General features: G+C 41.0%; 1 protein-coding gene across 1 annotated transcript; it reads right to left on the reverse strand.

Annotated features, from left to right (window-relative positions):
* Positions 1 to 3,916: 3,916 nt before the first annotated feature.
* Positions 3,917 to 35,777, reverse strand: BPGM (bisphosphoglycerate mutase). The gene is made up of 3 exons (XM_030853878.2): positions 35,653 to 35,777; positions 22,782 to 23,443; positions 3,917 to 5,315 (listed from the first exon to the last, which is right to left on the reverse strand). Exons 2-3 carry the CDS (start codon positions 23,380 to 23,382, stop codon positions 5,137 to 5,139), a joined length of 780 nt encoding a protein of 259 aa, XP_030709738.1. The 5' UTR covers positions 23,383 to 23,443; positions 35,653 to 35,777; the 3' UTR covers positions 3,917 to 5,136.
* Between the last annotated feature and the right edge of the window lie 36,312 nt (positions 35,778 to 72,089).

The raw sequence follows: 72,089 nt of genomic DNA on the forward strand, positions 1-72,089 counted from the left end.
TTTATAACTTTTAATTAAAATATCGAATTAAGGTTCAAATGTTAAAACCCTAATCCCCGGTGTGATGGTATTTGGAGGTGGGGCCTTTGGGAGGTAAGCAGATTTAGATGAGGTCGTGAGGGTGGATCCTTCATGATGAGAACAGTGTCCTTCTAAGAGGAAGAGGCCAGAGCCCCCTCCCTCTCTACCATGTGAGGACACAGCTAGAAGGCGTCTTTCTGAGCACCAGAAAGAGGGTTCTTATCAGACATTAAATCTGCCAGTGCCTGGATCTTGGACTTCCCAGCCTCCAGAACTGTGAGAAATGTTTGTTATTTAAGCCACCCAGTCTGTGGTGTTTTGTCACAACAGCCTGAACAGACTGAGACAAATGTTCTATAATCCATTCTTGTTATTCTTTTCTTTCATCTAAAACGGCCCCAGATTTGGCAATTGAAGCCAATTTTTGTGTCCCACCAGTCTTTGGGCATTTTTTTCTTTTCTGACTCAAGATGTTCTAAACTCACCTTGTACTTTATCTGCCTCCAACCTGGACTCAACGATTTTCCCAAACATGCCTGGGTCTGTGGAACAGTATTTAGAAAACAAGATCAAGGGAACTACATGTGCTATTACTAGGTTATGGCTTCTAGGCCCTTTCAGAGCACAGAGCCAGAGCTGGGGTTGGGGGGTGGGGGAAAGGTGGGGTGACGTTGCGAAGAAAGAGAGAGGAAAATGCACACACATTCCTACAGGTATCTCCAGCTCAAAACTAGTAACACGGGGGTCTTCTTTATCTTCCTCCACTTTCTATCTCCCTTCTCCCATTGTGAGTAACCTAATTTACAATGACATCAACAAATTTGCTCAATTTTTTAAATCTATGAGATTCAGAATTACATCCTAAAAACAGTCTCAGGAACATTTTCATCTTTAAACACTTGAATTTAACATCAGCAGTACCATGTCATCCCAAATTATCCCGCAGAAGTCGCACAGAACAGACTAACAGCTCTTTAAATAGCAACAAGAGATAATGCACCTATATATAGGACTCGAATTGGACAACTTAGCAATGGTTGTTTCTTGAGAGGACCAAAGAGGACAAATTTAGAACAGATTACGGTGGCTTCTGCTTTAATTGGTTGAGACTATTTGAGGTTTTCCTTTTCAAAATTTATCCTGTTTGACGTTTGGCATTTGTTTCAAAGCAATCCAGTGGACAGTGTGAGAAGATACACATAATGGTTAATGAGGTGATAGTGGCTGATGGGTGAGTGTTCTTTGTGTTATTTATACTCTCAGCTTTCGGGGATATTTAAATTTTTTTATAATAAAAAGATTTAAAAATATATATTCCTGTCAAATCAGAGTAAGCATAAGCTTAAATGGCTAGCCCCAACTCAAATAAATGGCAAATAAGATGTGGCTCTATTATGTGAAAATAGGAAGTATTGATGACAATCTAGCTTATCTTTAAAAACTTGTCTAAGGAACTTTCATTTTTTTGGACTTAAGTTCCATGTTTTAAAGGTTAGTCTACATAGCTAGATTATCCTCCAATAAATAAAACTTCACCAATTGTGGAAGAAGATTGACTTAAATTCTGCCTATCATTTTGCCAAATAGCTTTGTCACTAGAGGGAGATTGTATGATTAAAATATTCTTATAGAACGGATGCTTCATATTCCCCTTGGGATCAAAGTCCCCTCACAGACCGATGTGGAAACCATCAGGCTACAGCATAACACGGCATCTGTCACAGCCAGATCTTCTGAGAGGCCAGGCATGATTTAATACAACGAACAGTGTTACGTAAGTGAGCCCCAAACTTGCAAAATCCAACCATGCAGAAGACAAAAACAGGAGAAACGATCAGGGCCTGCAATGTTGAGGCAATCTGAACGTATGAAAGACTTTCCAGGTAAGAGGAAAGCTGAACTTTGAAAAGAGGCTTGCCACTTTATGTAAAAGCATAAAAATAAATTAAAAATGACGCTGGGAAGGATGAATCTTCTGTCTAGTAAAGCTGGTTCCCCTACCTCATTCTGTCATAAACACAAAGGAGCTAGAAAAATAAAAAACTATAACTACATAGTAGGAATGGGGGGAAATGTACATGACCTCTGGCTTCTCTTTTCTGAGACTGTCATCATGATCAGGAAGACTTCTGCTTCTGGCCACCAAGTTGCCCAACTGCTGTCCGATGGGGCAGTTGGGTTAACCAGCTCACACACTGACCAAAAAAAAGCATTTTCACAAAAACTATAGAGCCTGGGCAGGCTTCCCAGGCCAGAAGACAAATAACCACTGCCATTAATGTGCACATGGAGGGACTGCATTTTAATAAAAGTGGTCATGACCCAAGATGAGAAATAGTCTGCAAATCTGGAGCAAAAGAATCTGGTTGAGCTTGGAAATAGCCAGATCATGTTAAGAAATTTGCCTCATACATCTTATCAAGGAAACATACACGACATTATGTACTCTAACCGAGGATGCTTTGTTAATTCAGTGCTCAAATTAGTACTGGATGATGCAAGAACTTCCATTTTCTGAGGCAGAATTTCTGTTCTTTCAGAAAAACAAAGTCTGAGTGTACTGGGATGCACTACTCATCTGAGATATTTAAAAATTAAAACTCTAGGAGTAGCATCTTGTTATGGCTCTTATCTTACCACACTGGACCTGCATGAAACAATCATTACAGCCTGGGCAAAAGAGACATGTCTAACTGGCTTCAGGGCAAGCCCAACCTGGCAGCAGGATGGGCTGCCCTCTCCAAGGACCAAATTTCTGGATAAGCTGTCTATCATTTTTTAAATTTAAAAAAATCCCCATTTTTTTGGTCCCAGCTTGACGTGGTACAGAAGGATGCCAAGATGAGGATGCAGGTTAGGCAGATTTCAAGATACCTACATCAAAAATTCTGGATCCGGGCTTCCCTGGTGGCGCAGTGTTTGAGAGTCTGCCTGCCGATGCTGCCGATGCGGGGGACGTGGGTTCGTGCCCCAGTCCGGGAAGATCCCACATGCCGCGGAGCGGCTGGGCCCATGAGCCATGGCCACTGAGCCTGCGCGTCCAGAGCCCATGCTCCGCAACGGGAGAGGCCACAACAGTGAGAGGCCCGCGTACCGCAAAAAAAAAAAAAAAAATTCTGGATCCCTTGTAAGCCATGCAAAGAAAACAGATTCACTAGGTGGTCTCAAGGTTGAAGTGCTGGAGTCGTTAAAAATAATTTTACAGCAATTTTTCATAAATATCTCTTCATTTATTTCAGCCAAGATCTCAAAAACCAAATTGTACCAGAAAGTGTCAGCAAAAATTATCCCTCTCTTAGGAAGTCTGTAAGATTCCAAAGTGACTGGGTGTGAGCACAGCTCTGTGTGCAGGAGCACATCATGCTGCCAGGTGTCCACTGGAGGTGGATATCTAGATGCAGGACAAGGGAAGAATCCAACTCTAGGCTCTTAAGCTGTGTTAAGACATGGTCACTTCTTGGGCTGGAAAATTCAGATGCCAATTCCAGAGATGAAGCTGTTCAAAAATGGTCTGAGTTGAAGCTTAGCCATAGGTTTGGAATTCTAGGAAGATCTGGTAGTTGTATTCTTGGCCCTGATCTCTGAATTATAAACAGTGTTATGTGGTTAGGCAACAGAACTGTGAAAAGAAGGACTACGGCAGAAAAGCCAGTAGTTGGTCAGGAACGTCAAGCATCCACGTTCCATGTCCTTATGCATCACAGATGCAGCCAGCTGTGAGCAAACTAGGTTAATTTCTTCTTTTCAGCTGATGCTCTAAGTCTTGATTTAAGGATCAGTAGAGACCAAGCAAGCAGTAGCAAGGGTTTTAGAATTAGTTTCCTTCTAATGACAGTATTACTATAAAATGGATACAAATAAACCAATCCACCAATGGAAAACCATGAAAAACTGGTGATATCTGTAACAGCTTTTATAGTTGTAAATTGTTTACATGACTTTATCACTGAAATATATGTCACTTGCTCTGAAATAAGGCAGTAGCTTAAAGAAATGATCACTTACCTATCTCCAGCATCTAAAAACATCCTATATCATTAAGATTGATAAGCAGTCAATTCTGTCTGTGGCCTACCCTGAATACTACAGACTACGTACCATAATGTTTTGCCCTCCGCAGATAAAGAACAAATGTACATGACAAGTGCGAATATACCATTTCCCCTGTTCAAGTGAATAAAATTACACCCACTATATTCTACCTTCCCCCGACCTGACCTTCAATTTTTAGAGAATTAGGCATGTCTACGTGTTGAAATAAGTACAACTCTTTGTGTTATAGGAAGATAAGAGCAGAGAATAATTCAGCAGCCTATACTTAATATTTATGAATCACATGGAAATTCTTGGGATGGTACCATTTTCAGTCACAGAACTTATTTTTAAATTAATTTTAAAGACCCCAAAATTAAAGTTTAAAAAACAAAAATAAAACAAAAAGAGAACACGAACAGCTATAGCTGTCTATATGCTGCTAATTCTAGCAGCCAGAGAGGAATTCCACCAAATGTCATGAGGCAAAGGGCCTTGGTGTTTGTTGTTGGCTGTCTTGGAGGAATCCATCCATGACTCTCCCATTTAATGGGCCTCTGGTCTTAACCTATCAAAGCATCCCTCTCCCTAGAGGAAAAGACTAGTAATAAATACTTAAGTATAGTGTGTTATCTAATGCCCTTTATTATCATCCTAGAAAGTCTCAGTAAATATAACTGTGAACTACTTATTGGAGTAAGTAGTGCCTGTCAGTGGTCACTCTATACTGATTTATTGAATGAGGAATACCTTGAACTTGACCTCCACTTGTTGCTCCCCCATCTTGGAAACTTATGACATTGATTAAGCCCCACTGGTGACTAACTTAGTGACTAATTCAAACGGGGCCGGCAGGGGCTAACGCATAAGGCTTATGACATTAGCACTCAGGCATCCTAAAGCCTTTATCTGGGCCAACATAAGTTACCTAGTTACTTATACAAACTCTACCCCACAGCCTAGATCTGGAAAAATCAGGAAAAATCAGCGGGGGAGAAAAAAAAAAAAAGTGAGCTCAGCACCCATAACACACCGCATACCACTCCTTCTACAGCTATCCCTAGCCAGCACGTGGGAAAGATTTTATTTGTCAGCACGTTTCACTTTTCCTTGATCCTCTACTTTCTTAATGGCTGCTTGGATAGCCTCTTGGTTGCCCAGGAACTGGTGAGGTCCAACGGCATGCAGGTTCTCATCCAGTTCCAGGAGAATGGGGACTCCAGTAGGAAGAGTAATGTTGATAATGTCTTCATCTGAGATACCTGGAGATTAAGACAGGGAGGAGCAAGGCGTTAAAGACAACCCAGGAGGAAGCTGTGTTTACTTAATTAACTACACATTCACTTAGTCCCATATTAACTGCATGTTTGGAACCACACCAGGTACTGTGAGGGATTCCAGCTATAGTTGCTGGAAGCCAAGGGCGTCCCAGAAGTTTTATTTATTTACTTACTTATTTATTTGGTTGTGCCAGGTCTTAGTTGCGGCAGGCGGGCTCCTTAGTTGTGGCATGCGAACTCTTAGTTCCAGCATGTGGGATCTAGTCCCCTGAACAGGGATCAAACCCTGGGCCCCCTGCATTGGGAGCGCAGAGTCTTATACACTGCACCACCAAGGAAGTCCCTCAGAAGTTTTTTTTTTTTAAAAAAAAAGCTAAGACAGAAATTCAAATTACATTAAATCTTGGGACAGTAAATACCTTTTGGGGCAAACTGTTCCTGGTTGTTTCCTATCTAAATCTTAAAGAAATGAAAATTATTCTCTCCATGCTCACATGTGTGTTACTGGTTTTCCGCAGAAATCAATCTTGAAAAATCTGAAAGTGAACTAGGGGGTTTTCCGGTTTTTTTCCTTTTATATGTTGTCCCCAGGCTGGCTAAAATTAACCTCAAAATCTAGTTCAATTGATTAGAAAGTGGCTGGTTTTCCAACACTGAGTGAGCATGGGATGCCCTGGGCTAGACCCAGTCAAGGAGGAACTCTCCCCTAGGTGCTCAGGAAATACAATCAAGAGGAATCAAAAGAAGGTTGATCGACATGCCTTGTAAACAGGTCTCGTTCTCCTGCTGTCCCTTAACAGCCCAACTGCTACGAGAGAAAGGTATGTGTAATGGACAAATCACCTTCAATTCTTTTTTTATTTTTTAAAAATTTTACTTATTTATTTATTTACTTACTTACTTACTTATTTTCGGCATACTGCGCGTCCTGCGGGATCTTAGTTCCCTGACCAGGGATTGAACCCACGCCCGAGGCAGTGAAAGCGTGGAGTCCTAACCCCTGGACCACCAGGCAATTCCCTCAGTTCTTTTTTAAATAGCCTGAATCAGGGAATTCCCTGGTGGTCCAGGGGTTAGGACTCCGCGCTCTCACTGCCAAGGGCCCAGGTTCGATCCCTGGTCGGGGAGCTAAGATCCCACATGCCGTACAGTACGCTCCCACAAAATTTTTTTTAATAAATAGATAACCTGAATCATAGGTTGTTCAATTTTGACCAGAAGAGCTGGAGTTGTAGCAAGGATGGTAGCAGCAGTGGTCGTGATAAGGTTTCTATTATTATGAGTGTTTTTAAAAAACAATAAACAGCTAACATGTACTGAGTACATTCCGCATGCCAGGTACTCTTCTAAGCACTTTATGTGTATTAACTTATTTAATCACCGTTGCAATCCTAGGAAGATATGCACCATTATTTTTCCATGTAACAATTTCTGACACACAGAGGTTAAGCAAACAACTCAAGGTCACACAGGCAGTAAATAGCAAAGCCTAGACTGAAACGCAGGTGTATGTAACTAGTGCACAATGTCTTTCAAGTTCCTCTGAGTTCAAAATGGGCAAAGAGAAGAGAGGAGACCTAAAAAGATGGAGTTAAGCCAATTAAAAGGTGACTGAAAGTATTCAAATTATCTACTTTAAAAACACAATTTTATTATATAGACTTCTAAATTCTAACCATATACTTCTGTTCTTTATTAATAGAAAGGACCCAGGGCAGAGCAAGTTCTGAGGGGAGTGCAAGGGTCCATCTTGGAAGGTGAGAATGGCAGAATAAGTTAGTAGCAGTTAGTTATCAATGCACTGTGTCATTTTAACTTTGGTCATAACTATGAGCACCAGTCACAGAATCATAGCGCTGGACCTCAGCCGCTGGGGTGGTTCTTTATTAGAATCTCATTTCTAGGTTCAGAAGAGCTGCCTTATGCACTCTTATGCACAAGCTGTATACTCAAACAGCTATGAAACAATGGAAAGGATCATAACTTGGAAGTCAGGGTCTATTCTAAGTACACATCCCATCTCCTCCTTTGCTAGTCCCCTTCCAAATACTAACAAGTATAATATATAACTTTAGGTAAGTAACCTCTCTGGGCCTCCACTGCCTCTGTCTAATTAAAAAAAGAAACACACACTCTTCTCTACCACTATTACAAACCCTGTGGGGCAGGAGGAATGGACTTACAAGAGAACATACATGAGAAAGTATAGCCCAACAAGTGCTTCTTCTTTCTGTACTACGAATTCTCTTCTAGGTAGAAGATTTAAAGGGTAGGCTACTAAAACACTCCTTTGCCCTGCCAAGCCCCCATCCCCACACTGCAACCCTACACAAGATTACCATCCCAAACTAAAGCTGGCAAGAACAGATAAATTCAGACCAGACAGCCAGCTGTTTAGCTGGGAGATGACTGCCTGGGATTCTAAAAGCCCTCGGACCCTCCCGGGTCAGATCTGTCAGCTGGCTGCATAGTAGCTGCCACCCACATCCCCTGGAGATAGCCAGAGAGGAATGCAACAGCACGTGGTTTAGAGCCAGGTGACCGCTAAGGATATAGAGAAACTGAAATCCTAATACACTGTAAAATTAAGAGTATAAAATCCTGTGGAATCTTTGGATAACAAGTCTGGCAATTCCTCAAACAGGTAAGCACAGAATTACCATGGGACCCTGCAATTTCACTCCTAGGTATATATATATATACCCAAGAGAAATGAAAACACATGTCCACACAAAAACCCATACACGAACCCTCACAGCAGCATTATTCATAATAGAAGATGGAAACAGTCTAAATGTCCATCAACTGATGAGTGGGTAAATTAAATGTGGCAGATCCATGCAATGGAATATTATTTGGCAATAAAAAGGAAAGAAGTGCTGATGCATGCTAAACATTGACAACCCTTGAAAACATTATGCTAAGTGAAAGCAGCCAGTCACAGAGTACATATTGTATGAGTCCATTTCTATGAAATGTCCAGAATAGGCAAATCTATAGTGACATAAATAGATCTGGGGTTGCTTAGGGCCAGAGGGAATGGGAGGACTGGGCAGTAATAGCTAGGTATGGAGTTTCTTTTGAGGGTAATGAAAATGTTCTGAAATTGACTGTGGTGATAGATGGGTAACTCTGTGAATATACAACTCTATGAAAATACAGCTCTGTGAAAAGCCACTGAACTGAACACTTTAAATGGGTGAACTGTATGTCATGTGAATTATACCTCAAGAAAGCTGTTTAAAAAACTACTAAACAGATCCAGAGAAGTTAAATAAAACTCTTCGAGTCACCAGACTGTTAAGGTAGTAAAATTAGACCTTTTTTTTAAATTCCCAAATTCCAGGACTTCAACTCTGGTCGTCTGACTTGTCTATGGCTGTGTCCACCACAGCATAAGGAGAGAGGAGAATGTTTGTGTTCATGCTCTGCACTTGTGAAGGGCTGGGTGCTAACTGGACACCAGCACCAAGTGTTCTCATGTTTTCAAGACTAGTAAAGGGATCAACAGATTTGTCTGATCCCCTTGAAATACCTAACACACTGGGATCATGATGGGCCAGGTTGAGGGTTTGCAGTCTGTGACCTCAGAAAAAAGTTCTGGGTCTTTGGCAGGGGAAGAGGGGCACACATGGAACTCATCTGACCATGGCCTCAGATCCAACCAGATCTAACAAGCCCTTTCTTTAAGAGCACCACTCTCAAGCTCATGCCTAAGGCTTAGATAAAAACCCACTTTTGTGTGGGACCAAATGGAAGAGCCAACTAACAAAGGCCACGAGAACTATAATGTTTCACTTATAAAGAAAGGAGGGCTCAACAAAAATAGAAATGTTTCCAATAAATAAAGTTGACATTCCACTTTAATGACTACTCAAGCCATTCACACAGCAGACTAATTACTTCCAAATATTTAAAATACTTAGACTGGTTAATAATCAGTCAATGAGACTTAAGCGACTGGCTTTTTAAAATAGCAAATGAGGAAAAACCACAATGAAGCCATTACTCATTACTCAGTTTTGGCATAAGCCACATTCTTTGTCCTAAGAGAGTTAAGCAAGCAGAACTCCTAAGGCTAGAAAAATGCATCTGCATTGGATTAAACCAACCTGAATCGATACTATATTATGTAATATCGTATTACAAATTCATTAACTGCAACATCATTTGAAAGTTAAAACGCATGGCCAGATATCACATCCTCTGATAATGGCTTAGATTGTTTGATACAGCATCCAAGAACGTTCTGAAGGGAAACATCTAATCCTGCATCGACCCATCTCTATCACTGCCCCTTCTCCAACCCCCAACCATTGTCTTTAATTCTTGAATCTTCATGTAGGAGCGTCTGGGAGTTAACTGCTATCCATTTAAATGATTGGGATATTTTAAATAAGAAATAATGAAAATTTGGTGGTAAGTCAAAGGAGTAGCTCAAAGCCAAAATAGGAAGAAATTCAAACAACTTCATTTTCTGCATACAGGACTAACTTCAGAAAGTCAAATCTGTACCTTCGACGACTCCCCTGAGTCACTGTAGCAGGAACAGGAACCACAGACAGTAATTAAGATCACTGCACATATATACAGCACTCCCACTCGCCTTCTGTTAGAAGTGGCTGAGCAAATGCTCACTTCTCCCACCGGGATTATAAGGGACCATGTTTTATACATCCTTGTGTCACCCATGCTCTCAAAACAGTGCCTTATATGCTGCAAGACTTTAGTAAATGTTTGTTCTACTGTAAGGAATTCTATCATGTGTTGCTGCTAGGATCCAGAAATGATTTAGCTTTATGATCCAATATCACAACTATATGTATTATATGAATCTACTTCTTACAAATAAAGGCTATTAGGAATAAAATGTTAACTAGAAACGCTAATGCCTAAAGCCTATATGTGAAAGCACTCTGAGGACTTTCTCGGAGGTACAGGACCAGCTAAGTTTCAGAAGGAAATCAAAAGGGAGATGTATGCTCCTCAAAAGTAAGGACTTTGTATGTCCAATTCTAGGTGCTGTATCCCTGTACCAAGAATAGTACAGTACCTGATTTAATGGACCCTTGGCACATAGCTGAAATGAATGAATCTGAACTCTCTGAGCTTTCAAATTAAATCTAGTCCTTTACTGTTGAAGCTTTGGTTAAAGACTGTGTTTCCTTTATTACCTTACTAAGAAAAAAAGTCAAATTAAATTTGTCTTCTATATATTTTCTTTGGTGTTCTCCAAACTGTGTGCTCAAAATCTTTGAATATCAGGAAACAGGAGGAAAGATGTTCAGGGAGACATCTGTTACAGGACAAGAGGAAACTCCAATTCCATAATGCTTATTTTTGAGGATGACAGAGAGAGAGGAAAACAGCTCCGATCAAATCATTCAGCTGTGAGGTTCCACCCATGCCCCGCTTCCCTTTCCCAATTGAGTTAGTCACAATCCAAACCCCACTGATAGGTGATCTGTGATAAGAGTACTGTATTCTTCTATTGCCAAAATAAGAGCTGACAGAAGAGATTCTGAATTTCATATATGGCTTACCTATTTTTAATTATAATTCTTTTAGATTTGAATGGTATCCATGTACAACTTAAAGATTGGCTGGGGAACAACTGGAAATGGGTTATTTGAATCATGTAACATGATGACAGTATAACGGCCTCTAATTTAGAATAAGGTAGAGAGAAGAATCCATTCTACATCTAATTTTATAGTTAAGTGGCCTACAACTTTTAAAAATGAAGGTTTCTATAAATCAATTATACTTATAATAAGAGAAAGCTTAGCCACACCACTAGATAAGCATTTGCTTCACAGAAGACAGGCCTGACTGCTACTTCTGAAAATATCCCACTACAGAATACCAAAGGTGACTGACTGGTCAGTCCCCATCCCCACAGCAAGTCCCAGCTGACCTCTCCTCGAGTCTCTAATTTCACCTTGTCACTTCTTTGCCTTGTTACATGTGCAGCTGCACACAGTTCTTCAGGGGTCAAGTCTGTCTTGCATGCCACTCTTACTCCAAACTTGAAACTGCCTAGTCCTTTCTTTTTTTTTGCAGTATGCGGGCCTCTCACTGTTGTGGCCTCTCCCATTGCGGAGCACAGGCTCCAGACGCGCAGGCTCAGGGGCCATGGCTCACGGGCCCAGCCTCTCCGCGGCATGTGGGATCCTCCTGGACCGGGGCACAAACCCGTGTCCCCTGCATTGGCAGGTGGACTCTCAACCACTGCGCCACCAGGGAAGCCCTGCCTAGTCCTTTCTTGAACCCAGACTAAACAATCCACTTCTGCTGGCAAGATGCAGACTACATCCAGTGCTTCAGTTCAGTACCTGGCTTCTCCTTCAATGTGGGCCAGCAGGAAACAAACACGAAGTGACTACGCCAACCGCAGAGAAAGAAACACACACCTGTCTGGAGTGCTAAGGAACAGGGTGTTGTTAGACACTACGCCTGGGTTAGGAGTGTTCGTGGTGGTGCTTGGCAAGAGGTGGGCCCTGCTGTAATCCGGACTTGTTAGGCAATTGTTTATGCTGCCACAAATCAGTAAAGCAGTCCCTTAAGCAGGAATTTTCTCACTATATAATATTTCTTATGTCTGTTTTAAGTCTTCTTTATTCTGAAGGGATTAAGAACTACTATCAAGTTAAAAGTAAAGCATTCCATGGGACTACACCAAACTAAAAAGCTTTGGCACAGACAAGGAAGCTATCAACAAACCAAAAGGCAGCATTCTGGATAGGAGAACATATTTGCAAATGATATATCCGATAAGGGGTTCATATCCAAAATATACAAGGAACTAATATACCTCAACATCAAAAAACCAAACAACCTGATTAAAAAACGTGCAGAGGACCTGAATAGACATTTTCCAAAGAGGAAATACAGATGGCCAACAGACACATAAAAAAGATGCTCAACAGTACTAATCATCAGGGAAATGCAAATTAAAACCACAGTGATATATCACCCCACACCTGTCAGAATGGCTATCATCAAAAAGACAACAAATAACAACTGTTGGCAAGAATGTGCAGAAAAGGGAACCCTGTGCAATGCTGGTAGGATTGTAAATTGGTGTAGCCATTATAGAAAGCAGTATGGAGGTTCTTCAAAAAATTAAAAATAGAACTACCATATTATCTAGCAATTTCACTTCTGGATATTTATCCAAAGAAAACAAAAACACTAATTCAAAAAGATACATGTAATTCCCTGGTGGTCCACTGGTTAGGACTCTGCACTTTCACTGTCAAGGGCCCGGGTTCGGTCCCTGGTCAGGGAACTAAGGTCCCACAAGCCATATGGTTGCGGCCAAGAAAAGAAAAATTTTTTTCAAAAAGATACACACACACCGATGTTCACTGTAGCATTATTTATAATAGCCAAGATATGGAAGCAACCTAAGTGTTCATTGATGAATGGATAAAGAAGATGTGGTGCATATATACAATATTACTCAGCCATTAAAAAAAAGAAAGCTTGCCATTTGTGACAACATGGATGGATCTAGAGGGCATTATGCTAAGTGAAATCAGAGAAAGGCAAATACCGTACGATCTCACTTATATGTGGAATCTAAAAAACAAAACAAACAAAATAAAATGCAAACAGTCAACAATTGCTCAAATGAAATTTAAAAAGCATGACTTAGCTACATTAAATAGCAGAGTAAAACAAAGTATTGAACAAAGTCAAAATATTGAACCATAGCTTTCCAGTGAGTTCAGAGACTTGTTCTAGTTCCTACAAGAAACAAGATACATATGCAAAATGCCTAGAACTGCATTTAGCACACAGTGTGCACTCAAAAAAGGGCCACCTGGTATAGCTATACTAGGAAGTGTCATTCACAGACCACAATGTTAAGGTAAAAGCAATAATAATGTAAGACTCAATTAGTTGCATGAAACTACCTTTTTATGGTTTACTTGCCAAAGATACTCTTGACTCAGCTTCTCACAACGTACTATTCCGAACAGAATAGATCAACAGAAGGGCTACTTTTTAGAAAAAATTTAAAACAAAACAGCCCAGGCGGTAATTGTGTGTGGAGACTCAGTGAACTGGGTTTAGGCGGAGTTCATGACTCCAAATACTTATCGTGATCATGGCTAAGCCATCTGAGGTCTGTCTGGGTTTCATTTTCCTTCAACAGCATCTGTCTTCTTTCCCACAAATGGAAGAAGTGTCAGGCAGGACTTGACTGACTATAGGGTAAAATCATAGCACCAAATATTTGAGAAACAAAATAACATCTAAGGAACTAACAACACTCTCCACTGCTGAGGTACATACAATCTAGAGTAAATTAGTAACACTAGTATACTCTTAGTCAAAGATCTTAAGGCACTTGGAGACTTCAGGGTAGACCAATTTCTTAATTAGCTATGTGACTGGGTCATCATTCTTCCTTCAAAGTTACAATAAAGTATTTTTATGATAGGACAGTATGCTGTCATTGATTCTATCAGTTACCACACTCCTCCCTAGCAGAAGGTAAGATGCTTGAAGTCTATCAAGCATTTTAAGGACAATATGGGGAAAAATTCCCACTTCCTTGAAAGATCCTGTTTATATGGGAGAATCTTACATAAACATATCTAGAAAACATGACTAGGAATCAGATCAGTCTACAACGACATGCATTTTTACTTTTGTAATCAATGCAAAGAATTTAGCAACTTTCATATTTATAGGGAATATGCAATCTGGTCACACTCATTTCAAAGATTCATTCTTAATACAGATGAAAGCTAACTTTCTTATAACGTGACCATATAATCCTCCAAGCTGGGCACTTTTGAAAGTGAAAGGAGATGCTGTTAATAATTGCAACGGATAACAGGTATTAACCAGAAAATAGGGGGGTGTGTAGTCATATAAATTCACTATAAAAATAAATTGACAATTAAAATGTTACATTTTATGACATTTTTTAACACCATAAACACATACACACAAATAAATTAGCCAGTAATCTTTCCTATAAAACAAAAATCTATATTTTCCCCTTAAAGTAAGGGAGATTCACTTAATATTTGGAGTCTTGGAAAGTCAGTATCCAAATTCAATAGGATGTTTTCTTTTAGGTTAAGAATTTGTCAAGTACCACAGGAAGCCTTCATACATGAACTCTTGAAAGTTAGACATGCGAGCAGAAGCAAGAAGAACTAAAATCCTGCAGCCTGTGGAACAAAAACCACATTCACAGAGAGATAAACAAGATGAAAAGGCAGAGGGCTATATTCCAGATGAAGGAACAATATAAAACCCCAGAGAAACAACTAAATGAAATGGAGATAGGCAATCTTCCAGAAAAAGAATTCAGAATAACGATAGTGAAGATGATCCAGGACCTTGGAAAAAGAATGGAGGCAAAGATCGAGAAGATGCAAGGAATGTTTAACAAAGATCTAGAAGAATTAAAGAACAAACAGAGATGAACAATACAATAACTGAAATGAAAAAACACTAGAAGGAATCAATAGTAGAATAACTGAGGCAGAAGAATGGATAAGTGACCTGGAAGACAGAACAGTGGAATTCACTGCTGCGGAACAGACTAAAGAAAAAAGAATGAAAAGAAATGAAGACAGCCTAAGAGACCTCTGGGACAACATTAAATGCAACAACATTCGCATTATAGGGGTCCCAGAAGGAGAAGAGAGAGAGAAAGGACCCAAGAAAATATTTGAAGAGATTATACTAGAAAAATTCCCTAACATGGGAAAGGAAATAGCAACCTAAGTCGAGGAAGCGCAGCGAGTCCCATACAGGATAAACCCAAGGAGAAACACGCCGAGACACATAGTAATCGAATTGGCAAAAATTAAAGACAAAGAAAAATTACTGAAAGCAGCAAGGGAAAAACAACAAATAACATACAACGGAACTCCCATAAGGTTAACAGCTGATTTCTCAGCAGAAACTCTACAAGCCAGAAGGGAGTGGCATGATACACTTAAAGTGATGAGAGGGAAGAACCTACAACCAAGATTATTCTACCAGCAAGGATCTCATTCAGATTCGATGGAGAAATCAAAAGCTTTACAGACAAGCAAAGCTAAGAGAATTCGGCACCACCAAACCAGCTCTACAACAAATGCTAAAGGAACTTCTCTAAGTGGGAAACACAAGAGAAGAAAAGGACCTACAAAAACAAACCCAAAACAATTAAGAAAATGGTCATAGGAACATACATATCGATGATTACCTTAAATATGAATGGATTAAATCCTCCAACCAAAAGACACAGGCTTGCTGAATGGATACAAAAACAAGACCCATATATATGCTGTCTACAAGAGACCCACTTCAGACCTAGGGACACACACAGACTGAAAGTGAGGGGATGGAAAAAAATATTCCATGCAAAAGGAAATCAAAAGAAAGCTGGAGGGCTTCCCTGGTGGCGTAGTGGTTGAGAGTCTGCCTGCCGATGCAGGGGACACGGCTTCATGCCCCGGTCCGGGAAGATCCCACATGCCGCGGAGCGGCTGGGCCCATGAGCCATGGCCGCTGAGCCTGTGCGTCCGGAGCCTGTGCTCCGCAACGGGAGAAGCCAGAACAGTGAGAGGCCCGCGTACTGCAAAAAAGCAAAACAACAACAACAACAACAACAACAACAAAAAGAAAGCTGGAGTAGCAATACTCATATCAGATAAAATAGATTTTAAAATAAAGAATGTTACAAGAGACAAGGAAGGACACTACATAATGATCAAGGGATCAATCCAAGAAGATATAACAATTATAAATATATATGCACCCAACATAGGTGCACCTCAACACATAAGGCAACTGCTAACAGCTGTAAAAGAGGAAATTGACAGTAACACAATAATAGTGGGGGACTTTAACACCTCACTTACACCAAGGGACAAATCATCCAAAATGAAAATAAATAAGGAAACAGAAGCTTTAAATGACACAATAGACCAGATATATTTAACTGATATTTATAGAACATTCCATCCAAAAACAGCAGATTACACTTTCTTCTCAAGTGTGCACGGAACATTCTCCAGGATAGATCACATCTTGGGTCACAAATCAAGCCTCAGTAAATTTAAGAAAATTGAAATCATATCAAGCATCTTTTCTGACCACAATGCTATGAGATTAGAAATCAATTACAGGGAAAAAAACGTAAAATACACAAACACATGGAGGCTAAACAATACATTACTAAGTAACCAAGAGATCACTGAAATCAAAGAGGAAATCAAAAAATACCTAGAGACAAATGACAATGAAAACACGACGATCCAAAACCTATGGGATGTAGCAAAAGCAGTTCTAAGAAGGAAGTTTACAGCTATACAAGCCTACCTCAAGAAACAAGAAATATCTCAAATAAATGTACGACCGGACACTAGAAAACTCTTAGAGGAAAATATAGGAAGAACACTCTTTGACATAAATCACAGCAAGATCTTTTTTGATCCACCTCCTAGAGTAACGGAAATAAAAACAAAAATAAACAAATGGGACCTAATGAAACTTAAAAGCTTTTGTACAGCAAAGGAAACCATAAACAAGACGAAAAGACAACCCTCAGAATGGGAGAATATATTTGCAAATGAATCATCGGACTAAGGATTAATCTCCAAAATATATAAACAGCTCATGCAGCTCAATATTAAAAAAACAAACAACCCAATCCAAAAATGGGCGGAAGACCTAAATAGACATTTCTCCAAAGAAGACATACAGATGGCCAAGAAACACATGAAAAGCTGCTCAACATCACTAAGTATTAGAGAAATGCAAATCAAAACTACAATGAGGTATCATCTCACACCAGTTAGAATGGGCATCATCAGAAAATCTACAAACAACAAATGCTGGAGAGGGTGTGGAGAAAAGGGAACCCTCTTGCACTGTTGGTGGGAATGTAAATTGATACAGCCACTATGGAGAACAGTATGGCAGTTCCTTAAAGAACTTAAAATAGAATTACCATATGACCCAGCAATCCATCTACTGGGCTTATACCCAGAGAAAACCATAATTCAAAAAGACACATTCACCCCAATGTTCATTGCAGCACTGTTTACAATAGCCAAGTCATGGAAGCAACTTAAATGCCCATCGACAGACAAATGGATAAAGAGGATGTGGTACATATATACAATGGAATATTACTCAGCCATAAAAAGGAACGAAACTGGGTCATTTGTAGAGACGTGGATGGATCTAGAGAGTGTCATACAGAGTGAAGTAAGTCAGAAAGAGAAAAACAAATATCGTATATTAACGCATATAGGTGGAACCCAGAAAAATGGTACAGATGAACCGGTTTGCAGGGCAGAAATAGAGACACAGATGTAGAGAACAAACGTATGGACACCAAGGGGGGAAAGCGGTGGTGGTGGTGGTGGTGGTAGTCAGCTGAATTGGGAGATTGGGATTGACATGTATACACTAATGTGTATACAATTGATGACTAATAAGAAAAATAAATAAGTAAAAAATAAACATTAAAAAAAGTTAGACATGCAAGAAAAGAGGACAGATGCTAGTATTCTTATTCCAGTGAGCATATACATCTACAATAAATTTTAAAAGGGCTGAAATCTCACTAAATTAACAGAAATGATGGGAGAAATAACATACACTATTTCTTCTGATCTTTGGGAAAGTGACTTATGCTTAATTCTTAGAGCTGTGACATAGAATAGTTGGATCTAATTTTTCAGTACACACTGCAAGAGAATTCTATTAGTGGAGATTGGCCTTTAGAGGACCCCTAAAACAAAAGATGACAACTAATGTATGATGTGATCCTAAAATCTAGTCCAGTCTATTTCAGGCACATGCAGTAATTCTTCCATGTGAGGCATGGAAGTTAGTACAGGGAATCTTAGCAACATCAAAGAATTTGATGAATCTTAACAACAGTACCACCAGGGGGTACTATAGGCCAAAAGGGAACAAAGTTGTTCTCCTCCCCAGGATGGCTGAGCTGAGACTACAAACTACTCTTATGTCTTCCTATGGACAAACCGCAATCCTCACTCCACTTCATTTGCTTCCCCAGCTATTCGCTTGTGCCTAGTGGTATATTCTGACTTTTCTGCCAGTTTTTTTCCCTGAATGTCTGCCATCCTCCCTGGCCACCAGCCCTACCATTTCTATTCCCTGTCTCCCTCCCATTCACCTCCCTTCTCCTCTCCTTCAGGCATCTGCCAGCCTCACACCTTTCTCTACACATACTTCCTACTCTTGGTACAATTTACCTCTTCCAGCATAAACACCACTGCTTTAAATCAATTATCCCCCAAGTAAAAACATTTTCTAGGGGCTTCCGTGGTGGCGCAGTGGTTGAGAGTCCACCTGCCAATGCAGGGGACACGGGTTCGTGCCCTGGTCCGGGAGGATCCCACATGCCACGGAGTGGCTGGGCCCGTGAGCCATGGCCACTGAGCCTGCACGTCCAGAGCCTGTGCTCCACAATGGGAGAGGCCACAACAGTGAGAGGCCCGCGTACCGCGTAGCCTATTTATAGTGATAGGGATAGGAGTTATAATTTAAGGTCACTTCTATTTCATTAATCTCTGAAAGTTAATTTAGTTCTGTACATCCAAATTAAAAAAAAAAAAAGACCTTCAGAAGAAAAGTTAAATGAAGCCTGAGGATAAATGCTTGCTTATTTATCAGTAATCCCTGTAAACACATTTCTGGTCAAAGCTGTGTTTTAATTCTTTTCTTTATTCTATACTCCACATCCATGCATATCTCCTTTGTTATCTGTCACTTCCACGTATTTGCCCTAAACTATTGCTTTCTAGGCCAATGTCAAATCCTTTCATCTTTAAATCTCATTGGTTAAATTGTTTTGCAGCTTTAATGAGATAATTCACATACCATACAATTCACCCACTTAACGTATACAATGGCTTTTAGCATGTTCAGAGTTGTACAACCATCGCCACAGTCAACTTTAGAACATTTTCGCCACCCCAGTAAGAAACCCTGCACATATTAGCAGTCACTCTTCAATCCACCCTCTTCCCCTCCACACCAGTCCTAGGAAACAAATCATCTATTTTCTGTCTATATAGATTTGCCTATTCTGGAGATTTTATACAAATATAATCCTACAATACGTGATCCTTTGTGACTGGCTTCTTTCTTTCTTTCTTTCTTTTTTTTAAACAGGGCAGACTTTTCTTTTCTTTTCTTTTTTTAATAAATTAATTTACTTATTTATTTATTTTTGGCTGCGTTGCGTCCTCTTTGCTGTGCACAGGGCTTCCTCTAGTCGCGGCGAGCGGGGGCTACTCTTTGTTACGGTGTGCGGGCTTCTCATTGTGGTGGTTTCTCTTGTTATGGAGCACGGGCTCTGGGCATGCGGGCTTCAACAGTTGTGGCTCACGGGCTCAGTAGTTGTGGCTCGCGGGCTCTAGAGCACAGGCTCAGCAGTTGTGGCACACGGGCTTAGGTGCTCCACAGCATGTGGGATTTTCCTGGACCAGGGATCGAACCTGTGTCCCCTGCACTGGCAGGCAGATTCTTAACCACTGTGCCACCAGTGAAGTCCTGGCTTCTTTCATGTAATCATGATTTCAAGATTCATCCATGTTATAGCACGTGTCAGTACTTCATTTTTTTTTAATGCAGAATAATATTTAATTGTATGGACATACTGCATTTAACTTATCTAATCACTTGTTGATGGGCATTTGGGTTGCTTCCACACTGTGGCTGTGGCTGTTATGAGTAATACTGCTTTGAAGGTTTGTGTACAAGTTTTTGTGTGGACATATGTTTTCACTTCTCTTAGGTATTGTTATGAGTTGAACTGCATTCCCCCCAAAAAGATATGCTGAAGTTAACCTCCAGTACCCCAGAACGTGACCTTTCTTGGAACCAGGTCTTTAGAGAGGTAATCAAGTTAAAATGAGGTCCTTGAGGTAGGCCCTAGTCCAATATTATTGGTGTCCTTATAAATAGGAAAATTTGGACAAGAAGAAGAGACACACAGGGAGAACACCAAGTGAAGATGGAGGGTTGCACTGATGCATCTACAAACCAAGAAACGTTATAGATTTCTGGACTTCCCTCGCAGTCCAGTGGTTAAGCACGGTCCAGTGGTTCTACTGCAGGGGGCACAGGTTCAATCACCAGTCAGGGAATTAAGATCCCACATGCTGCACAGCGTGGCCATAAAAAAAAAAAAAAAAAAAGATTTCTAGCAAACACCAGAAACTACAAGAGGCAAGAAAGGATTCTCTCCTAGTGTCATTAGAGAGAGCAGGACCCTGCCAATACTTTGATTTAGGACTTCCAGCTCCCAGAACTGTGAGACAATTATCTGTTTTTCTAAGCCACCCAGTTTTGGGTACTTTGTTACAGTAGCACTAGGAAATGAATACAGGTATGTACCTAGGAGTGGACCTGCTGGATCATATGGTACCTCTATGTGTCACCGTCAAGGAACTGCCAGATTGTTTTCCCAAGCAGCTATACCATTTGATTGTTTTTCAATAAACTATTAATGGTTTCAAAACCTCCCTCAAATATAGACAGTCAGCTTTTCTATGTGTTACCTTGCCCTCGACAGGTAGTTTTCCCTGCATCCCTACAATGGTGGCAGTCTTCTTCACCACCATTTGTTAAACCTTCCTATTTCTTTCAAAAATAACAGTAACAAGTGGTTAAGTTACCAACACACTAATGGAAGGGGGTATCTAGAATACGCTATGGTCAGGGCTGCAGAATAATCTTAGTGCTCTAAACCTGAAGATGGGTAAATGGTACTAACCAGCAGGAAACTGTCTTTAAAAGGAGGATTTCCTAGCTGAGATGGGGAAGAAAAGAGGATCCTGAAGGAGATGATGGCCTTTTCTTAAGGGAAGGGAATCTGGCCACAAAGAGATCTAAGTCCCATCTCTGGAAAAAAGGAATTGGCATGGAGACAGAGAATACATCTTCTGGCAGAAACTTTGAAATTCTGAATTTCAGTTTGTTGTTGTCCTAAGAGGAGCTTCAACTCTTCTTCAAACAATAAAGTACTATAATAAATCCAGTAATGATGAAGTTATATATAGATATTTAATCAAATACATGACTATTCTGAACAAGGAAGAATAATACCATTTATATAGTTGAGTAAATAAGATATATACCCATACACAAACAGATCAAGTGCCATGTCTGGCCAATGATGTTTTAAATAGCCGATAAAGCCTGTAGATTTTAGATCTCTGCACAATGAATGGAGGTCAGGTATATGAGTAATGACTTGGCTCTTGGCCATGTTATAAAAACTAGGGGGAAAAAAACACATGCTAAAAGGTTTACATTAAAATCTTATAAAGATCAGTTCATTTTGTTAACAATAACCTATTTTCACTTATTTCATGTACAAGGTCAACTTTTTCATTTTTCACAGCCTCATATAGAAAAGTAAAGCAGAATGAAAAGGGAATGTTGGAGAAATGCATTCTAATGCCAGTGGGCTGACTGCTGACAGTGACGATAGACAGGAAAACACCAGACAGAGCAGATCACTCAAAACGCACAACCGTCCGGGATTATTTAGTGAAGGGAGAGAGGGGAGGGAGAAACCCCCTGAAGGTGTCACTGTGCAATCACTGGTGCCCAAAACTGGTGAGCTCAAGTCCTCAGAGGAGTTCATTTAGTTCATGTTACTTAAGAGGAAGGTAACAACACAGTACTTTCTAGAACATAACATCAAGGAGTTAAAATAAAATTAAGGCTACTAATTATCTCCAATAAGCCATCTTTTTATTTTCCTTCTCCTGAACTTTCTCCCAGTCGATGACTAAGCCTGGTCTGGAACAAAGAGAAGACTGGAACAAAACAATTATTCAGGAAACCTAGGTCTGAAAACACAGCAATGATTGTTTAAAGTTGGAAGAACGGGAGCAAAACTGAAGTCTATATGATTTTACTTAACTTGAAAGACTCAAAAGGAAAAAAAACTTAACCTTGCATACCATTTCTACAAAAATTTCTTCCCTCCCTAGCCTCCTCTTACCTTGTTACAACAAAAGCCACAGAATCTTTTAGATCAGTGGTTCTCAAGCACTTGGAGAAGCCCAAGCATCATTATCAGCACCACCTGAAAATTCCTTAGAAACGCAAATTACTGGGCCACACCCCAGGCCTACAGACTGAGAAACTCCAAGGGTGCGGCCAGAAACCAGTGGTGGTCCCAGCGCTCCCTCCCACCAGGTGATTCTGATGCTTGCTGACGTTAGAGAATCACTGCTTCAGATAACACGAATGTAAAAGGTCCAGGATTTTTGACTGATAGAACAAAAGGATCCTGAAAAGACTGAAAGGACAAAAGGTAATAGGGAAGGAAAGTCTATTACGTAAACTGTGCATTATTAGCTTAGAAACCAGTTCCTTTCTAGATTAAGGCCCAGTAGCAACCTTCAGTAAGTAGTAGCATAAAGATGGTACCTTCCAGATGTTTCAGGAGTGCCCGGCTGCTATTTCCATGAGCAGATATCAGAATGGTTTTACCACTTAATACTTCAGGAGCAATCCTTTCATTCCAATAAGGAAGGAGTCTCTCCAGAACATCCTTTAAGCTCTCGGATCGTGGCAGCTGATCCAAAGGAGTGTCGCACACTTTATATCTCCGGTCGTTGTAGATTTCGTGGTAGTAAGGATGGGACTCCTCAATGGGCGGTGGGGTCACACTGTAGCTCCTTCTCCACAGCCTCACTTGTTCCTCGCCGTGATTCAAAGCCATTTGCTCCCTGTTGAGACCGATCAAGGCTCCATAGTGACGCTCATTGAGACGCCAGGAGCTTTCCACGGGAACCCACTCCTGCCCCAGCTCTTCCAGGATCAGCCAGGCTGTGTGGATGGACCGGTTCAGGACGGATGTGAACACAAGATCAAACTCAAAGTTTAGCGCTTTGAGTTGCTTCCCACAGTTCCGAGCTTCTTCCATTCCTTCACTGTTAAGTTTCTGATCCACCCAGCTACAAAAACGGTTCTCTTTATTCCAAGCACCCTCTCCATGTCTTAACATAATCAGTTTGTACTTGGACATACTGATGGCTGAGCTTCTCTAGTGCTTTCCAATGGGCCAGTGTTCAGTGACAGCAATACATCTAGAAAGAGAAGAAACAAAAAGTATAAGTTATATTCTTCATTCAACTAACTACCTGGGGGTGGAAGCACAACTTTTCAACAGCCAGTTTCTAAAACACACTGGAATGATTCCTTGAACAGTTTTGACATCAGACATCCGGCAACTCATACATACTGTGGCACATACAGGCAGAGTCTACAGATAATTACAGGGAACCTAGTTAGTTGACAAATTTTCTGATGGCTGGGTAGTAAGTTAATTGTATGACATAAAACAACAGAACACTTCATTCTATTGGCATGCTACATTTCCACCAGATAAAAAGGCAGTTTCTGCTTACAGAAGACAGGATTTAATAGAATGAGTTTTAGGTGTCTAAAAGGATGACTCGTAGTTGGGAACTCCCAGGTCTGAGAAGCTGACTCGAGACTGAAGGCACCCTTCTCATTTTGTTTCCCCCTCTGGTGGAGAAATAATTTACCAGTCTCGTCTTATTATCGAAGTTATTAAACATGTTAATTCAATAAACCACCACATTCATCTGGTATGTAAATCATTGATTGGTGGCAACTAGCTCTTCAATGCCACAGGCTACATCACATACAAGAAAATCTAAGGTTCAACATTTAAACATTAAAATGATTTAAATCAACATTAACACCCAATATGGTACTCACCTAAATAATCTTTCACCTGCCTCAAGATAGAGTTTTTGGCAGGAATAAATTGGATGCAAAACAAGCTATCAAATTAAGCAGCTGAGAGATGCTGCCTGTAGAAACAGATTACCAGAAGCAGGTCTGTAGGAGTGAGAGGAAGCACACTGATAAGGAGGCCCCCCTCTCCTTCTCCCAACCCTTCAGCTGTCCTACACATGCCAGCCACATCTCAGCAGGCGAAGACTCTAGTAAAGAGGGACAGGCAACCCTAAAGTGTTTCTGAACTTCCTAAGTGAAGCTGCCGGCCCAAAGATCTGCTGGGCCCACTCTGTCCCCTGGAGAATCTTCGGGCTGGGTGCATCAGCCTGCCTCGCTCTCCTTGCAGTGGACAGATCTACACTGACAAACCCTGCTCAGTTTACTTGCCCAGCGCTTTCCACCTCCAGCCCAGCACTTTCCACACTGGAGAGTACAGATTATATGAACATCAGGGCCTGGGCTTCTGCCATTCTTGGCAACTTCCATTAACTGGAGATTTTCTGTCCCACTTAAACTGTGATTCACCCACAGTTATATAACAGTCAATGACAAAGTTAATTGGAATCTAGATCTAATTTCTTCCTTCCTTTAGTAATTCCTAGAGATTCTCAAGGGGGAAAAATGTCTTTAAAACAAAGCTTCCAATTTCAGTGGAGGGCCAACAGAGGACCCAAGGGAGGAAGCAGATTGAGGTGATTTCCAAGTGGCTGAAAGGCTACAATGGTTAGGTTTATGACTTCCCTTTCTCATCAGGTATCAATAAAATTTGATGCTTTATTTAGTGCATGTGAAGTGGGGAAGCATCAGGTCACTGGAAGAAGCTGGGCTAAGGACTCAGGTGAAGGTACCTTGCAGAGCTAAGACTTTCCAGAGGGAAAGCAATGTCTCTATTCTCAGCCCAGATGGGCATCGGGTGGCAGAACAGAGAATGGGATGAAAGAACTGGGCAGTGTTTGTCTAGGGGATTACCAGTGCCCGGAAGAGGAATAATCATGAAACTAATGAAGCTCAAGTTTCAGGGCCCCTCACTTGAACAAACTCCTTCTAAGGCACTGGGAGAGACCAAATAATGAATTCACATCGTTGAGAGAGAGAGAGAGAGAGAGAGAGAGAGAGAGAGAGAGAGAGAGTGTGTGTGTGTGTGTGTGTGTGTGTGTGTGTTTAATCAGCAAGACACTTCTGTATTGCTTTTTTTTTTAAAGGGCCCACCCCAATCCACTAAGTACTAGAAGTTTCAGGCCCATCAAAAACTGGATCCATGCGTGTGTGTGTGTGTGTGTGTGTGTGTGTGTGTGTTTAATCAGCAAGACACTTCTGTATTGCTTTTTTTTTTAAAGGGCCCACCCCAATCCACTAAGTACTAGAAGTTTCAGGCCCATCAAAAACTGGATCCATGCCCACGCAACATTTACTGTTTTGTTTTCGGTGGTGGTGAGAAGGGGGATGGGGAAAAGAGAAGTTATCAATTGTTCTCTACCTCAGCCCTTACTGTGTCTTGTCAAACAAGAAGCTCCTTAGGCTGATGAAGCTACTTTCCCTTCAAATGAAGAAGGTGTGATAGACAAATATTATAGGCAGAGGCACTTCTCCATCATCTTTTGATTAAAAACTATATGGAGGCAACAAAAAAAATGTAGCAATAATATCATGAACACTGAGGCAACTATCACCAAGCTCTGCAGTATTTTAATCTGCTCTATTTGCTTACTTAAAGAAATAAAACAATTTCTGTTTCTTCCCCTCAAAATATATATATTGGAGCAGAGAAATAGTGCTACAGCCACAAGGACTCTACAAATAAATACACACCTGCGCTTTACTCCGGTGGACAGACGGCGAATACAGGATAAGGTACCAAACTGGAGCATCTACCTCAGGTCAACAGAAAGTCCCTTCCCTCTCTCCTCCTTGCTATCAACTGATCTTTGCCATTTAATTAACTACTGAATATTCACAAAGGAGTTGCTGAGGTTTATAGTTTGCATTCTTTACAATTTAATCATTGTGGGAGCTGGTATGTCAAGTGTCAACAAACATAACACTGTAGTCAGTTTCATTTAAATTTCAGGCTGATCTGTGAGGAGCAGTGCTGCGGGGCTGCAAGGTGGTAGGAAAAGTGCTGAACTGCAGGGAACACGCGCTTCTCTGATGGAAGCAACTCGTGTGCATGGACAAAGCATTTGTATAATCTGGTCTCGCTGAGCTAAGGGTACCATTCTAGAACTTTTCTGGAAAACAAGGAGAAGCCAGGGCTGCTGAAAACAAAGACTGGAGAGAATGCAAGACTCAGACCAGACAGAACCTGTGGATTCTGTTTTGTTTTTAGGGTAAATGTCTTTTTTTTTAATGTGATCATTTCAGCTCTTAGAAGCTCAAATGAAAAATGAAGGGAGTAGCTGCTACTTAGCTCCAGCCCATTTCTCTGTGAGACTGAGGCACTGGGGTCCTCAATCTTCCAATTCTCAAAAGAACTGGAAATGTGAATTTTATGTGATATCTAATACAAATACTAGCAACTAATTTGAATACATTTAAAAAATGTGAGCTAAACAAGACATTTCTGAGGGTAGATTGAGTCTGCTAGTGTGTGACTGTGACTTAAAGAGAAACCTCCTCCAGGCCACAGGTGAATGAGGACCACCCCCCCCAGCCCCACCTTCCTGCCCCCTGGAGCTGGTCAGACCCCAAGCCTCCAGGCTCTAACCCCAGCCTTCCTCTGTGGTTGTCCAGCACACTCTTTCAAAGGACAGACCCTCTAATCCCCACGTGTGCCAGGCTTCCTTGTCCCTGACCCTCTCTTCACCAAAACTTCGCCAGTGCCCTGCAGAGTCCCAGCTCTGTAATCAAACTCCTACTCAACTTTGGACTCTTCTGGAATGTTTCCTCTAGCTCTCAACTTTAACCAAGCTGAAAATGAACTGAACACCAAACTATTCCCAGGTGTCTGCTTCTCTCTTCAGCAGGGGTGTTCGTGCCTCGTATCCTGGGGCAGGGGCTGCTGACGAGCAGGGTCCCGCTCCCTCCCTCTCAATAGTACTTCCTGTCCAAATGCCTCCATCCCCACCATCTTTTGGGCAGGTGGGGGAAGCTTTGATTCTGAGCCTTGCAATATTCAGCTGTAGCTCTCTTGCCCTCATGTATTAGCTACAAACTTCCTGAAAACTGAGTACCCTATTTAAAACCCTCAGATTACTTCCTGTTGATCTTAGGACAAAGCTCAAAATCCTTAATGTGACCTGCAAGACTTTGGTTTTCTTTTATTTCCTTGAACATGCCATGTTCTTTCTGGCCTCGGGACCTCTGCACACACTGTCTCCTACACAGAACCCTCACCCAACACCCCCTCCCCTCCACCCCCACTTCAGTCCCTCCCTGCTTTGGGGGCCTGCTAGTTATCCTTTCGATCAGCTGTGTCAATTCAAAATGTAACGCAAGCCACATATAATTGGCTTTTTAAAATTTGTAATTTAAAATTTTCTAAAAGCCGTACTAAGCAGCAAAAATAGGTGAAATTTTAATAATACATTTTATTTAACCCTTTGGGTTCAAAAGATTATCATTCTAACATATGATCTATATAAAATTCTCAATGAGGTATTTTACTTTCTTTTTTCTTAGTAAGTCTTTGAAACCTGATGTGTATTTTATACTTAAAGCACATCTCCATTTGGACTAACCACATTTCAAGGGCTCCATAGCCACACGTGACCAGTGGCTACTGTATTGACTGGTGCAGCTTTAGCGCTTAGCTTAAATGTTATTTCCTCTAGGCTAGTCGTCCTCAAACTTTAATGTGCATCAGAATCACCAAGAGGACTGGTTCAAACAGGCTGCTGGGCCCCACTTCCAGAGCCTGAATGAGTAGGTCTGGGGCAGGCCTGAGAATCTGTATTTCTAACAAGCTTCCAGGTGATGCTGAGGCGGCTGGTCTGAGGACAATGTTTTTAAAGCCTCTGCAGACTTCTCTGCCCTTCTTTCCCACCCACTGGGAAGTGGTGAGGTGCCTCCACAGCCCCCTGCTTTAGGACACTAGGTACCGTTGTGATGGGTCACTTGTGACAGATCACTTGTTCCACATCTGTGTGCCCTGTTAGACTGTAAGCCGCATCAGGGTTGGTCTGACTCACTGTCCCGTCTCTAGAACCCAGCATGACACCTGACACATACTAGGTACTTAGTAGGTGTGTTGACTGAATCAAAGGTAGGCAAAAAGGATTAGCTTGTGCCAATAAGGCTAAGGCCTGACATTTTTAGTGGTAACTACCAAACCAAAAATAGTCAGGCCCAAGACTTTAGGAAGCTTTAACTCAAGAATTCCAATGTATTTGATGGCAAAGGCAGCGCCAAGAATAATCATCCATTATATTTTTCTTTTGTTACAGTTTAGTATAACAACTAGACAACTAAACATGAAAGGCCATAATAATCTCCACAGAGAAAAGAGAGACACTGATTGACTTGTCCAAAAACACAGAGCCACTAAATGGAATTGGAACTGCGATCCAGGTCTGTGCCTCTGACACCCGCACTCTTTCTGCCTCACCACGGAAGATTTGTGAGTCTGGGTGTGAGCATCTAGGCTCACTAGGCTTCCCTTCACAGGAGAATCTCCAGTCACAGCTTGTCTCCCCAACCCAGGCAGACATTTCATGAAATGCACACAAACAAGGTGAGTATAAAGGAGGGCTCGGCGTATGACTGCCTGAAGAACCTCAAATCACAAGGTCAAGTCAGGCAATAGTCACCCCCAACTTATAATAAGGTGCCAGGCTAAGAATTAAAAACTATCCTTTCTAAAAATCAAGCTTTGTTTTTTTGTGTTGCTTTTGGTAAAGCTCACCACGCTGGAGTTGGTTCTTAAGGGTCCTCATTTATCCGTTGGCAGGGGTTACTGGCACTAGAATTAAGCACTAATTTTAGTCAATGATTTACCTCATACCCCCAAAGGGCCACACGGGTCACTGAATTACCATACCCCAGGGTTCCTTCCTTTTTAAAGTATGGTGTGGCTCAAAGAGAAAAATTTAGTAAACAAACGTATCTTTTACATGACGCTGCATCTCATCTTCCTGCCGCTTCCTCTTGGCTGTTTTTCCCTTCCTCTGGCCATTACTTTTTTAGTCCTCTGACACCTAACTTATACCTTGCCCACTCTACTGAAATGCTCTCTCAAAAGACTGCTGATTGGTTACTTCTTACTAAGTGAAGACCATCTTCACTCAGGACTTACAGGGCTTTGACCCCTCTGAAGCTGACTATTTCTATCAAGGGAAGAAAAAATCTTCCAAGATTTTGGTGCTGCATTTCTCCTAGCTCTTCAATTGTTATGTCCCAGTGTTGAATCTATATTTTCTTTTTTTTTAATTTATTTATTTTTTATACAGCAGGTCTTTCTTTTTTCCAATAAATTTATTTATTTATTTTTGGCTGCATTGGGTCTTCGTTGCTGCACATGGGCTTTTCTCTAGTTGGGGCGAGCTGGGGCTACTCTTTGTTGTGGTGCACAGGCTTCTCATTGCGATGGCTTCTCCTGTTGTGGAACACGGGCTCTAGGTGCACGGGCCTCAGTAGTTGTGGCTCACGGGCTCCAGGGCGCAGGCTCAGTAGTGGTGGTGCACAGGCCTAGGTTGCTCCGCGGCATGTGGGATCTTCCCAGACCAGGGCTCAAACCCATGTCTCCTGCATTGGCAGGTGGATTCCCAACCACTGCGCCATCAGGGAAGCCCCAGCAGGCTCTTATTAGTTGTCTATTTTATACATATTAGTGTATATATGTCAATCCCAATCTCCCAGTTCATCCCACCACCAACAACAACTACACCCCCGCCCTACCACTTTCCCCAGTTGGTGTCCATATGTTTGTTCTCTACATCTGTGTCTCTACTTCTGCCTTGCAAACCAGTTCATCTGTACCTTTTTCTAGATTCCACATATATGCGTTAATATACGATGTTTTTTTTTTTCTCTTTCTTACTGAATCTGCATTTTCTACCCCTCAGCAACAGTACTATGACGATGAAGACAGCATATGACACCATAGCCGCTACCTTTCTCAGAGTGCTCACCATGTGCTTGGGACTATTTAAATCCTCAACCACCATTCTGCAGAGAAGTTACTATGATTACTCCTGTTTTACAGATGCAGAAACCTAAGAGGTGAGGTTAACTTGCCCAAGATGACAAAGACTGTAACTGGCAGAGCTGGATTTCAATCTCAGGCAGGCTGGACCCCAAAGCCTATACATATGCCTTGACCCGCTCTGCTCCACTGCCATATTGGCACCCAAGGCTCTGTCCTCAGCCCTTGGAAACCCAACTTTTCTCACTACTTAAGTTACGTTAAAATGGATGATTTATACATTGACATTCCCAAATACTCATCAGTCTACCAAGTTTGGTCAATTAACTCATTCTTCAAACGTGTTACAAACTCCATTTGAACATGGCATAATGCTAGGCCTGTGAGGAATACAGAATCCAACATGAATGATGTCTCCAAGTGACTAATGGGGGAAAGGATATGTGTGTGTATCACTAAAGCAGAAATTAACCCACATCATGAGAAAGCAGTTCATGTATATGGGAGATAGAAAAGGAGAGTTGTTTTTTTTTTTTTGCTGTACGCGGGCCTCTCACTGTTGTGGCCTCTCCCGTTGCGGAGCACAGGCTCCGGACGCGCAGGCTCAGCTGCTCCGCGGCATGTGGGATCTTCCCGGACCAGGGCACGAACCTGTGTCCCCTGCATCAGCAGGCAGACTTTCAACCACTGCGCCACCAGGGAAGCCCCAAGGAGAGATTTTTTACTTGAATAATGCTTCATGGACATGGCACTATTTAAGCTGAATTTGAAAAGATGTTTAAGATTCAGATTTATAGAAAAAAGAAAAAGAATTCCAGGATGTTTAAGATTCAGATTTATAGAAAAAAGAAAAGGAATTCCAGCCTAAGGGAACAGTGAGTAGAGGGCAAGGGAATAGGTGTTTATGGAGAAATGGTGAGCCATTCAAACTGGTTTGCCTAGAACAGTCTTGCTTTAGGCCTGTTTTCCCAACATACTTATTATAGGGCCCCTTTCACACTTGAAGGTCCCATCTGGAAAATTATATGAGCATCTTAAACTAAGTATAGGGTATAACAAGGAAGTAGGAGGAGACTAGTCTAGAAAGATAAGACTGAATAGTGGCCCCAAAAAGGGCCTTGTGCCAAAGAACGCAGGTTCTTCTGTAAGTATTGGGACATCGTTAAAGGGTTAATAATGTGTATTTTAGGAGGATCAGGCAGCACCTACAAGTAAGAGAGATGGGAAAACCAGGGATGTGAATACTTGTGAGGCTTTTGCAACCATTCTGGTAACATTTAATGAAGACCTGGACAAGCATAATGGCTCTTGAAAAGGGGTAAAGGCGATGATGTGAAAGACACTCCAGCTTAGCTCAGGTGGGGGCAACTTTCTCTGTAAAAGGCCAAAGAGTAAATTTTTTAGGCTTTGTGGGCTATGTGGTCTCTGTTACAATTACTCAATTCTGCTGAAAGCAGCCATAAACAATGCATGTATGAATAAATAAGGCTGTGTTCCAATAAACATATTGGAACTTTTTTGTCTTTTACATATGGACAAAGAAATTAGAATCTCATATAATTTTCATGCACATGAAATATTGTTATACTTTGATTTATTTCAACCATTAAAAACCATTCATAGTTTGTGGACTGTACAAAAACAGGTAGTGGGTCAGAAGGCCTTAGTTTGCCAAACCCTGGCCTAGCTGGGATTATTCAGATCTACTAATCACATCAGCATTTTGAACCTTTAAGTATCCTGTCATGGGATAATCCCAACATTATTAAATCACCTGCTTTCATTCTTAGCCAGAACTGCAAGTGCCTTGAATAATGGAATCCCATTCATAACTGTTTTTATCCCTCACAGAAGATAGTACTGAGCACATTTAAATCAGTCTGAGTAGTTTATTTTGCTTCATCGAATTTAATAATGGGTTCAAGATAGAAGAGGGAAAAAATTATTCATCTTGTTAACCAACTTCAAAAATATAATCTGTCATTTTGACATGCATTACTTTTATTAGACATCTTTATAAATGCTTCACACTTCAGGTGAATGTATACCTGCTCAGGAATGGGTGCTATGGAATTGCCTTGGCAAAAAAGAAACAAATAGGCGATTTGAAGAAAACACAATTTGCAGGTGACTCATATTTTCAAAGACCTTTTGAAATATATATACGTATATGCATTTTTTCCCACCTAAATTGGCGACAGGGTAAAAAATATCCTTTCCATAAATGTCACCGTAAAGTCGAGTTATGTTTCAAGATTAGCATCCTTTTGGCAAGGTAGGGATGGAGAGGGTGGGTAGGTAGGTAGGAGACTGGTACATATCAGGCCATTGCGTTTACTGAGGTTACTTCTACAATACTTCCAGAATCTCTAGGTAGTATCAACAAATGTAGCTAAAAATCTTGCTGCTGCCTCCTACACCTGCTCCTCATTAAACCATATAATTTCACGTACCTCTCCCTCACCCACCATAACTGAGTCTCGTCCTCTCTCCCAAACCAATGCTCCTAGGACAGTGCTTCCTCCTTTCCTCAGGTGTTTGAAAAATAATAATGTCTAATACTCTAGTATGGCAACTCATGAACAGGTGGGGAAAATTATAGGATAAAGTCCAGTCTAAACAGTTTGTTTACTGTTTCCAAAATTGAGTAAGAAATGTGATCAATGATATAATGTTGAAGTAATATAAAATAAGGCATGCAGAGCCAGAGTTGCTTTGAGCCAAAGCTTACCCTTAAATATTAAATATTCAAATCCTACCCTAGACCACTTGGATGTTTTCCCTGGTCCAAATCGTCACTACATACCTTTGAACAACTCTTAACCTCCGCTGCATTAGGGATCTAACTCTATAAAGATAGGCTGGCTAGATGTGAGGATAGGAAAAAGAGAGGTTAACCGTGTCTCTGATAGATTAAAAAGGAACAGTGGAAATGAAATCTGGAGCTCATTTCCTTAGGGTCTTAAAATATGCCTTACCCAAGCCCAGCTCATTACGAAAAGTTCAAACATGACTATATCCCAAAGTACCTATTGTTCCATAATCTATTACTTTTCCTAAAGCTTTATGGGAACTGTTCCATTTGTGTTTGCATTATAAGAACAACTCTTTACCAGGAGCAAACGCTATTACTTACAGGTGTTTTCCAGACACTATTACCCTGTCATTCTCCAACTTTATACCTATTAACCACTTGTTACAAAGGTAACAAACCATAGCAGGTAGACCCCTCTTCACAGGAAAGGGACACACATGTGTAATGACATATGTGTGTGCCTGGGGCATGTGGCCTGTTCCAGCCTGCGTGGCATCACCCATGTGCACAACACCCACTCATGACACCTCCTTCCTATCTAATTACTATTCTCAAGGGGCTATGAAGAAGACTAAATGAGATTATGGTGGAGTGGTCTACCAAAGAGTGTGAGGTATTCTGGGTTGAATGGAGCAGACTTTGACTAACACATGAACACTGACACAGACCTCAGGCCCTTGAGAGTGATCCTGACTTGCTGATGGTATGAGCAGAAGTAAAAGCTGGGAATAAAGCAAAATGAGGGTGGCAGTAAGGAGAAAAGGTTAAATTAGACAGTGAAGTAGGAATGCAATCAAATGTTGTGTTTCCGGAAAGAGGCGTTGCCAGTAAGATACAGTCCTAGAAGCATACCAAATACTAAGCAATATTCTACAATCCAAATGCTTTAGTGAAGTGGCTAACATTTATTTTACATTTTATAAACTATATTTTATCCATATTTGTGGCCAAGTTTCAGTTAAAGAGTTTTGTTATTAAGTGATACTTTTAGTCCTATTTCCCCATATAAATATCCCTTCACACCAGATTTCATTCCAAGGATGTTCAAGTGACCTAACAGTTCAGACACTGGCGTGTCCTCTGTGCTCTAGGCACCAGACACACAAAGATGAGGGCATGGCTGAATTTAGATGTCATTACTTAAAATGAAACATGCCACTTAATTTCAACCAACCATAGGAGGCAAAAGAGGAAGAGAGACTGAAAGATCTACCCGGACACCAACAGTGGTTGCCTCTGAGTGATGGAATAAAGGATGACATTTTCTGCCACATTATACTTCTGTACAATGTTCATTCTGGACAGCAGCCAAATTTTCTACAATGATCCACTTGGTTTGGTTTAAATATGGACACAAAAGAACAGGTACTACTGTTGTAGCTGGGAACTTTTATTTGCTAACAGACTGGTTAGGAATTTACTGCAATGAGATTTTGCTGATGTACTTGTGTTAGAAAACGCCTAAGGATCTTTAGTTTAAAACAGACTTTGAACACAGGCATGGACCTTGGAAATAATCCAATGCGACATCCACTTTTTAAAGATGCGAAAATTAAGAGACAGAGAACTGAATGATTTAAGATCACACAAATAGCTTCAAGACTAAAACCCAGGTGTCTTGACTGCCAACTCAGAGCTCCTTCCACGACACCATTTGTTTGAATTATGCTTCTCTCAACCCCACCACAATTGAGTAGCATCTGTGGTGTGTGAGGTGCTACAGGAACACAAAGATGGATCAAACCTAGTCCCCTGGCCTCAGGGAAGACAGTTTTAAAATAAAAGACAAAATGACATGTGTTCTGCTTTCATTATAGAAAACCCTAATAGCTACTGGTGAAAGACAGCATTTGATTTTTTTCCCCAAAAGTGTGCATTCAGTCAGTTAACATTCTGGTACCACTCACAAGCTATAAAGCCTCCATAATTTGGAAGGGAGGTGGTAGGGGAATGAGAGTTACAATAAGTTAACTAACAACCAATTATCCTTAAAACGTTAACTGTGAACTTCACTTCCATTACACATTTCTGTTGTCCTTCTCCAGTAATACGGCCCCCATCCCTTCGAAAGGAGAAGAAATACACTTATTTTTTCATTTGTAGTGGTTCGAAGAACCTGTGATTTAGCTCCAGACTAGAACCCTCCATAAACCATTGCAGATATTCACCTTTCTCCTTTCATGACGTTCAAGTTTTTTCTGTCTACTGAGACTTTTAGGGCCAGGTCTGCCATGGCCCTCAATATAGTGGCACAGCCCTGAAAACACACCGAGCTCCCTCCCAGTGGGAGCCCTACTATTTACGGGGCTCTGTCACCCCGTGCCTCAGACGTCCAGGGGAGTTGAGTTCATCACTCCCTTCAATTCCTGTTTATTCTTGCCGTCAAGGTACCTCTACCAAGCGGAATCCTCCTTTCGGCTGTCAGACCAGAGAGTCTTATTCTGACAAAGGGACAGCTGAGCGGGACCTGGGGGATAAGTGAGGGTCGGAGCTTGAGGGGTGGACGCGCGAGTGCCAGACTCCCATCAAAGACTGAACCCGGGGAGGAAAGGAACTGGCCCTCCCGCACGCCAAAATAAACCACCACATCATTGAGAAATGGAAACGTTCGCAACAGCAATATTAAAACCACTCACCTGCAAAAAGGCCACCAGCAGCAGCCGCTCCTCGGAACCGCCAAGCCGCCAATACCTCCCAAGACTCATCACTGCTGCCGGCATCGACTCTCTTTTCTAGCCCCGGAGCCACAAGGGGCAGGTCCTATGGCTCTGACTATTGGAGGGTCAAGCTGTCACTCATTCACAGCCCCACCCTACTCCCAGGAACAGGTCGAGGTCTTTTCCGTTTTTCAAATCCCCGGCGTAGAAAGTAAGGCTCTGAATGGCTTGCTGAGGAGACGAGCACACTTTCGGGCCAGTGAGGAGCTAGCTTTGACGCTAGTGGGCGGGCTTCTGCCTAGGGAAGTAGAAAAACAAAGCCGGGAGCGTCGCCACGGCGATTGGAAAACTTCAGGAGCTCTTGAACGGTCTAGGTGTTAGAAAGTGTTTGGCGTCGTGAAGGAAATACCTGCCAACGTAGAGAAGGGTCGACGGAATCTTGGAAGTGATGAGGTGATGCCTTCCTTTACTCTTGGGAAACTGCAGCCGGCGGATGAAGGTGGGCACTCCTCGCGGAGGAAAACGCCTGCTTTCCTCATGGTTTTAAGTCCTAAACGGTGATTAAAGCAAAAGCCTTTAAAGTACCCGATTTATGGGCAGTAACTCGTCCTCACTCTCTCCTAGTGTTGATAATTTTATAGGGATTTCCCCTTAGGCAATCCCCCGAGATTATTTTGGTTGGGGGAAGAACAGTGAACATGGAAGGCACTAAAACCTTATAGAACAGACGAAGAGAGGATGGAGTGATATGAGAATGATAAATTGGGGGGCCACAGTTACTGAACAAGGGAAATCTATGAAAATACTCGAAGCTGGGCACAGGGCCTCGTAAGCTTCTTCAAGTAGGATTGAACTACCACACAAGCCTTTGAAGCATAAAGTGTCAGAACCTTTGGGTGGGTGTGAAAATAATAAGGATTGGTTTGTTTGCCTGACCACATGGGAAATTCTGCTTCTTGATTTCTAAAAGGTGTCCTACCTAGTGTTTAGTATCCTCTTTTGAGTTTTTCCTATTTCATCCTCATAACAAGTCCAGTAGATACGTGATGGCCAAGCAGGTCCTCAGAATAATTAAACATAAATTTGAAAAGCTAATTTCCACATTTTTAACCCTGTGACACATTATGTATTGAATTCGTTAAGATGTAAGCATTGGTAGTTAGTTCTGTATTTCCTTTATTCTTCTTAGAGCATAACAATTCCTCCTAGGATGTCAAAGAACAGACCCTTACTTCTGCGAGAGCACAAATCCAAGGCCTGACAGATCCCAGCAGGTGATAGGTACCATCTAGGGACAGTCAAATTAAACTTGTGTGGGATTAACTAGAGGTCAGGTCAGAGCAACTGGAGGAGGCAGCTTCCGGTCTTGACTCCCAAGAATGCAGCTTCCAAATCCTATACTCTTACCCACTTCCTCTTCCTTTTCTCTGTACCAGGTGAGGACAAAGTGAAGGGAAACCTTTTCTGCTAGTGTAACATCAAAGCTTCCTACTTAGAGTGCCCACCATCCATACTCTGGAGGATAAAGACAGGATAAAGACAAGTGTCAGTCTTATAGCATTTAGCGATACTTTTCTGGACTTAAGGGCTCACTGGATTTTGTTTTACTGTTATGTATACCTGTGGAATGCTGGTTTGTCACATAGAACATTAACAACATCAAACATCACCTGCCTTTTAGAATCTCCTTGTACAGGTGAGGAATCTGAAATTTAAGAAGTTTATTCAGAATTACTTAGCTGGTTGGGGGCAGAGCCTGGGCAAGGATCCAAGGTTGCTAATTCATAATTCTGGGGAAAATGCTTCCTCTCCTGGTGCCTCTTGCTCCCCCCTAACACACACACACAAAAGCAATATTTTTTTAAATCAAGATTACTAATTTGAAAACTTATTTCCATTGAGACCAGTCATGAAAATTTACTTCTGATGTAGCAAACAGTATAGATAGTATGAAAATAACTCAGGGTCTCAGTTCACTACTTCAGACAACTTTTGGTATAGTCCCACTTTCATCCAAATAAAAAATGAAAATGCAGTAAAGTATTATAGCCATGTTGTCTTTCTTTCTGTTATGTGAGTGTATCAAAAAGTCAATGTTAACACATATAGTACTTTAAGGATTAGTAGCAGATTGTCTTATTCAGGACCTGAATAAAATACAATTTTATGAAAGCCTACATACTGGGCCTAAATTTCACAGCTATTTACACAGGGCCTTTGCAGGTAGGGTTGAGCTGGTCCACCTTGCATCAAAACATCATCCAGAGACCTAGGCTATTCTGCCTTGGCTCTCTCCTTCCCTCCAGCAAACTCCAGAAAGTAGTTGATCCTATATCCCCTTTACAGATTGTCTCCTTGACAATCTTATCGTCATGATCTGGTTGTTTGCTGCTAGTATCTAGCCTCCCACCACACGCTACCGTCTTTCAGGGTCAGATTAAAATACGCTCCCCGTAATCTAGTGTAACAGGCCCAAAGTGTTTGGCTCCCACCTATTGACCTATTCAGTACACGACCCCTCTACTGAAACCAAAAACTGGAAATGCCCTTTGGGATCAGCCATGTAGAACCTTAGAAGAGACTTTGAAGCCATCTGTCCCTTCATTTTACAAGTTAAAACAGAATGCTCATCTCACAGAGTAGTGCAAAGAATAACTGAGGCCATGTTGAAATAGTTTTTTAATCTCTGAAACACCTTACGTCTGCTACTTCCTTGCACTGGGAACTTTGGCACGTTGTCTGACCTCAGCCTGTGTCTTTATCTGTGAAATAGGGATAATATCTAAGTGGCCATTGTGAAAATTATATGAGATAATGCAGGATGTACCTGGCACAAGGAAAGTGTTCAGTAAATGGTAGTTATTCTTAACTACAGTAATGATAAATGTAAAGTGTTTTAACTACTTACACGTACTCTTGTTTTAAGAACTCAAGAAAGTCTAGGCCTTGTGCTTTCCTCCCCTTTCCCTGCTCTCTACTCACATGGAGACCTGGCCTCCTGCAGAGATTACAGGACAGGAATTTCCTTAGTTATCTTGCTGCCACCCAGAGAGGTGACTGTCAAGATGTGAATGCCAAAGAGAGTACAGATGCACTGCGGGGCTGGGAGCCTCTGGTATTGGGAAGTCTGAACTATATGAAATTTCCCTACTGTACAACGTGGAGCATCAAGGGGTGAATGAAGTTGTCATAATTTCTCCTTGTGGAGTTGTTTTTCAAATGCTATATCAGATTTATGTATTATACTTTATATTAAAAATATTATGTTTATTGCATAAGGCTTAGAAAAGAAAAAATTTTAAACACCCACATTCCTACCACTTAGAATTTATTGTTAATTTTTATTTCCTTCTATTTTTTCCCTATAAATCAACTATTTTAAAAAGACAGGAATCCGGGCTTCCCTGGTGGCGCAGTGGTTGAGAGTCCGCCTGCCGGTGCAGGGGACACACGGGTTTGTGCCCTGGTCCGGGAGGATCCCACATGCTGTGGAGTGGCTGCGCCTGTGAGCCATGGCCGCTGAGCCTGCACGTCTGGAGCCTGTGCTCCGCAGTGGGAGAGGCCACAACAATGAGAGGCCCTCGTACCGCAAAGGGAAGAAAGAGAAAGGAAAAAAAAAAAACAAAAAAGACAGGAATCTGTAGTATATATACTGGTTCATGGCAATATTTACTTAATTCATTATGAACATCTCCTCATGTCATTTAATATTCTTCTTCGATTAAAATTCCATCAGGTGACTGTGCCTTTGGGTATTATGTCTCACAATTCAACCAGTTTCCTACTCTTGGGCGTTGAGGTTGTTTCAGTTTCTTTGAAAGATTCAGGGACGTAAATGGGCTGCTGCTTTCCTTAAATGACAGGGTGCTCTGGGAATGTCTGTTGAACCAAAGGTACTGGCTGCTGGCCTTCTCTGCAGAGAGGCTGATAAAGTCGCCAGGCATTCTTTTCTCTGTGGCCTGGAATTGCAGAGCTAAGAAAGCCAGGGAAGCCTGAAAGCTCCTGTAGGGTAGCCCCTTCACCCCTGCTCCCCCCAGAGTTTCCTGCTTTTCAACCTGAAGAAAAGGTATTGAGGTGAAAGAAATTGAGGGAGGGGTTGGAAATCAGGGCTCAATTAATAAAACCTCACAAAACTGCTGGCGTATGTGTCTCCAATTTACAGATGAGGAAAGTAAGGCACAGAGACAATCTGTGCAAACCTGCACAGCTACTTAGAGAGTCCGAGTTTGACTTGGTTCTGAAATTTGAACTCTCCCCACCATGCTTCCTACTTCTAAAAACGGATGGCTATAACTTCATTCTTCTTTTTTTTTTTTCTGTGAGAAATTTGTTGTCAGTCTCCTAAGATTTATTGGTTATCTGCTTCCTTAAAAAAAAAATTCCCTCCTGACTGTCCAAGGATTTCTTCTGCCTCTGGATTTCCCAAGTTGGCTCCCTCTTTGCCAAAAGAATATATCCTCATTCTTTGATAAAGAATCAGACAACTTAGCTTTTGTTCACCCCTGCCTAACATTTGCTAGTTTTCTTACCAAAGTGTCCTCACTGTATGCCTTGGAAGGTCAAACTCATAAAAGGAAGTTCTCATAAAGCCTGCATAAAGTTAACAATGTTACACATAGTTCCTTAGCTTTGGGGATTTAGAAAGTATGACTATATAGAGAGCAATAAGTCTGTTTTTCTGGTTTGGTTATAACCTGGTTCTAAAGGAATTTCTAAAAGAGGCTTTACAAAATTGTTTAGAGCCATGCAGCATCATTAAAATGGGTGTATAACCTACCAATATGACACTTTTAAGGCAGTAACACATATTTGGAAGTGTAATTTCTGGAATGTTTTGTTAAAGGCTCTATATATAATCTAATCAGAATCAGTTTCAATCAAGAAGATACCTTTTCTCGCTCTCTTTTTTTTTTTTTTTTAGTATTTATTTGGCTGTGCTGGGTCTTAGTTGCAGCACACGGGATCTTTGTTGCGGCGCACGGGCTTCTCTCTAGTTGTGGCACGGGGGCTCCAGAGCGTGAAGTCTCAGTAGTTAGTTGTCCCAGGCATGTGGGATCTTAGTTCCCCAACCAGGGATCGAACCCGTGTCCCCTACACTGGAAGGCAGATTCTTAACCACTGGACCACCAGGGAAGTCCCAAGAAGATACCTTTTTTCCATCCTCCCTGCCCCACCCCCCATACTATACCAGTACCCTAGCCCAGACTACCATCACCTCTTGCATGGATTTTCTCAGTAGCTTCCTAACAAATCTTCCTGAATCCACTTTTGCTCTCTTTTAGCCAGGCAGGGTGATCTTTGTGATCATGGTACAGCTAACCCCCTCCTTCCCCCAGCTTGAAACACTGCAATAGCTTCCCACTGTCCCTGGTATTGGCCTTCTTTCCTCTTCCCTATGGCCATTAGACCTTGGCACAAACATTTTCCCTACCTAGAATGCTCTTCCTTTCCAGGTAGTTAAAGCGCAGAATAAGAACCCAATTTTCCTAATTCCCAGGCTGAATCTCTAATGTAAGTGTGTTCCTGGGGATTAGTTGTTGTCCAGCAGGGGGAAAACATGATTTGGAGGTTCAAAGGAAATTCAGTAACGCAGGGGTTAAGAGTGTGGGCTTTGGGGCCAGTCCGCCTGGGTTCCAGTCCAGTACTAACCATATGATCTTGGGCAATTTTTTTTTTTTAACACCCTTGCCTTATTTCTTCTGTTGTATAATGGGCCATGGTAAGGTTATCTACCTCATAAAGCTATATTGTTTAAATAAGTTAACACATGGAAAGAGCTCAGTAACTTTTAACTTTAACAATAGTCTCAACAATAGATTAAGGGCCCAATATAATTTCTTATGTAGAGAGTAAAATCAACTTTGTTAATTTTCTCTTGTTTTCTTCTGGGGAAAAACAGATATAGCAAGCAACTGGGAGGCCCTCCTAGGGCAGCGGAAGGCTGGTCCTAGCAGATAAGGCTTCAGGGTCTGCACTATGTAGGGAAAGACACATGATTACGTAGTCAAAACAGGTGCCAGGCCACAAATGCTAGTGAGCTAACATGAAGCCTAAGGGATTTAAAAAATACACAAGGAAAAATAAATTAAAGAAATCTAAAATAGTATAAAGAAATCACAATAGCGGACAAAAGATAATCTGTTTACAGATGAAATCATTTTCAGCTTCTAAACTAAGCCCTGTCATATAAAATATCTTTTCCATGTATAATAAACATTTTGGAGGCTACCTGAGGTCCCAGAATTTTTTTACCAGAATGTTCTATGGTAGCTTTGAGATCTGTCATTTCTAGCTACTTCTAGGTACTATTTTGTACCTAGAAGAGAGAAGCTACTTTACCTGTAGACTGTTACTCCAGCTTGAATGAGACAAAGTTCTTTATATTCCCCATTTAAATCTGTACAGAATCCTTATTAAATAAATTTAGAAAATAGTTTGACTGCCTTCACTTATTAGTGAGTTTTCAAGTAAAGAATAATGAGAGTACAGAATTTGTTACCAGTTTGATAACCATCAGTGACTTCCGGCCACTGGAGTGTTGGTCTCTTTATGCCAGTTGAGTCTCCTAACTAGTCTCTGCCATCATCTCTCTGTGAGGTCAGATAAGAGGAACAGGTAAGTCTCCTGTCAGTAGCCACAGGATATAAAAATTAGCAAGAAAGGCTATTCTCATACGTGGTGTTCTGTAGACTGTTATTAGACTTACGAGTAATGGCAGAGGCTCTAACACTTGATGGTTCTTGGAGAGATGATGGGCTGAAACTCTGGTTGTTGTGATCCATGATTATTCAGTGACAGCTGGAGCAGAGAACTGCAATGCCAAATGACCTACATTTCTTCACCTTCGAAACTTTAAGCAATTATATAAAGGCCAAGCAGCTATAGCTTGCTAAAACTTCCCTACTGTTGAAAATTATTTTTAGGACCATTAGGAAAAAACCTATGTTCTCAGATTCAAAGTCAGTTATATTAGGCAAAATATTAATAACGGACCAACTTTTAACAAAATATTATGGTAAATATTTCATTTTTTATCCAAAACTGGTAACTGTTGCTTTATATATATATATATTCCTCTTTGCCTAAACACATATATTTCTTTATGCTTTGTTGCTTCTCTACCTTCTCTAAAATGGGTGACAAAGAAGGACAAAAAAAGGAAAAGGAAGAAGGAGAAAATAAGTAAAACCTTCAGAAATGCACAGGTCTGGTCCCAACCAGCAAATCAATCCAAAAAGTAACTAATTATTCATTGAATGAAGGAAGAGAATTAACAATATTATTAATGCCTACCATAAGCTGTGCCAGGAGCAAGAGATATTAAGATACATGAAACATGATCTTTATCCTCCAGGAGCATGGCCCAGTAAGAGCAAAACCAACTCATGAACTATGAATCACGGTCCAACAAATACATGTGCAAGTGCAATCATTGAGGACTCACAGGGTGTTTTGGTTGGATGGGGGAGGGGGAGTTCTTAAGTGTGTGTGGGGAGGGGCTGGGGGTGAGAAGAGTTGGCAGGGATGTGAGAATTATAGATACATAATGGAAGAGGTAAAGTCTGAGCAATGTTAAGAAATGAGTAGACTTCCAGCAAGAATCCAAAACTGGATGTGGTGATAGTTGCACAATTGTATTAAACTCGCTGAAACTCATTTGGATTATATGCTAAAAATGGGTAACTTTTATGGTATATAAATTATATCTCAAACTTTTTTTTTTTTTTTTTCTTAAGAACACTGGCTTTAGAAACAGACACATGTGGACAGATTCCTGCAATTGGCTTGTTTCAGAGAGAAAGTGCATGAATGATCTTATTTGTAAAGCCACTGCCTTTGCCCGATAGACCTCAGGGTCTAGTGCTGCCTGTCTGGGTGGATAGTCAGTCTGTCTAGGTCTGGGGATGGTATTAAGAAGCTTATTGTTGCCTCATACTTGAGCCACATTATCCAACAACTTTATCATGCATACAGCTGATATTCTACTTCCTACCTTTATGACACCTATTTCTTTCCATACTTAGTTACCAATTTTACAACTTTGGACTGGTGAAAAATTTATGTCGAACTAAATTTAGACTGATAGAAAAGTTGCTGGAATAGTACAGAGTTTCATGTATCCTTCACCCAGCTTCCCCTAATGTTAACATCTGACATAAGCATACTACAATCGTCAGAATCAGGAAATTAACATTGGTACAGTACTACTAGCTAAACTGAAGACCTTATACAAATTTTGCCACTAATTTCCCACTAATGTCCCTTTTCTATTCCAGCATCTTATCTAGGATCTCACATTGCATTTAGTTGTTAGTTATCCTTGGTGCCCTGAGGTCTGCAATAGCTCCTCAGTCTTTCCTTGTCCTTCATGACCTTGATATTCTTGAAGAGTGTAGATGATTTTGCCAAATGTCTCTCAATTTGAGTTTGCCTAATGTTTTTTCATGATTGAACTCAGTTCTGCAGTTTAGGTGAGAATACCATGAAATATTGTGTTCTCTTCACTGCATCATATCACAGGGTTCATGATGTTGATATATTTTATTATTGGTGGTATTAACCCTGATCACTTGGTTAACGTGGTTTCTGCCAAGTTTCTCCACCATAAAATTACATCTTTCCCTTTGTAATTAATAAGTATGTTGGGGGAGATCTTTTGAAGTCATGAAACTTTATTTCTCCTCAAACTTTTACCCACTAGTTTTATCATCTATTGATGCAATTTGGCTACAACAGTTATTATTGTGGTATTTCATGGTGATTTTATATTTTTCTCTTTCCTTTTACATTTATTAATTCAAGTTCTACCGTAAGGAAGAGTTGTCCCATCTCTACCATTTATTTATTTCATTTATTATTTTTATCAGTGTGGACTCATTTATTTATGGATTATAATCTAATACTATAATTATATGTTTTGCTGCTCAAATTGTTCCAGCTCTGGCACTTAGGAGTTACTTTGCCCCTGTGTTTTGTTTTGTTTTTGGAGCATGTTCTTACTTTCTGGCAAAAGATGTTCTAGTCTCATCTTATATATTACCTGCCTTGGCCCTGGAATCAACTATTTCCCCAAGGAACTCTGGTTCCTTTTATTAGAGAGTGGTGTTTAGAATCCAAGATCTGAGCACAAGGTGTGAAATGGGCTAAGATTTCTCACAATTCCAGGTTGATGAAAATGGGGACTAATTGGAATTCATATGCTTATGGGAATTGGTACAATCAGTTTGGAAAACAATTTGGCATTAGCCACTAAAACGTAGGTAGGTACATTCCATGAGTCAATAATTTCACTGGAAGAACTCTTGCACATGTGCAACTGGAGTTGTATGCAGTTTTGTTTAGAATAACACATAACTGAAAACAACCCAAACGCCCATCAGTAGGAGAACAGATGAATAAAGTGCAGTATATTCATACAATGGAATATTCTAAAGCAGTGAAAATGAGCTACAGTTATACACATCAACAGGATTGAATCTCAGATGCATATTAGCCAAAAAGAATACAGACAGTATGATTCCATTTACAGAAAGTTCATCAATATGCAGAATAAAGCAATATCGATATTTGTAGGGAAACATAAGTGATAACATGATAAAACTGGAAAGAAAAGGTAACGATAACTACAAAATCCAGGATAGTGATTACAGTAGGGGGTGGAATGCATGGGGCTTCAGAAGTGTTGGTAGTATATTTTTTAAGCTGAATGGTGGGTTAATGGGCATTCATTTTATTTAGATCAGACATATATATATGTGAAATATTGCATGATGAAGAAAAAGGGGGAGGAGCTGGGGGAAGGGAAAGAAGAGAAAAGAAGAAAGGAAGAAAAGAAGGGAGGGAAGGAAATAAAAAGGGAAGGATGGAGGGAGGGAAAGAAAGAAACAAAAGAGCATTCCTGTACATGATGTCTTAAGATCTGGGTGGCAGTTCAAATTCTGACACCAAATATCTCTTTGGCTTTGAATGAGTCACTAAACTTTCCAGAGCCTCAATTTTCACACCAGTTAAACAGGTAAAATGTACTTTGTCCTGTGTACTTCACAGTGTTATTTTCAGGAAAAAATGAAAGTATGTATAGAATAGTACTTCAAAGAAGTACTATTCTAAAATATAAAAGGAAAAGAAAGTTAATACCTCAAATTACCTTGCTTCCTAATGCCAGAAACCTAGTGTATCTCGATATTTATATATAATTTTATATTCAATCACTAACTTATATCCTGCCCACTCCTTGCTGAACTAACATATCAGGAGGAAAGCAGACACTTTGCTTATGCCTTTCAAGAAGGTTGGTTTGCTCTTCTGACAAAATTCACGAAGAGTGGCTTAACCAGAGCATTCCTGAGGTCTCAGGCTGCAGAACTTAAGGGCATTTCTCACTTGGGAAGGGCAATGTTGATGTGCTCTCCGGTGGTCAGAGGAGAAAGCATGTGTGATGAAGGGGTTGGCGATTGGCCTCAGTTTCAACAAATACAATAATAATCAATGTAAGATAAGGGCTACTGTGCCTTACTACGGGCCAGACTTTGTTCTAACTTATTCATTTTCATTATCTCATTTAATTCTCATAACAACCCTGAGAGATATGTCACGTTATCTCCATTTTACAGATGGGAATATAGACTCGAGAGTTGAAGTAAACGACTCAAGGTCACCGAGTGAGTGACGAGGGCAGATTTCCTCCTCGGGGCCACCTGTAGCCAAAGCCCACTCTCGACATCTAACCCAAATGTCTGTTGATCTACTGAGTTCTCCTTAGAGATCTTAACATCTCATGGGTATAATCTCTGGGCTAATGTGACTTCTCATCACCAGCCAACTTCACAAAGAAATCTGTGATTTTATTAGATATTACTATTTTTTTTTTTAATTCCATCTGTACTGGTAGCACACCAATGGGAGCCTCATGGGGAATACTAAACAGCTTGAATTATTTGTGCTAGGAAGGATCTTCCTGTTGTAGTTGAAGGACCCCTAAGGGAAAAAGAAAAAACAACAGGAAAGATCACCAAATGTCTAATTTACCGACTCAACCCGTATACTTTAGTTTTCTCACTGTCCCTGTTGTTTGCTTGGAATAACCCTTTTCACCTGTTTTGACTGGACCCCCTGGCTGCTTCTTCAGCCTCTGATTTCTGCTATAATGACTGGCTCCTGACCTTCTGCTCTTTTTAATCTTCTATTCTATTAATAAAATTCATTGGTTGATCACTTTATAGATATTCTAGTATTTATCTTTTAATTTCTGAAGTAAAACATATTTGGGCACACTGTGGTTTACAAATATGCCATTAGAATCAGTTGTTATATATTTTATTTATAATTTTTAGTTTATAATTTTTAAGAGGCTGTTCTACAGTTTTGAATGATTCTTGGGAAGATTTTGGTCCTGAGGTTATTCTAACCTTGTAAGATGAATTGGGAAAATGCCTTCTTTTCTGATGCTTTGGAATAATGTGAATATCATAGATATTATCTGCACTCTGAATGTTTTTTCTTTTTTTAAAAAAAATTAATTTATTTGGCTGTGTCGGGTCTTAGTTGCGGAATATGGGATCTTTTAGTTAAGGCATGTGGGATCTAGTTCCCCGACCAGGGATAGAACCCGGGCCCCCTGCATTGGGAGTGCAGAGTCTTAGCCAGTGGACCACTAGGGAAGTCCCCTGAGTGTTTGATAGCATTCTTTTGATTAATCATTCTAGCTTGGAACTTTTTAGAGGGTAGACATTTTTACATACTTTTGACCCTTTCAATCCCACCTCTCACCCCTGGTGCAACCCAGTCTACTAAGGTTTCCTTTTTCTTCTTAAGTCAGTTTTTGTAATTTGTGTTTCCTATGTAATCAGACATTTCTTTCAAGTTTACGGCACCAAAATTTTATGTAGTGTTCTCTTAGAACATTCAGATATCCTTTTGACTGTACTTACAACCCTTTTGTTATTCAAGATGGTATCATTTCACTTTGGCTGCAGTTACCTCCTGACTAGTCCCCCCATATCCACTCTGACCACACCCTCTCTATGTGTATCTGCCCCATCTTTTATCATTCCCTGCTATGTCCATCAGTGGCCCAATGGGACTATTTAAGTAGTAAAACAGGGGTAGTTTCTTTCTAGATGATCTGTTACTAATCCTGGCTGTGAGCTGTGGGAAAGTCTTATGTCTATTCTTGGACTTCCAGAGTTGTCATTATGTTACTTACATCTCTAGCTCTCCTCACCTATATATACATACACCTGTCCTTCATGGGTCCTTGCTCTACTCAGCCCAGCTGCATCTATCCTATACATCCTCCCTACCCTGCCTCCATAGCTCATTTCTGTTACTGGGGAAGGAAATTAAGATGCCCTGTACATGTTCTCTTGGATTCCTAGTATTGTGTAAAACAAGTGAGTACCTAATGGTCAAATGAGAGTTCATAGTGCTACAAGCAAACCCTCGACCATGTGGCAGCCTTTTACTAAAGAATCACTAAGGAAACTCCAGTTCAGTTCTACTCAGCCTCACCATGAAGGGAGGTAGAAAATAGACAAAGACAGTGTACACTGAGTCTTCACCTCTTCAGAACTTCCCCCAAATCTGCTAAGCATATCCATCTTTTAGAATTTTAGGTCCCAGCCTGACCGCCTCACACATGTACAGCTCTTTCTTTCCCTCTTCACCTCTTTGCTATTTATGTCTCTGTCTGAGACACCTTGATTCTTATGCACAAATCAGCTCTTTCCTGATCTCTAACTGAAGTTCTATTTCTTGCTTACTCCTGGGCAGTATCCTTAACCACTGAGATTAGGAGTTGAACGATTACCAAAAAAATTTTTTAAAAATTTGCCCTTACGGTGCAAACTGTTTTTTAAAATATACAATAGAGTGTTTATATTCATAGAAAATATGTGCTTCTTTCAGCAAACAAGGTTATGTATGAAGTCATCAGTTCTGTAAAAGGAAAAGAAGAAAAACAACTAGTTCAAAGAGAGGATTTTCCCCCTTCTTTTTGGTATGCAGTGCCACACACTTGAACAATTCACATTGACTCAATTCAATGATATAGTGTGGTGTAATACACACGCGTGGCCTGGAGTCAGGAGATTTGGGGTCTACTCCCACGATCTGCTATACTAGCTGTGTGACCTCAGGATAAATTGCTTAAAAGTGTTATCCAAGTTATTTGTCTGTAAATTTAAGATGTTAAACTACATAACCTTTAAAGATCTTTTTAATATAGCAGTCTTGGATCCCACAGAGTACATAAGTACGTATCCTATGTTGGGGCCCTGAGTAGTATGGGAGAAATATAGTCTTTATTCTCAAGAAGAATATCATCTCATGAAAATGTGACTTATTTTAAGTAGTCAGTTATAAGATGACATTTTTCTTTTTTGCTCTTTAGGGTGAATTTGGTTCAAGCCATTTTAGCCCCATTTATAACTAACTTTTCTTCATCTGTTCTGCTGTCTCTCTTTCTAGAAAAAGACACATGATACAGTCATGGTCCAAGAAACCAAATCCTGTTATTCAGCACATCTACATGGCTTATTATTTGTTTCTCACTTCTTTTTTCTTCCAAAGTTACAACCTTCAACTGATATAGATTAAAATTTTTCTAATGCTTTTCACAGCTAAGATTATGATGGACTAGACAGAATGACTCTCCCACTACGAGATGACTAGAACCTGGATAAATTTCAAACATAGTTTTAATACATCACTGACATACAAGAAATAAGTGGTATCCCCACGTGCCAAAAATGGAAAATGAAAACAACTAAATTTGGAATGATGAGCAGTTTAAACAAATGGAAAGGCTAGGATTGCCTTGAGGGAAAAATGTCAATACCAGCACTGGGATTAGAAAATTAAGCCTTGGGATTTCTGCAAAGTGGAGAAATAGAGACACAGATGTAGAGAACAAATGTATGGACACCAACGGGGGAAAGTGGCGGGGGGCGGGGGGGATGGTGGTGGGTTGAATTGGGAGATTGGGATTGACACACGTACACTAATATGTATAAAATGGATAACTAATAACCTGCTGTATAAAAAAATAAATAAAATAAAATTCAAAAAAAGGCATATTTCAAAAAAATAAATTAGAACCTTTATAAATAAAATATAATTATTGAAATTAATAACTCAGTGGATGAAGTAAACAGCAGAATATATGCAGGTGAAGAGAGAATTAAGTCTGAAGGAAATGCTCAGACTATAATGCATAGAGACAAGGCAGTAAATTTGAAAGAGAGGTCAGCTACATGGAAGATACAATGAGAAAATATAGCACATCTAATTGGAGTTCCAGAAGGAGAAAACAGAAAAAAAAAAAGGCAATATTTGTAGACACAAAGGCTGAGAATTTCCCAAAACTGATGAAAGGACATGAATCCACAGATAGAGTCCAAGACAGAATAGATACATAAAAAGAAAGTCATACCCAGATATATTTTAGTAAAACCAAAGAATATCAAAGACAGAGAAGATCTTAAAAACAGGCAGAGGAGAAAGGTAGATAATTTACAAAGGACAACAAGTAGATATCAGGTTTCTCAATAGCAGCTATGGAATCCACAACACAGGAGAATGATAGCTTCAAAGTTCTGAAGAGAAAATAACCATCAACCTAGATTTGTAGGCTTAGCAAAACCTTTTTTCAAGGACAAGGGAAACAAAGACATAGACTGACATAGATTGAATTTACCTCCAAGAAACCTTCCCTAAAGGAACTTTTAAAAGAATGCACTTTAGAAAGAAGAAAAATGATTCTAAAATCAAGTTCAGGATACCCACATGCAAAAGAATGAAGTTGGACCCTTATCTTACACCACATACAAAAATTAACTCAAAATGGATCAAAGACCTAAATGTGAGAGTTAAAACCATAACACCTTTGGAAGAAAACATAGGGGTAAATCTTCATAATCTTGGAGTTGGCAATGGTTTCTTAGATATGACACCAAGCGCACAAGCAACAAAAGAGAAAATATACTGGACTTCATCAAAATTAAAAATTTTTGTGCATCAAAGGACATTATCAAGAAAGTGAAAAGGCAACCACAGAGTGGGAGCTATTATTTGCAAATTATATAAATGATGTGTCTAGTATCCAGAATTTATAAAGAACTTGTACAACTCAACAACAAAAAGACAATCAAAAAGTGAGCAAATGAGTTGAATAGATATTTTTCTAAAGAGGATGTACAAATGGCCTACAAGCACATGAAAAGATATTCAGCATCATTGGTCATTAGGGAAATGCAAATCAAAACTGCAATGAGATACCACTTCATGCCCAGTAGAATGGCTATGATTATTTTTTAAATAAAAATAAATATCACAGGGACTCCCCTGGTGGCACAGTGGTTAAGAATCCACCTGCCAATGCAGGAGGCACAGGTGTGATCCCTGGTCCAGGAAGATCCTACATGCTGCGGAGCAACTAAGCCCATGCGCCACAGCTACTGAGCCCTCGAGCCCGTGTGTTGCAACTAGTGAGCCCGTGTGCTGCAACTAGTGAGCCCATGTGCTGCAACTACTGAGCCCATGCACTGCAACTACTGAAGCCCGCACACTCTAGGACCCACATGCCACAACTACTGAGCCCGCGTGCTGCAGCTGCTGAAGTCTGCACGCCTAGAGTCTGTGCTCTGCAACAAGAGAAGGCACCGCGATTAGAAGCCCGTGCACCACAATGAAGAGTAGCCCCTGCTAGCTGCAACTAGAAGAAGCCCGCGTGCAGCAACAAAGACCCAAAGCAGCCAAAAATAAATAAATAAACATCACAGATATAGAAAACAAACTTATGGTTATCAGGGGGAAAGCGGGGAGGGTTAAATTGGGAGATTGGGATTGACATACACACACTACTATATATAAAATAGATAACTAATAAGGACCTACTGTATATCACAGGAAACTCTACTTAATACTCTGTAATGACCTATATGGGAAAAGAATCTTAAAAAGGGTGGATATATGTATATATATAACTGATTCACTTTGTTGTACACCTGAAACTAACACAACGTTGTAAATCAACTAGACTCCAATAAAAATTTAAAAAAAAAACAAGTATTGGTGAGGATGTGGATACATTGGAACCCTTGTACATTACTGGTGGAAATTTTAAATGGTGCAGCCACTGTGGAAAAATGTTTGGTAGTTCTTCAAAAAGTTAAACGAAGAATTACCATATGACCCAGCAATTCCACTCCTAGGTATATAACCCCCAAAACTGAAGACAGCTATTCAAACAGATAATTGGACACAAATGTTCATAGCAACATTATTCATAATAGTCAAAAGGTAAAAACAACCCAAATGTCCATCAATGGATGATGGATAAATAGATCTGGTGTATCCATACAATAAAATATTATTCACAAAAAATGAATTAAGTACTGATGCTTGCTGCAATATGGATGAATCAAACACATGCTAAGTGAAAGAAGGCAGACACAAAAGGTCACATACTGTATGATTCCATTTGAAATGTCCAGAGTAGGCAAATCCATAGACAGCAGGTTACTGGTTGCCAGAGGCTGGGGAGAGGAAGGAATGGAGAGTAACTGCTTAACTGGCGTGGATTTTCCTTTTGGGGTAGTGAAAATGTTCTGGAACCAGATAGTGATGATGGTTGCACATCATTGTGAATGTACTAAATGCCACTGAATTGTACACTGTGAAATGGTTAAAACTGTGAATTTTATGTGAGTTTTACTGTAATAAAAAAAGTTCACAGATGTAATTAGCAAACGTGGGTAAATCCAGGCATTGTATATTGTGATAAATGATTATTTGTGTTACTATAAAAATAGTACCCAACACAACATGTGAGTTGAGAAAGGGGTAATCAGAGTTAAAGCATTTTAAAGTCCTTATGAGACCCTCTGAGAGCCATTGACTTTCAAGTGCTTTTGACTGTAATCCACAGTTAGAAAATTGCCACCCAGTGCACACACATACGTATATGACTGAAACAAAAATTTCATAAAATAATGCTTGCTGTGTTATACGCTGATATTTTCTAATCTAATTAATTTCATTTTTTAAAATGCTGATTGTGTCCCATTTAAGTTGATTTCATGACCCACTAAACGGATTATAACCCACCACTTGAAAAAACTAGTGTAAAGAGCATGTGGTGACACCCAAGTAAAGATATGGGTAAGAAGAGAAAATAAAGAGAAGAAAGGGTCTTGAGCAGTTCAATATGGACTCTAATAACTGTATCCACAAGCATCTGCAAGTGGTGAATTGGCAGTATTTTTCAAAATCTTTTGAAGATATCACCCTGTTAAAGTATTGGAATCTCCATGGGGCAAAATATTTCTACTAGTGCACTGGGAACCTTTTGAACAGTTGTGTATTTGTGTAGTATTCAGTGAATTGCCAAGATAAAGTTATTTTGAGTTATTCAGTATGGATGTAGCTAATGGAAAGCATTTCATATCCATGCACATTGCCAAATAGTCTACTTCAATTTGAGGAAATCAGGTCTGAGTGGTGGCCTTTTTTTTTTTTTTTTTTTAAGAAGATGTTGGGGGTAGGAGTTTATTAATTAATTAATTTTTGCTGTGTTGGGTCTTCGTTTCTGTGCAAGGGCTTTCTCTAGTTGTGGCAAGCGGAGGCCACTCTTCATCGTGGTGCATGGACCTCTCACTGTCGCGGCCTCTCTTGTTGCGGAGCACAGGCTCCAGACGCGTAGGCTCAGTAGTTGTGGCTCACGGGCCCAGTTGCTCCGCGGCATGTGGGATCCTCCCAGACCAGGGCTCGAACCCGTGTCCCCTGCATTGGCAGGCAGATTCTCAACCACTGCGCCACCAGGGAAGCCCCTGAGTGGTGGTCTTACACCTTGTTACCTTGGACAAGTCACTTCATTTCTCCTGGTTTCAGCTCCCTTATCTGTAAACTTTTTCCTAAAACAGAAATCTGTAACTCGCTCTAAGTCTACAGAAACCCCTGACTTCACACACTTACACATATACACACAAATGCATTGCATTGAGATGAAGGAAATTTAATGTAAACTCTTAGGAACCAACCATGGCATTGGCAGTAATCTGTTTTAAAATAGAAAATGATGATATATTAAGCATATTTTTTAAACATCTTTATTGGAGTATAATTGCTTTACAATGGTGTGCTAGTTTCTGCTTTATAACAAAGTGAATCAGCTATACATATACACATATCCCCATGTCTCCTCCCTCTTGCATCTTCCTCCCACCCTCCCTATCCCACCCCTCTAGGTGGTCACAAAGCACCGAGCTGATCTCCCTGTGCTATGCGGCTGCTTCCCACTAGCTATCTATTTTACATTTGGTAGTGTATATATGTCAATGCTACTCTCTCACTTCGTCCCAGCTTACCCTTCCCCCTCCCTGTGTCCTCAAGTCCATTCTCTACATCTGCATCTTTATTCCTGTCCTGCCCCTAAGTTCTTCATAACCATTTTTTTTTACATCTTTATTGGAGTATAATTGCCTTACAATGGTTAGTTTCTGCTTTATAACAAAGTGAATCAGTTATATATATACATATGTTCCCATATCTCTTCCCTGTTGCATCTCCCTCCCTCCCACCCACCCTCCCTATCCCACCCCTCTAGGTGGTCACAAAGCACCGATCTGATCTCCCTGTGCTATGCGGCTGCTTCCCACTAGCTACCTATTTTATGTTTGGTAGTGTTTATATATCCATGCCACTCTCTCACTTTGTCACAGCTTACCCTTCCATAACCATTTTTTTTTTTTAGATTCCATATATATGCATTAGCATACGGTATTTGTTTTTCTCTTTCTGACTTGCTTCACTCTGTATGACAGACTCTAGGTCCATCCACCTCACTACAAATAACTCAATTTCGTTTCTTTTTATGGCTGAGTAATATTGCATTGTATATATGTGCCACATCTTCTTTATCCATTTATCTGTCGATGGACACTTAGGTTGCTTCCACATCCTGGCTATTGTAAATAGAGGTGCAGTGAACATTGTGGTACATGATTCTTTTTGAATAATGGTTTACTCAGGGTATATGCCCAGAAGTGGGATTGCTGGATCATATGGTAGTTCTATTTTTAGTTTTTTAAGGAAGCTCCATACTGTTCTCCATAGTGGCTGTATCAATTTACATTCCCACCAACAGTGCAAGAGGGCTCCCTTTTCTCCACACCCTCTCCAGCATTTACAGTTTGTAGATTTTTTGATGATGGCCATTCTGACTGGTGTGAGGTGATACCTCATTGTAGTTTTGATTTGCATTTCTCTAATGGTTAGTGATGTTGAGCATTCCTTCATGTGTTTGTTGGCAATCTGTGTATCTTCTTTGGAGAAATGTCTGTTTAGGTCTTCTGCCCATTTTTGGATTGGGTTGTTCGGTTTTTTGACATTGAGCTGCATGAGCTGCTTGTAAATTTGGAGATTAATCCTATGTCAGTTGCTTCATTTGCATATATTTTCTCCCATTCTGATGGTTGTCTTTTCCTCTTATGTTTTCTTTTGCTGTGCAAAAGCTTTTAAGTTTCATTGGGTCCCATTTGTTTATTTTTGTTTTTATTTCCATTTCTCTAGGAGGTGGGTCAAAAAGGATTTTGCTGTGATTTACGTCATAGAGTGTTCTGCCTATGTTTTCCTCTAAGAGTTTGATAGTGTCTGGCCTTACATTTAGGTCTCAAATCCATTTTGAGTTTATTTTTGTGTATGGTGTTAGGGAGTGTTCTAATTTCACTCTTTTACATGTAGCTGTCCAGTTTTCCCAGCACCACTTATTGAAGAGGCTGTCTTTTCTCCATTGTTTATTCTTGCCTCCTTTATCAAAAATAAGGTGACCATATGTGTGTGGGTTTATCTCTGGGCTTTCTATGCTGTTCCATTCATTTATATTTCTGTTTTTGTGCCAGTACCATACTGTCTTGATTACTGGAGCTTTGTAGTATCGTCTGAAGTCAGGGAGCCTGATTCCTCCAGCTTGGTGCTTTGTGATGACCTAGAGGGGTGGGATATATACCCCAATATATCCTTTGGGATAGGGAGGGTGGGAGGGAGGCTCAAGAGAGAGGGGATATGGGGATATATGTATGCATATAGCTGATTCACTTTGTTGTACAGCAAAAACTAACACAACATAGTAGAGCAATTATACTCCAGTAAAGATGTATAAAAAAATTTACAGCATGAGAAAGAAATATTATTTTCTTGGAATATAGGCACCAAGTTCCCATTGACGAGAAAGGGACTGCATTGTCTTGCTGGCTGTGCTCTGTAAAGCTCCTCCTCTGACCTGTTTCCAATGTCTTCTATGAAGACAAGCAGAAATTTTCTCAAGCCTCTCTTAGCCTGACCTTCAGTGACTGCCTGGGGGTTGAGGAGAGGCATGCAATGATCTGTGTGGGAAGAAAGTAGGGCTGCTATCACAAAGATTACAGTTTATGCTTTCCTTATCTTGCCACCCTTGGTTGCTCTGGCCTTCTGGTTTCCTCCCATTAACAGGAAGCTTAAATAATGTGTTTATAATCAGTTATGCCTCTGAAGTAGATACTTTTGGCACCACTCATATCCCCTTGGCACTCAGTATTCCTGTACTGTACAGGATACTGATTCCTGTACACTGATAGCTTTCTATTGCCAGTACCTGCATCCCTTAGCCTGAGAGCTTCTCTGACCACAGGAGCATGCTGGGTGCCAGGCTGACTGGAAGTGCCAGGGAGTTAACATCCTTGGGAACAGCTCCCATGACAGATGGGAGTTAGTAGCTAAATTCTCCATCTTTCTTATCCTTGGGGTGGGACAATTCTCAGGTGTGCTCTCCACCACCTCCCAGGGTTGCACAATGGAAATGAGCCCCAGTTCCCCATGGTAGTAACATACTTGTGAATGCATCCTCCTCAGGCTACCTTCCCTTCCCTGGCTCACTGTCCCCTCCCCTACCAATGCTTCTGGAGATCATCTTCCAAATAAACTAGCCTCAATCCTAGTCTCAGGGTCTGTTCTGGAGAAACCTATTCTAGGCTAGTTTAATATCAAGCAAACTAATAAAATAATATTAGAATGAACATATTGGGACTTCCCTGGTGACGCAGTGATTAAGAATCTGCCTGCCGGGCTTCCCTGGTGGCGCAGTGGTTGAGAGTCCGCCTGCTGATGCAGGGGACACGGGTTCGTGCCCCGGTCCGGGAAGATCCCACATGCCACGGAGCGGCTGGGCCCATGAGCCATGGCCGCTGAGCCTGCGTGTCTGGAGCCTGTGCTCCGCAACGGGAGAGGCCACAGCAGTGAGAGGCCCGCGTACCGCAAAAAAAAAAAAAAAAAAAAAGAATCTGCCTGCCAATTCAGGAGACACGGGTTCGAGCCCTGGTCTGGGAAGACTCCACATGCCACGTAGCAACTAAGCCCGTGCGCCACAACTACTGAGCCTGCACTCTACAGCCCGTGAGCCATAACTACTGAAGCCCACGTGCCCTAGAGCCCGTGCTCTGCAGCAAGAGAAGCCACCGCAATGAGAAGCCCACGCACCGCAATGAAAGAGTAGCCCCCGCTTGCCGCAACTAGCGAAAGCCCACGCGCAGCAACGAAGACCCAACACAGCCAAATAAATAAATAATGAACATACTGTTAATAAATCTTCTAACAGTTTAAATGCTTCACTTCACATCCAGCAATCCTAAAGACCTAGAATTCGCTTCTAGTTTACCTGGTGTTATCCCTGAAGTATTATTGTTAGAGAATTCTTCTCAGGTAAAGATCGAGTTTAAAGAATAATCCCCAAACTAAGGAAGTCTGTCCCACATATTTGAGTTCAGATGGATAGTTAGCTACTTGCTTTCTCAAAGCAAATTCGTATAATGTATATTATTTCTCAGCATATTAAGATACTCAGCATATTAAGATACTTCTGTGTATAATAAAAGACATTCTTAAAGTATTGATGTTTTGGTTTTACTCACCTTTGCCCATTTTTGGAAACAAAAATGGAAAGTGAGGATAGCTTTGCTGAAGGAAGAGAGATGGCTGACGCTGGTGTATGTACAGGCATGTGTGTATGTGTGGACCCAGGAGTCCTCAGCATTCTTTGCCCTCCACACATTCTTCCTTCAAAAACATGAATACAATGACAGCTAAAATATTCTGGCAAGTTTAGGTTTATGGATGTGCCATGAGTTAAGTTTGGTAAACAGCTCCACTTAATATTTTTATAGGTCAAGAATCGTAAGAGTATCACAAAATTGAAACAACATCAGGGTCCCATGGCCCAAGATGCTAGCACCAAGATAAATTTTACTTTCCAGCCATTAAAATATTTCTTCTTCAATCCCAATCCCAAATCCAGAGATTCAGGCCTGAAGCTTAGTTCCGTAGCCCGCTTCAAATAATTGTCTTCCAGGTAATTTAATATTAATTTCACTGGTTTTTTTTTTAACAGTGTAATTGCTACCTGATAAGGACTGAACCTTATTCTAATTTCATGTTTAATTGAATTAAATATACTCTATGGTTTATATGAAGAAGAAGAAGAAAAAAACTCCTAGTGCCACAGGTTTGTGTCATGATACTTTCAAAGAAATCCTTGAGTCAACATAGTGCAGTGCAAAGATACCTACTAGTCCAGTCCCAGATTTTCTAATTCCCCATCTCTTTGCTCATCAATTCACAATGAAAGACTTTGTACGCTTTCTGTAACCGGTATCCTTGTAAACATAACACCTTTCTCATCCTCCCTTCCCCACCCATGTTTTCTTTCCAGAGGAAACTGGGGCAGGTGTTAATAAACATCTATTCTGGTTATTCTTTGATCCTCCCCAGATCCATTCTCTGTTCTCCTCTGCTCTGTTCTTTGTACTGGGACGCTGGCCTCTGTGAACTGTGTCACACTCTGACCAGTGGGAGGCACCAGCAGTAGACCAGATTGTGGGAGGAGAGAGATGCCAGGGTGTTTTTTCCCTCCCAGTCACTCACTGCCTCAATGTGGTTCTATCAGTGGCCTCATCACCAGAACTACAGCTGTGGTTGGGTTGGGCAGTCCCCTCTTGACTCCAGCTGTCAACCAGGCTCTGGAAATAGGGTTGACTTCCCCTGCTGTTCAGGCTGGGGATTACAACAGCCCCCTCTGTCCCTAGTTCCTGGGGGAGTCTCAACATCCCTCGCTGGCTCCTCTAACTCTGCCTATATCTCTATAAATTGTTCCTTTATTGAAAAGCCTCTACACAATAAAGTTGGGTATGCTCTCTATTTCTTGCTGAGCCCCTGGCTAACATAGCCTCCGACCTTCAAGTTTTCAGCAGTCCATGACACAGTGACAGATTTAGGGATCACAATCATTTCTCTGAGCCTGGAATCAAGTAAGTACCTGTGCAAACAGAGACATCACATTTCCCTCTGAGCACTCCCAATGCTCAGAGGGAAACGATGTCAGAAATTTAGAAAAAAAAAGAAAAGTAGACATGTTTGTCTGAAGCACACTGTGCCATTTGATCTAGAAGCTCACAGAAAAATATACTTGCATCTTTTAGGGTCAAGAATGGTATTTTCTGGGAACTGAAACAGAATTGGGGAAAATCTGGTCATTTGTGTAGCTATTGGTATATATATCAATTAGCTATGGCCCCCCAAATTCTGTGTGACAAACCACCCCAAAGCTCAGTACCTTAGAATAATAATCATTTAATCTCACAAAGCTGCAGGTCAGCTGGGCAGTGGCTCTTCACCCTCCTTAGATGGATGACTAATTAAGACGTGCTCTTCTTATGGTGAAGACAGAGGTACAAGAGGCAAGCCCAGCCACTCAAGCACATTTCAAGTCCCTGTTTATGTCACATCTGCCAAAGCAAGTCACATGGCCAAGCCCAAGGTCAAGGGGTGAAAGGGAGAAGGTGTAAATATTTTTGACAATAATCTACCACAGCAGGTAAACTACAGGAAAGTCACTCAAAGGCAGGCTACAATTTGTTCAGTTAAAGGGAGGAGAATTTTGGTTTCAGTTTTCCTCTCATTCATCACAGGTGAACTAGAGTGACTTTTTAAAATAGGCTAAATTTCTTGGCATCTAGAAAGTTTCTTATTAACAGAGATGATATTGCCCTAGAAACAGAGGCATTTGGAGGTTTCAGATATTAAGCAAATGTTATTGTTATGGAGGTTTCATTATCTGTTCATGACTAAACTGGGATTGCCAGACTTGAGACCTGAATCTAGCCTTGTCCTTTTTTTTTTTTCTTGCAACGTTCAGATCCCAAAAGAATTACTCTCATTCTGAATCCTGGGCTGAGAATCAGCACATCTCACTGAATATCCGTTTGTGATTCCACAATCTGGATAGCCAAAAAGAGGTAAAAGGATCCAAAATGAATACTTTCTTATCTACACAGGCTTTCCTTAATTAGTGACTAATTTGCACTTTAACTGAGGTTTATTCAATTTGGAAGGGGTTAAATTTGAAGATTCTAACAGCTCTCACCAGTTTAGTATCTACTAATCTTTCTTAGCCCAAGGAGAGGGGGAAAAGTGCTTCCCTTGCATAGGATTGAAAAGGAGCAAAAAGTCCTTAGTTATCTTGGTCATCTTAGGGAAGGAAAGAATTGTTTAAAATGGTGAGCCCAGCAAAGAAAACAGCTAGAAGATCTTCAAGAAATCTCCATTATGCTCCCAGCACAGTGTGTGAAGCCAATGAGTGTTTATGAATGATAAGTTAATTTCAAAAGAAACATTAGCTTGGGATTCTAGCTGTCGAAGGACAGTATAGAAATTCAGAGTAGAGAGATACCAATATAGTTTGCAGTCATGACAAACCATGTAGATCAGATGATACTGGGACTGGACTTGAATAAGCTGGTTTGAATAAAGAAAAAGGAAAATGCAGTGGGAGACAGTATGAGTAAAGTTTGGAGTTATGAATAAACATGATACATGGGGTAGTCTGTAGGGGGCAGTGAGGAGACCATCTTGATCAAAATGGGGAAGCAGTCATGAATTAAGTGGGTTAGAGATTGTACTGCCAGATCGTGAGGGTCTTAATAGGTGAAGGCATTTCGATGTTATGTGGTGGATATTAGAAGCTGTTGGATTTCTTGGTGGGGAGATTATTTAGTGCAAACATCTCCAGTTGTCACAACAGGCTGGTTTTCCTTATGATGCTAGGACAGATTTTGACTTGATAGTAATGATTGTGGTGGATGAAAAAGGAAATGATTCACATGTATTTTAACTTCTTTACAAATTTGTTTTTAGCCTGAATCATAGGAAGAGTCTCTAGCCTTTTCCCATGGTTTTTGTTGGCAGCAGCTGTATGTTCCCATGGGAACACACATACTTACCTATCCAAACCTTCCTCTTATTTATGCCTTCGGCTTCTGTTCACTTGGATGTTTTCATCTTTTCTATGGAGCATATTCACATATAAGCGTAGAGCACAGCCCATTTTTCTTTTGCAACTGAGGATTCATTCTGAATATTTTCAAATGTATAAAACTCCAGGTAGGGCTTCCCTGGTGGCGCAGTGGTTGGGGGTTCGCCTGCCGATGCGGGGGACACGGGTTCGTGCCCCGGTCCGGGAAGATCCCACGTGCTGCGGAGCGGCTGGGCCCGTGAGCCATGGCCGCTGAGCCTGCGCGTCCGGAGCGGCGGGAGAGGCCACAGCAGTGGGAGGCCCGCGTACCGCAAAAAAAACAAAAAACAAAAAAAAACTCCAGGTAAAACTCCAAACCAAATACGATGGGAGGAGGCATTTGGATAGACCATGGAGTGATAACATCACTTTGAACACCATCTGTGGTAAACATTTTAGCTTTCTTCAGTGACCAGATAAAGGAAAGGTGGCTCAGAGTGCTTCTTCGGTGGCTAATTCTGGAAAGCCTTTGCTAAATTTTAATCCAAAATAGGAAGACTCTCCCTCCCTCGTGTTCAAGAAGCTTGCAGTGCTGGGGGTGACATTGCCCTTTTCATCTCCTGGAGAGAAGTTCTCCTCTGACCATAACAGCAAATCAGCAAACACTCACTGAACTCTTTACTCATAGAGGACACACGAATTTCTATGTTACTTTGTTCCTTGCCAAATTCCAATGGCTTGAAATCCAAAATAGATGAAGTTAAATAAGAGCAGTTGTATGTTTTCAAGAAATTCTTGAGTTTGGTTACTGGACGTTTTCTAAGATATTTCTTTCCTTAGTTTATACCAAAAACATCTATTGAGCTAGCTTCTAGACTAAGTGCTGGTGATTCAGACATGAATAACACTTCCTCCGGAGTGTTTCAGGTAAGATGAATACATAATAAGCTATAATTAAATTTAATAAGTCCTTCAACAGAAGTGCACAAGTTCTGTGGGAATGCTGAAGAGAACAATTCCGTGGTTCCAGGGTGGCCTTCACAGAGCAGAAGGCATTTGGGCAAGTCTCAAAGGGTGAGCAGGGCCTCCCTAAGTGGAGTAAGAGCACTTCAGGCAGAGAAGAGAATGAATAAAAGCACCAGTACATCAAACTGCAGTGCTGGCTGTTATTTCTTTTCATTCCAGATGACACAAGTCAGGAATCCAGGGAGAGACAAGTGTCTGGGAGGCTGCCCTCCTCAAGGATGGTCTTCTCAGCTCAGCCCTGCTGCAAGCAGAAATTTCACGGCTGCAGAATCAGGCTGGTTAAATCATAAGGGTAGGACTTCCTGGGGAGCAAAATATTTGCAAACACTTTCATGGAAATGGGACAATGGACTCAAAATTACTGCAGGTTTTCCAGACTGTCCAGAAACATGATTTCTGGAGGAGGAGCCATACTCTTCTAGAAGGAATCTAAGGGAAATGCCACAAGGTTTTAAGAACCTCAGGTGGTCCCAGCCTCCTTCCATGGTCCCAGGAATGCTTCCTTGTGGTTTTCCTGACCATGTATTCTTCACTTTACTAAGCTATGAGTTCACTCCCTGTATTGTTTTCCTAGGGCTACCATAACAAGTTATCACAGGCGTGGCTGAAAACAACAGAAATTTATTCTCTCACAGTTCAGGACGCCAGAGGTCTGAAAATCAAGGTGTCAGCAGGATTGGTTCTTTCTGAAGACACTGAGGGAGAATCTGTTCCATGCCTCTCCCCTAGCTTCTGGTAATTACCAGCAATCCTTGGCCCTTATAGATGCAGCACTCCAGCCTCTGCCTCCATCTTCAAAATGCCTCCTTCCCTGTGTCTCTGTGTGTCTTAAAGCTCCCTCTCCCCTCTCTTTATATGGATATTAGTCATTAGTTTTGGGGCCCATCCTAAATCCTGGATGATCTCATCCCAAGATTCTTAATTACATCTGCAAAGATCCTATTTTCAAGCAAGGTCATATTCACAGGTTCCAGGAATTAGAACTTGGACATTCCTTTTGGGGGAGCAGTATTCAACTCACTGTGTCCCCCCTTTCATTGCCCACATCCGGTGGCTTCTGAGCGCTTGTAGCTGGGTCGTTAGACCTTGTCCAGAAACTGGATACTGGGATGGAAAGACACAGTACCGTAGCTCCCATTGGCGAGGAGTAAAACAAAGGTCCAGATTATCCAGAGTTTTCTTACTAGAATCTTTGACCAGAGGCACATCAAAGATGTGAGCTCTACCTGCAAAAGGTCCAGAGTAAAAATTTTTTCTAGATGGGGCTACTTAAAACACACCTTTTTTGCTTTTTACAGTCTGTGGTTGTCATATGTTCATCCTTTTGTGAATGGGAACAGATTATTTACAACACTAACAGTTAAATGGAATGTTGGGTTCTGATCCCTTAGCTAATAGGTAGCTGCAGGGTCCACCAGAGCCAAGAGGCTCAGCGAGGAGGACTAGTTCACAACATTTATTGAGGGTAGAAGGGTTAGCCAATTGCTTCCTGAAAAATCCCAGATCAGTTTTTGTAGAGCAACAAAATTTCAAACTTTCAAAATGGATTGAGTAAAGCTACTTCTACCTTACTTTCCCACAAATCACTTTTCTCTCTTTGCTTATAGCATATTCCCAAGCATCTTGGAATTCAGGATGACTTTGCCAAGAAAATTTTATTTCTTAGCTAATTACTATATAATGTCTTCCTGGAGTAAAATTACAGGTTGGGGGTCATAAATAAAGCCTGCTCAACCTTGGTCAAATCTAATTTCCCCTACTCCATGCCTGCATGCAACAGCTGAACATGGCTGGAGAAAGACCCAACCTTGCTGACTGCTCTCACTTTAAATTATGATCACTAAGCTCAAGTGGGCCTTTGGTGCTACTTGGCCATCTCTCTCCATTTCTCTCATCTATTCCCAATCCTGAATGACTGTTCCATAACTTCTCTCTTCTCAATCCTCCAACAACTCTTCCTCCTCAATTCTCAAATATCAGCTAACTTCCTTGCTTCTGTGAAAAATATTGCAATTCAGAAGAGAATTTCTACACACTCCCCCACTCTCTACATGGCCATAGCTTCTGCCTTCTCTCTTTTACCCTCGATGAACGTGTGCTCTTAAGGAAGCCCCTCCACTGATCCCATGTTCCCTCTCATTTACTAAGGATATCTGTACTTTTCCCGCTTTTTCCTGCCTCATCAGTTTTTCCCTCTTGACTGGATCAGTCCCATCAACATGCAAATGTGCTGCAACATTTCCCATTTTACACACACACATGCACGCACACACACACACACACACTCTTTCTCTCTCTCTTACACCCCTCTCTTTTGAGCCCCACATCTCCCTCCAGCCACTGTTCAGTTTCTCCACAACAAAACTGTTTGAAAAAGTTACTCTCTTCCTCCTGCTAGGAGCACTTTTTAAACTTGCCTTCCACGACTCCACTCTCTTTTTCACCAGCCTCTCCAAAGTCTCCTTTCCTGGTTTCTTCTCATTTCCTTGACCTCTAAATGTTGGAATGCTATAGAACTTTGGACACCTTTTCTCTCTAACCTCACTCGCTTTTGGGGTGATGCTAGATCATTTCATGCTGTGGCCGCCCCACCTGTATCCCTTCAAGACTCGCCTGTACACACAGAAGGCTGCTTGCTGGCAACCTTTCTTCTGAGTCTCCCTGGGTTAGGGGAGGGGTTAATGGCCCCCGGGGCGAGGGGCTCTCCTGTGAGGAAGCTGGAAGTGCTGGAGAGTTAATGCCCCCAGAGCAGCCCTCAACCAAAGATGGACGGTAGTTTGGTGAATAATTAACCTAGCTTTCCAATCCCTCAGTTAGGATACCTGTTACGGCGCCCAAGCTCGCTCTGCTCACTGCACAACAGGCCAATAAATTGGGAGACGAGTTGTTGGGGCAAGGAATAACGACTTGTGTCAGAAAGCCCGCAGACCAAGAAGATGGCAGATTAGTGTCTCAAAATACCGTCTTCTCTCAGTCCGAATTCGGGCTCCTTTTATACAGAGGAAGGGGGCGGGGCCCACCGAGATGCCAACCAATGGCTGAGCGGGACTGCTAACGGTCACTTGCTAACAGTTGCTCACTAACGGTCGCTCGTTTGGGAGAGGGGCCCACTGCGATGCCGACCAATGGCTGAGCGGGACTGCTAACGTCGCTCACTCACTAACAGCCGCGAGCCTGCCCCGCCCCTATTACGTTCCTCGGAAGCCTGTTCTACATTCTCTCCCAGAATTCCACAATGGGACAAATTTCAGTTGCCGACAGAGATGACTTCTTTCGTAATGTACATTTTATTGATTCTCTTCCTTTTCCTGTTTCACTTTTCTTCTCTACTGGTAATTCTTGAACTCTCCTCACAGATAAACTACTCGCACTCAAATTCTTGTCAGGGTCTGCTTCTAGACAAGTAGACAAACTAAGACAAGGACTGTCTATATGCCCGTGACCACCACACTTACATCTCCGGTCCAAACATCTCCCAGCTTCCAGAATCACTGTTCAATAGCCTTCCCTCACAGCTGTGTGTGGGTGTCTAATAGCCGTGTCACACTTCATGTGTCCCTGAGTGAGCTCCTGGTTTCCCCTCCAAACCTGCACTTCTCAAGCTGAGGTCAGTTTGATGCCACTCCTTTCACATGCACGTATAACCCAACGACGACGTCTGTTGGCTCCATCTTCAACATAGGTGCAAATCTTACCTCTCCTCTACCTGTTGGCCCTCACCCAAGCTACCTTGCCTCAATTATTGAGATAATTTCTAAACTGTATTTTCTCTTGGTCTCTTGCCCCATTAAAGTTTCTTTTCCTCACAGCAGCCACAAGGATCCTCTTAAACCATAGTCAGATCATGTCACTCCTCTGCTCAAAACTTGCCAATGACTTCATCTCAGAGCAAAAGCCAAAGCTCATCGTATGGCATATAAAGCCCTATATGGTCTGCTGCCTGTCTTTCCCTCTGACCTCATCTCCTACCACTCCCGTGCTGTTTCTGTTGTAGGATCATTCGTTGCTTGTGCCCCTAAACATGCTCTTCCTAGGGCCTTTGCACTTTTTCTCCTGCAACCTGGAACATTTTTATTCCAAATATCTGCATGGTTTGCTTCTTTACTTCTTTAAAGTCTCTACTGAAATATCACCTTATTTAGAAGGGTCTTCTCTGTGTGGTATGAGGTGCATGTTCTCTGATCACGACCTTGCTCAGCTCTGCTTTCTCCTGCATGCTGCTTTTCTCAGACTCCTATGTTAGCTGGCTTCTGGTCAGATTCAGTCAACTCACAAGCTTGGAGAGTTGGAGGAGGGAAGAGGGAGGGATATTTTCTCCTGTCTCAGCCTGCATCTTCAGGCAGCAGCGTGTCTCTCCTATGGCTCCAGTTCCCTTTGAACTAGCTTCTAACTTCTTCCAGGGCACTCCAGCCTCCAGGATCTGATAGCACAGTATTTTTTGTCCCTCCATCATAGGAATGGTAGTGGCTTCCATCTGTTGCTGATTTCTGGGTTCCTTTACTCTTACTTATTTGGCCTCTCAGGTCTTCCAATATCCATGTAACCAATTCTTTGTATTAAATTTCTCTCTTTTAAAATACTCAGAACTATTTCTATTTTATCCATTGAATCCTGATTGACAGCTTGTATCAGTTTCAGTCCCCAAAGGAAATTTGTAATTTGAGGAGAGTTTAATAAAAAGGACTATTTACATAGGTGAGACTATTTACATAGGTGGGAAGAGGGAAGGGGGGGGACAATATGGGGTAGGAGAAAAAAGGGTCATTATGGGATTATATGAAATCATCTGTGTGAAGCTTTTGAAAAGTATGAAGCACTGTAGGGACTTCCCTGGTGGTCCACTGGCTGGGACTCCACACTCGCAATGCAGGGGGCCCGCGTTCGATCCCTGGTCAGGAATTAGATCCCACATGCCACAACTAAAGATCCCGTGTGCTGTAACAAGACCCGACGCAGCCAAATAAATAAATAAATATTTTTAAAAAGAAAATTATGAAGCACTATAGAATTGTAAAAATCTTTCATTCAAAAAAAAGTAAATAAATACAAATATATAAATACTGGACTGTAATAAGAAATCATACGTTCTGGAGATTTAATTAATATATTCTGAGAAAAAGTTTTGAGTCTAGCATGTTGGGAAGTTAACAGAGACTAACACTGGTGAGTTATATGGCTCGTGGGTCATTTTTGTTAAGAAAACTACAGCGTATGTCTTTTCTATGGTGTTTTGTTGTTGCTATACTCTGCTGCTAGAGGGGTTTCCATGATTTGATGTTTTGGGCCTTAGTCTGACATCTGTATGCCAATTTATGTATGCCAATATGCAATGTATGCATTTAATTTTTCACTTAACAAGAATTTTTATATTGTGATAGGCTAGAATGGAGAAAATTAATCTAACAAGATGGAATTTAACAGACATCCTTTACTCAGATCTAGAACAACAAACAGCTGTCCAAGATCTGGGTGGGGGAGAGATGATTTAACAGTATCACATGGAAAAAAAAAAAAGGCTCAGGGGTTTCTGTTGGCTAGAAGCTGAAAATGAGTCAATGGCAAGTTGTGGCTTCTTAACAAAACATAGCAAAACAAAACCCTAAAGAAATCTTAGCTTGGAAAAATAGAATTGTAGTTTCTAGGCCAAGGTGAAGAAACGTTTCTGTTTCTCCTTCACTAATCAGCCCATACCTGGGGAACTGAGTACTGCTTCAGGCATTGCATCATAGAGGAACAGCATCAAGCCACAGGGGTCCAGAAGAAGGGGATGGGAAGGTACAAGGCTCAGACCATCCACCTGAAGCGTGTCCGCAGGAATGCCGAATATAGTGATGGGTATATCTGTGCTGGGCAGGGAGGTTCAAGGAAGGAGTGTGTAAGAGATAAATTACTTACTCTGTGCCACTCCCTTCTATAGAAAAATGATAGAAAGGGAACTTAATATTGAGTGTCTACTCTGTGCCAGGAAGTGATAACCACTTTACATGTGCTGTCACATTACTTCCCTGCACCAACTCTCTAAGACAATTATCGATATGTTTTCAACACCTTAGCAGCATTCTAATAACTCTCTTCCATTTGAAGATCAAGTACATGCTTGCTAATATAAGCATAGTCTTTTGATATTGGGCTCCAGTATTCAACATGAAGGTTAAGCAATCAACTTCAGAAGAAGTCCCTTTGCTCCCAGGATCTGACACAGTGGTGTACCATTCACTTGCTGTACTCAGACCAGGAGCAGACTGGGGCAGGGCTGGAGATGGACTTCAAGGAAAGAGGGATTTATTGGAGAATGCCAAATCCAGAAGCAGTGCCTGAGTAAGAGGCACCCGCCTCCTTCCACCTCAGCTGTTGCTGGCTGGTGGACAGAGACCGATCTTTAGGGCTCTCTCTGTTTGCCAGGTCGTTCCCATCCGAGTGGTATGGTACAGCCAGTCACCCCCCACCCCACCCCGCCTTCACTGCTCTGCTTCGGCAATTACCTGCCCACTGGCTCCTTAGCAGATTCTTACTCCCACTTGCTCTGTCTTGAGACTCGGTTTAAAAACAACTTGAAAATCATATTCAGGAAATTCTTTGAAAAATACTAGGGAAAGTATTTGAATTTCAATCAGTCACTCCTGTGCCTCCATACGAAGTATAAATCCTGCTCCATGCTGTCCAGGACTCTCCAGGTACAAGTCAAACATGTTTTTTTCAGGCTTAGTTTTCCATGACATCCCTACGTGGATGTAATGTACTGTTTGCCGTTACAGTCCTTGTTTCATCTAAATTGAATTTCTCATCCCTAGTAACACACTACTGTGCCTTTTCCTGTTGTTCTACTTGGAAAGACTTCTTTTTATATATCTTTCAAAATCATACTCAGCATTTCGAGTCCTTTTAAATATCATCTGCTTCATGAAAGCTTCTTTGACCAGCACCCCCCATATCATAGGTGAGGTTTTCCCTTCATTGAGCTCCAGACTTCATGGCTAAGACCTTTGTATGGCCCTTATGTCACTACTTCTCAACTTCTAAGACCGGTTCACATATTATGGTATGCAGATTTAATATATTTTGTTACCTGTGTTTATAAAAACAGAATGCTTAGCGGTTTCACTTGCATAATGGCTCATTTGTAGCCCATGTCCTAAATGGAAAAAACAACTCAAAGAACTAGAAGGTAGCAACACAATTTTGCACTTCAACACTTTTGCAACTGGTCGTTTGAACCATTTATAATTGATAATGTACAATGAGGGAACCGCTCTATTTTTCTTTTACCTTTGCCTTCAAAAACACTGTTGGCTCTCCCTTCGCTCTTCCTTGGAGATACCATGGGCAGATCCAATGGCTCCCCGTTCACTTTCTATTCACTGTTGGGTATTAAATAGTCTGATTTTTCAGGTATTAAAAGGTACTCTCCAGCCAGAAAATTCCAATTGTCATCGATTTCAAAGTGTTTCCCCTCCCTCAGCTTAGAACTGATTTTGGGTTTGAGGATTTACCAGTGGGAAAAGATATGTGGTCTGTTCTTTCACTCCCCTTGCTCTTTGCTTTCTCCTCTCCCAGCTTGTCCTGGCAAGGGCACCTGGAGCCACTCCTAATAAACTCCTGGAATATCTCCTCAAAGTTTGGGAAAAAAGGATGCCTACAGTAAATGAGGTGGAGATGATGGAAATTCCTTGGCAGAGGAAGGGGTCAAAGGCACAGAAAGGCGGGCCTGTTAGAACTGACTTATTTGTGCAACACCAGAGAATCACCAGATGACTATGTTTCTCAGGAAGGTGAGTGAACACTCTCTTCACTAAAGAAGTGATGCTTCATGAGGGAGACACTAGAATCTTAACAAACTCAGTGTTTTCTGTCCTCTGTAGGCCATGGTTGTAGGCCAAGTAGGAAATACTGCTGGGAAAACTGGGCTCCCTGGTGTCAGGGGGGATGATAGAACTCTGGAGTAGAAGAAGCAAGTTGAGAGCATGTAATTGTCAGAGCAAAGGTAGGATTGGTGGAATTAATTTGCTGTGTTAATTGATACAATAAGTCTAAAGGAAGACAGGTTGGTGCGATTATCCTAATGGATAACAAGGTCAGAGTGATGAGCAAGGGGACTTGAACCACAGGAATCTGTGCCAAAGACTAACAAACCATGGTATCCTAGGAACAAGCTATAAAGGCAGGCAATTGCTTCATTTATATACCCAAGAAAGATCTTGAGTCAGTCAGTACCACAATGGAAAATCATGGTCTCTTGTCTAGTTTCAAGAGTTGAGGCAGTTTTCAGACTCAGAATCCATTGATTGAAGAGCCATGTCCCCTTGAAGAAAGTCCCTGAAGCACCATAGCAAGTAGTTATCATAGCTATGAGCAATCCTTCCTCAAAAGGGCCTACAGACATTTACCAGATTAACTACACACTGGGGAAAGTGAATATTCAGGTATTTTGAAGGCTGTGGATAAGTCAACACAGCCAAGCAACCCAAAATAGCATCGGCCTCCTTATTAGAGTGGGGATGATTAGAGAACAATTGATATATGGAGTCCTACCCCAAGTCAGGGGGCTGTGGTATATTTAGCAACTGGAAGAACCCTCACATTGGTTCTCTGTGGAGTGAATCTTTATAGTAGGAAAGGCTAAGTGGAAACCCCTAAAAGTCCTCCCTGATCCCCATCCCTGGGCAAAGATAGTAAATTGAAAGGACATCCTGCAGTGATTCATGTCACCCTTCAACCACTTCAAGGATGCAGGAGTGATGCTCTCCATAGTACCCCATTCAGTGCACCAGTCTGATCGTCACTTAAAGTATATAGATCATGGATGATAATGATGGACCTTGATTGCCTGGACATTCGGTCACTGGTCCACTATATTGATGACACCATGCCAGTTGGACCCGGTAACAAAAAGTGGCAAGAGCTTTGAATGCCTAATTAAGAAATGTGCACCTCAGGTGATAGGAAATAAACCCTACAAAGATTCAGGAACCTGACAGATCTGTGGAACTTTTAGAGGTACAATGGTCTAGACCAGTGGTTGGCAAACTATGGCCTGTGGGCCAAATCTGTCTATTTTGTATGGTCCACAAGCTAAGAATGGTTTTACATTTTTAAATGGTTTTTAAAAATCAAAAGAAGAATATTTTGTGATGTGAAAAATATTTGAAATTAAGGGTTAGTATATGTCAATGAAGTTCTATTGCAACACAGTCACACTCTTTCACTTATGTATTATCTATGGATACATTTGAGTTTCAACAGCAGAGTTGAAAAATTGCAACAGAGACCATATGTGGAACTCTCATCACTTCATGCTTATCACTCAATGAGTCATAACTCACTCAAACCAGTGTTACAAATGCTAAGCATTTTGTTATACCATTTTATTTTATTTTATTTTGTTCTATTTTACGTTACCAGACATGTTTTCATGTCTAAACAAGAAAAGCGGACTTCAAATGTTGCTCTTTTAAATCACTGGTGGAGGGTGGTTTGTTTGTTATTGAATTATATTTATTAGGCAATGACACTATAACTGTGCTAAAATAACACAAGATATGTCAACATTTCCAGGTTAAGCACTCATCACAATATCCCAAACTCACAGGAAAACAACAGTCGGAAAAATTAGGAAATTTAAAATAGAATACCTCATTATAGCAGAATTTCTTCACAAGAATTAAAAATGTAAGTGAGGCTGCAAAGAAAGTGAGTTTCTGAGTGGCTCACTTGTTAGCAAGCAAGGAAAGCCATTTACCGATGGGAAGTTAATTAAATTGTGTTTGATCATAGAAGCTGAATAAATGTGTCCAGAGAAAATAAACCTGTTTAAGATGATCAGCCTTTTGGTATGAACAACTGTTTAGAGTTGAGGACCTTGGTAGCAACATCAATAGTTAGTTTAAAAAAAAAAAATGTTAATGGTTCTGAGTATTCTTCCTTGTATCTTCATGAATTGACAAGATGGTACTGATGCTGGTCAGCTGTTGTTTACTTGGATGTGTCAATGCCAAGTTTGAAGTGACTGAACAACTGGCTTCTATGAATAGTCTGTGTTGAGCTACAAGCAAGAATATTTTCAAAGAAGTTGAGAAAA

The sequence above is a fragment of the Globicephala melas genome, chromosome 9 (genome assembly GCF_963455315.2).
Source record: "Globicephala melas chromosome 9, mGloMel1.2, whole genome shotgun sequence".
Classification (NCBI taxonomy): domain Eukaryota; kingdom Metazoa; phylum Chordata; class Mammalia; order Artiodactyla; family Delphinidae; genus Globicephala; species Globicephala melas.

What these genes read in the sequence shown, in the direction of transcription:
- BPGM (XM_030853878.2), bottom strand. Translation starts at nt 23,382, where the DNA reads ATGTCCAAGTACAAACTGATTATGTTAAGACATGGAGAGGGTGCTTGG. An exon ending in ACTCCTGAAACATCTGGAAG is followed by an intron (nt 5,316 to 22,781) that starts GTACCATCTTTA and finishes CTTAATCTCCAG; the next exon opens with GTATCTCAGATGAAGACATT.